The sequence below is a fragment of the Ochotona princeps genome, chromosome 9, assembly GCF_030435755.1.
Source record: "Ochotona princeps isolate mOchPri1 chromosome 9, mOchPri1.hap1, whole genome shotgun sequence".
Lineage (NCBI taxonomy): Eukaryota > Metazoa > Chordata > Mammalia > Lagomorpha > Ochotonidae > Ochotona > Ochotona princeps.
Window position 1 is genome coordinate 157017 of NC_080840.1, and position 67471 is coordinate 224487.

The 67471-nt window shown below is 49.7% G+C and overlaps 2 protein-coding genes across 2 annotated transcripts; both read left to right on the forward strand.

Moving 5' to 3' along the window:
- Window positions 1-2311: 2311 nt before the first annotated feature.
- Window positions 2312-32755, forward strand: LOC131481182 (glycosyl-phosphatidylinositol-anchored molecule-like protein). Its single transcript, XM_058668880.1, has 5 exons — window positions 2312-2465; window positions 5542-5641; window positions 6171-6278; window positions 20949-21251; window positions 32655-32755. The coding sequence occupies exons 1-5, from the start codon at window positions 2406-2408 to the stop codon at window positions 32753-32755; spliced, it is 672 nt and encodes a 223-aa protein (XP_058524863.1). The 5' UTR covers window positions 2312-2405.
- A 2811-nt stretch (window positions 32756-35566) lies between these two features.
- LOC101518203 (glycosyl-phosphatidylinositol-anchored molecule-like protein) lies at window positions 35567-46178 on the forward strand. The gene is made up of 5 exons (XM_058668881.1): window positions 35567-35688; window positions 37942-38041; window positions 38571-38678; window positions 45052-45278; window positions 46152-46178. Exons 1-5 carry the CDS (start codon window positions 35629-35631, stop codon window positions 46176-46178), a joined length of 522 nt encoding a protein of 173 aa, XP_058524864.1. The 5' UTR covers window positions 35567-35628.
- The last annotated feature ends 21293 nt before the right edge of the window (window positions 46179-67471 follow it).

The window sequence follows — 67471 nt, forward strand, 5'->3', positions numbered from 1 at the left end:
CAATGAGTGTGACTGTAACTCAGGAGCACTTAGTGCACTCCCCTGACACCCGGGACACGTGTGCCTGGGTGTGGCTGCGAGCAGCTCCCAGGAGTTCCAGCTGCTCCCCACGTGGACGGCGGCAGCGGGCCAAGTCTGCGGGCCGTGGTCACTGCCTTTCAGGATGCTGGTTGGCAGAGTCGGGAACTAGAGTGAGCCTGGAATCCAGGCAGTTGGATACGGGCCATGGGCGTGTCAGCTGGTGTCTTGCCGCAGTGGAATTAGTCACCTTCTGTTTTTCGTTTCAGAACGTTCGTGTGATTCCTTTGATAAGTCCTGTTGAAAGTTTTTCTTTTCTGAAACCATGATTGTTCTGTCCTCTGTATGCTGTTCTCACAGCACTCATGGAGAGGTTCCAGGAGACAGCTGGAACAGCATTCAGGCGTGAGACACACTGGCGGTGAGCAAGGCAGCAGGTGTGCGTCAGAGCAGGTGGGCACCTGTCCCGCCACGCGGAGGTGAGCTCGCACAGCACAGTGGAGAGGGCTCATGAGACAGCCGGGACCACGGGCTGAGCTGAGCTGGGCTGAATCCCTGTGGGCTAGAACAGGCAGGCGTCTCGGGGAGAGCTGAACCCAGAGATGGGAAAGGAGGACAGCAGGGCCGGGAGGAGCCAGGACTCAGACTGAGCCAGAACGGACATGTCAAGGCAGGAAATGCAGAGAGGTGGCAGACTGCTGGCGTGTACACGGGGCAAACGCGTGGCCAAGGGCAGGACTCAGTTACGGGTGGGGTTTCTATAGCACGAGGCAGCTGAGGGCCCGGCGGGGAGGGCATTGCTGTGCAGCGTCTCAGGGTAGATGTTGGAGGAAGTTGAGCTGGGTGAGGGCAAGGCGTGGTGGGAGGCGGCTGAGGCGTCAGGAGGGCAGGAGAGTGTGGCTGAGGTGAGCTTCCTGTCACGTGGCTGCTGTGTGAAGCTGGAGCAGAAGCGCCTCTCAGTAGTGAGCACCCGCCAGCTGCCTGGTGAAGGGGGAACCTGAGGAGCGGCTGCCATAGCGGCCGCTCCCCTGGCGTGTGAGGAGTCCTGATGCTCCCTGGAGCTGGGGTCTGCAGGAGTGTCAGGTTGCAGGTGGAGCACAGGTCCCATGGGGGGAGGGTGTGGGGCAGTGACGTCAGTCCACAGGAAAAGGGCAAGGAAGAGGGCGTGATGCACCCAGGGGCTTGACCGATCAGCGAGGCCCTAGCCTTGCAGCAGCGTTGGGCCGGCGAGCCATGGTGAGCGTCAGTGTTTCTCCCCTTGCCGCGTGGGTGTTGCTCTGATCTGTGTGCCATTTTCTGGCCCATGACCCTTTCCCAGAGCTGGAAGGAGGAGGGGGGCCTTGCCAGCCCTTGAGGAGCCGTGTGTAGGAACCCAGCAGGAAGAGCCCTGGAGGCTTTGTTTTTTTTAAATTTATTTTATTGTATTGTTGACAATGGTTACATAGTTAATTACGGTTAAAAAAAAAGGTTCGGGGCGGGGGGGTATAGGGAAGTGGGTAATACTATTATGTCCATATTGTTTCCATCATGTATCTGAGGTAAAGGGGGATATTGAGGGAGAAGCCCCACCCGGTTTCCCGCCCACCCTAGTCCCGGATGTGGGGCATGCTCTGAGATTTGTGCTCGAGTGGTGTTAATAGTTCTCCAGTTATGAATCACTGCCAGTTTCGCTCGATGAGGTCGTCCACCGATTGATATGGCCCATCATAAAGTCTCCGTTTGCCCCATAATTTGCTGCCAACATATAGCTGAGATGAAGGATTGTCCTGTTCTGTCTTCTGTCTTTTCTTGGTTAGAGTTCTGAGTCCAGCAGTTCGATTGGGGAGATCTCCAAAGATACTTTGAGGTATTCCCAGACTAGATTCTTGTATGTTCTAGCAAGCACAGGGCCCGGCACAGTCCATCACCCCGATCAGCTGGTGGTTTCAATTGCTGGGTTGGTTGTTTTCAGTCCTGAGTTGCACTGGAACCAATGGGTGTTGCAGTCCAGTCTGGTTCCGTCCAGCAGATACTCAGCCCTTACATCAACCAGTGGGAGCTGCAGCCCAGTCGGGGCGACCCACGATAACCCCCACCAGGCCCGCCCCCTACCCTGGTTTGCCAGTATGTGTAGCAGTAGACCAGTCTGTCCCCCATCCCATTTGGCTCTTGTACTTGTCACTGGGTATGAAAGCTTAGTTCCATCTAACCAACTCAACCATCCGAGCCCTGGAGGCTTTGTTTCAAGAATGTGCTGGAAGGGAAGTTGATGTGACGTGACGTGTGCACGCATGTGGGGAGGAGAGCTGGAGAGAGCGTGTGGCAGGTTGGGACCAGCGACGGACCCAAGGCTGACAGCAGCACAGGAGTAAAGCAGCCTTCCTGGCAGCGGAGGGGTTCTGGGGGCAATGTCTCACTCCAGTTGTAGTGGCTCGGGGGTTCGGCTGCCACGGCCGTGGCCAGCTCAGGTGGGACTGTGTTTGGGACTGCAAACAGTGCCTTACGCTAGCAACAGAAGCAGAAAGGACAAGGAGTGAAGTAGAGATCACCCTGGAGGCCAGCTCCGAAGATGAGGATGGGAAGGTAGACTGAGGGAGTGGACTGCCTGTGTCTCTGGTGGGATTACTGGGAGGAGTCGGTGGGAGTCAGGAATGGTCTGAGGTGTGAAGGGTGCTGCTCTGGTGTTGTGAGGAGCTGCGCCCACCCGACGTGGTCGGTGGTGTGGGAGCAGACCTCTGCTAAGTCCTCTTTGTCTTCCTGGTGGCCTTGGCAGTGACTGAGAGTGGCTGTGCTTGGCATCTGGGCAGCGACAGCAACAGCTACAGCCAGCTTGCCTTTTATTGCAGGGGTCCCTGGGCTGTGAGAAGACCCCTCTTGACCGCAGTGGGCATCGGGGTGGATGGTGTTAGAGGCATGCTGACAATCTGTGTGTGTGTGTATGATTTGTCCATTGGCTAAGATCAACGGTAACTGTTGGGAGGTTGTGTCTTGAGGTGGGGATCCAGCCTCAGGGACCCTCTAGAGATGTGGGGAAGAGGAGGCATTGTCACGGGAGCCCTCAGTCATTGCCAACCCAGCAGTAAAGGGTGCATTTGGAGGCACTGCCGTCGACGTACCAAGCAGGGGCTTGGGCCCATGAGTGTGCGTGAGGTGGTGACATGCAGTCATGGCGAAGGGGGAAGTCAGGGCAGGAAGTCTTGGGCTGAGAGAGGCAGCGGTGGACAGTGCCTGTGGGCTGGAGAGGGGCACACGATGTACTCGGCACAAGATGGTGGTGTAGACTGACGAGGCGGTGGCTGGAAGCTCTTGTAGTTCGTGGGAGGACCACGTTGTGAGGCCTGTGGGAAGGCGACTTTCTGGGGCTCAGATAGGAGGAGGATGCCATTCCCGGGATCCTTAGGCCCTGGGCCAGCTCTGCCGGACTCCGTCGAACTCCCTGGAGAAATGGGCCCCAGGGGTGGGAGAGTCCCCTGCCTTTTGGGCCAGAGGCTGAGTTCTTGTGCCCGAGAGCCGTGAGTGTAGATAAGGAAGGGGTTTCTGTGGGTTGAGCAGGCTTAGAGCCTTGGGAAAGCGCCCTCTTCAGAGTTTGGGATGGGGATGGTGGGGGGAGGTCTCCTGTGAGGGGCGATCTGGATTGCCTTTGGGAACTTCCTTTGGGGTTTTAGCATGAAGAGGGAAGTTTGGAATCTGGCCCAGGAAACAGAGGGAGACAGAGGGAGTAGAGTGCGTGCTGGGGGCCATGGGAGTGGAGCAGTGGGGTCACAGGAAGTCTCAGGATGGTGGCGGAAGTGGAAACTGTCTTCCACTCTTTCTGACTTAGCCTATAACCTTTCTCAGCTGGAAAGCTCCCAACACTAGTGGTATGTTGGAGACAGTCCTTTGGGAGGGGCTGCAGCATAGATAAGCACCAACATATGGAAGAAGTGTGCTGGGTGGCAGAATACTAGGGACTAGAGCTGCCTGGAGGGCCTGTTCAAAGACACGAGGCTGGCCTGTAAACTTTGGGGTCACATGGACCCTGTGAGCTACTGTTATGAGGTGCAGCCAGTGATAGCCAGCAAACATTGACAGTGGGTAACTGAAATTTGGCTGTGTCCTGTATCCTCTGTCCTGAAGGTGGGCCCTAACAGCAATGGAATGATAATTACATCCTGAACCACCTCCCCCCCCCCCGGTTCTAATGTATATTGGATGCAGACAAGTCCAATTAGTCTGGACATTTTTAGTACAGGCCCAATTCCTGTTCCTTTCCATTCCAGCTAGCACTAATCACTTCCTTAACCCACAATACTTAGGTGTTTGCTCCTGCCCACCTGTGACTCCCCTGTGGACTAAGTGTGGACGGTGTTGCGTTGTGTGTAACCACACCCCTCACAAGCCCCTTTAAAAGGCCCATGAAGAAGGGGCTCTCTCTCTGTTTCTGGCCAAGTGCTTCCATTACTCTGGCACCTCGACTCTTGGCTGACCCAGGACAGGTAATCCCCTGAGCATGGTCCTGTGTACTGCTTAGATGAGGCAATGGTTATAATAATGTTGTTTCTGCTTTGTGTGCTGTCAGGAGTTCTAGGAGAGGTGAGGCCAGGCAGTGATGAAATGTGGGCAGAGAAGCCAGGGGAAGGTGAATGCTGCTTTGTAAGTGTGTCCAGGTTATTCATTGCATGTCTCTTAGGATAACTTATGTTGTTGGGGAAGCTGAGACATAGGTCTACAGCTTAAGAGATGGACTTAAGCATATGATTCATTGGATAATGATTAGTTGGATTGCTGTATGGACTTGTGATTTTTATTGTTATCACCAAGGTTAGTTAATAAAGACTCCTTAATAAACCTTAGACATGTCTGGTGTGATCTCGCTCACACTGCAACAATACTGAGTAAGGTGAGAATTAGGGTCAGACCGGATCGACAACGAGTGGCTGGGAAAATGGTGCAGAGGAATTGTGAAGGCATCCTTTCGGTTCGGGGAGGGAACGGAGGAGCAGCAGGGAGCATCTGAGAGCAGAGCACAGGGGTTAGGCACAGCTGTGCGTGGGGGACGGACAGAGGCATCCGTGTCAGAGGGCCTGAGCTTGGACCACAAGCCCTGGGCACACAGCTGTGTGCAGAGTGCGGGAGAGGCGGTGTGTGTGGGGAAAGAAACTGCACGTTGCGTGACGGAATGTGATGTTGCAGAAACAGCTCTTCGTAGTCAGCTGTGCTTACATCTCACAGTTGCGCAATTCAAAAAACCTATATATTTCCAAGTTGAAAAGATAGTTTGATGGTTCTTCCCCTCCACGTGCGGTGTTCTCAGGACGGCTTTGAAAGCACTCATTTACTAAGAAGCCCGTGTGAGTAAACTGGCTTTCTTTGGGCCACGTTCTGTGGCCTCGCAGTCCCCTCTTCCTGACCTTGCATGCCTTGTATCCATGGGCGTTCCTGACACCGCAGCCGTGTTGTGTAGCTGGTGCATGGTGACTGCTCCTGAGATCTCCCCTCTGTCCTGGAGGGCACACAGGGGAGCTGCAGCCTGGCACCAAGCTGCTGCAAACTTCTCACCTGCAGGTTCAGCTCCTGCAGGAAACCATGTTGCTGCTTGCCCTACTGCTCGTCGTGGGGCTCCCTCTGGTGGAGAGCAATGGCACTGCCGTTAGTGAGCAAAACTGTAAGTGTAGGGGCTGGGACTTCACTGGAGTTGAACTGGACATTAGGAAAGGTGTGGTGGGGTTGGATCATCTGAGCCTGCTGAGTGTGGACAGCGGTGTGTGAGGGCGATGGGGGGATGGCCTCACTAGCAGAAGAGGGTCCAGTGGGTGGTGTGCTTTTCCCAAGAACCTGACGGGGTGGGGGTGGGCGTGGTACCTTCCCATCAGGTCAGGCCACAGTGGCCGTGTCCAGTGCCGTCCCAGAGGACACTGACCCATGGCAGCTTCCTGTCCTCCTGGGACAGGTGGCCTCACCTGCAGAGTACAGTACTCACACCCATGGCTGCCATGTAGCACTTCCTCAATCCTGTCTCTGAGGGCACAATACTTCAGTGCCTGCCTGGCTTTGCTGATGGACCTGGTGATGGACAAAGACTATGCCAGGGCTGGCCTTGCAGTGCCTGTTCTGGGAGGAGGAGGAATTGGTTGGTAGTGGTGGGTCACAGTTGTGAAGGTGAAATCTCTAACGCCTCTTTCCTGCTCTCTCAGGGAACTATACTTTGACATGTTATTCCTGTGAAACTATAAATGAGTTCAGTTGTGAAGAAAAAGCAACCTGCACCAATGAAATTAGGCGCTGCATGACATTGTCTATCCGTGAGTACCGTTAATCGTGTTCAACGTTGTGGGTAGGTCCTGAGCAGTTTTCGACACAGGGCCAGTCTGTTGTGGTCTGTGTCCCTCACCACGGTCTCTGTTGGCCCTGGCATCTTGCTGTGCTGAGAGCGAATTCCCAGGGACTAGGCTCTGCTTCATGATGGGCGATGTGTACTCTCCTGTCCTGACGGGGATTGTGGCAGGTGGGAGGAGCTGTGTAAAGAGCTGCCTCATGTCCAGGGGAAGGAGACTGGCTGGGCCTCAGAGCCTCGGTCCTTGTCTGTCTTGGTCATGTGGTAGGCTCCAGTGGCACTCCTTGCCTGTTGCCATTTGGGTCATGTGGGGAGTTCTTGTCAGGGGGGATCTAGCACAACCCCCCAAAGGCTGTTACTGTCACATAGTTGGTAAGGCCTCGCTATCGGGGTCTTCCGTCCCCTGTAAGAAATCACCCGACACTGGAGAGCGTTTCAGAGGCACTTTTATTCCAACCTTCAGTTCGTTCCTTTGGGGCAGAAGCCCCCGGCTTATATATCCCTCCTATCCGTTAAATCCGTTACCCTGAAGCCTTCAGTTAATTCAGTTAATTGCGTTAATTCCGTTACGCAGAGGACCTCCTCCCCTCTCCCCCAATGCCCCCGGCTTATCTCTCAATTCTATCCAATCAGCTTACACGCCCTAGGGCAGTGGTAAAGGGCCAATCACAGGGCACTTCCAAGGCTCCAAAAGGAAGTAGGGTCCAGGCGCCATCTTAGGGCAGTGCATTGTCAGTGCCCCCAACAGCTTTCCCCTTCTTGTTTTATTAAGCAAGGGACCGTGCCTGTCTTAGGTGTTCCGAGTTCGGGCTCTCTTTACCCGTCATGGGCAAACCGCGTGGCTAGGAACGTGGTGCCTGTCTTAGGTTGGTAAAGCCTTATCGGATACTTACCCTTCTCTGGCTACCAGTCCAACATGCCTAGCCAGACTTCTGGGGATTCTCTGTTGTTAAGGGCAAGCACAGCTTGCACTAGCACCCGCTGTTGCTGCTGTTGACGCCGTGCTCGAAGATGAAGTGTCGGCAGACCCCAAAGAAGTGAGATAGGGTAAGGCCCAGGCCTACTATTCTGGCCCATTGGTGTGCAAAGGAAAGATCCTTTAGTATCCAATTTGTCCATTGCTCTACCGTGGCAATCTCTACGTTGGTGCTATTTATAGTGGATAACTCTCTGGGCAAATTCAATGCTCGGGACCCATTGGTGACAATAGAGGGAGTAACACACAATCCAGGTAGACTAAGCACACAGGAGGTCCCCATATAATGGAGCTTATACACATACATAAATAGCATTATAGATAACATCACGACTGCAGTTAACTTTAACATCTTCTTCCCATATTCTAGAACTATTACTACTGTAATTACAATTTTTTATCACTACCTTATCAATAAATGCAAAAGCTGATATATCTGAACATCTACCACTACTGGTGCACAATACCCAAGCATTCCAGGGTTGGGCAGATACAGATTGAACAGGATTACCATATGTATAATTATATCAAACTGAGCATCCCAAGTCTCATACAAATAAACCGAAAGGCTTCTGCAGCGTATAAATTATCAAACTAAGCATCTCGAGTCCCATTCAGATAAACTGAAAGGCTTCTAAATAGATTAGCTGCAAGTTGGAAACTGAGAGAACCTCAGATAACATGTCTACCTGTTCTTAAGTCAAGTCCACTCATCAGTTTATGATTAGCAAGCCAGTCCAAACATGTTGGTTAAATTGCTCCTGTGTCTGAAGAACCACAGAGATCTGCCGCACCAGGGCGTTCACAGTCATAACCGCCGGTACAGCAGTCACTAGGGCCGCAATGGCCATGGTTTCAGCAGCGGCAGCTGTAGCTATTGCTGTTACAGTGGCAGCGGTAACCCCGAAGTCATACTCTGGCCACAGGTGGACTGACAGGTCTTCTTCTTTAACTGTCATCGGTCTGGAAAAATAGGTGGGCACGCACATCACCACAGCCAGCGGGTACTCGGTTGTGTTCCAACATTCTGAAAGAAAACAATCTATTCCACAAGTTAAGTGAATCCCTACCTAACTAGCATTGCTAACAAGAAACACAAACGGACCTCAGGCACACAGGAGTGGGCCTAAAAGAAAAGCAATGCAATTAACCACTGCTACCGAGCTCTCAAAAGTATCATTACCTAAATAAAAATAGAAACAATTCTGCAACTGGCCTCCAAGAATCATGGACATTGCTGCTCCCACAGCACAAACAGAGGCTTCGCCTCAAAAGAATTCGTGGTTATACTGTACATAGGATTTTAGTAGGAATTCTTATGTTCTCTAAAGGTACTGTTTTTATCTGTGGGAAAATTTTTGGAAACGGTAAAAGAATGGCCACTATTCCTAAGGTTTAATTAGTCAGTACAATGCAGGGTGATGGTACAGTAGAATTAATAATATTAACACTCACCTGAAAAAATAATAACGAGCTTGTCCTTTGGGGATCTATATTGATCCCTATTCCCCCTTTCTGTTTATATAGCATAGTTTTAATCTTTTTTTTTTCTACGCTTCCATAGCTTTATTGCCTCTTGGCACCATGTTTTAGCCTGTTCATACGCTAACTGCTTCACCAAAGGCATTGCTGCCTCCACCTCCCCAAAAATTCTCGAGGCAGTTTGAATAAGTCTAGCTACAAAATCAACATAAGGCTCATTGGCTCCTTGAATAACTTTGGAGAGGAATCCCTGTAGAGCCCCACTGCCTGTTCTAAATTCCACTGGGGGTTTCCTGCAGCAGCATTACGCTGCACAGTGTCTGAACAAAACTCTTGGTATGCCACCTTCCAAGAAAAAGCATGGGCAGAAAAAGAGAGGGGTGCTTAACAGATACTAATATATAATATATAAAAGCCTAATATACTTGCTTGTCCCATCGCTCTTCCGATTCAAATGCCATCATCTTGGCCAGTACCCGAGCTTTCACAAGACTCAGCAGCAGGAGCTTGCCGGACAAGCCTCTCAGGAATCCACCTTGGACCATTTTCGTTTTTTGGGAAAATATAGACTGATCCTCACCCCCAAATGAGGACGGGATCTGGGCCTTGGGTCTGAGGTACCAGGTTGCTTACTCTTATAGGGTTAGTATAAAGTGAAAATTGTCAAATAATAGCTTTACTAAGCATTTATCCCAAAGGCCTACTTCCTGTTATAAATGAGACAGGAATACAGGTTAATAATAAATGTATCAATGATGTAATAGATTTTGAAAACAGTCTATTAGTAATTTAAATTACATAAATTTAAGAAATCCATGTTAACTAGTAATCTTATTCAAAGTAAATGAGTTTGTAGCAAAGGTTTAAAATCACTTAAGATATTTTTACAATCCTATCAGAAAGCTCTGGGAGTGTCTGCAGAATTCAGAGCTCAAGGCAATCTGTGGAGAGCGGGACTTTGCCCCAAGATGGCGCTTGTTATTGTCTTCTCAAGGCACAAAGGCAGTAAACAAGTTTTAGGAAGTTGTAGAGGATTGGTTCAAGGTCTCATGCAGTCTGCATGGTGTGCGCGTGATCAGAGTTGTGATTGGTGTGTGTGTGCGTGATCAAGGCTGTGATTGGTGTGTTTGATGCGTGGCCAAGCAGCCCTGTTGCAATTGGCTGTTGATAGGGTTTTAACCTAAGTTTGAGAGAGAACAAAAGGAAGAAGAACAAAGAGGAGTAGTGGTAGAGTAGTGGTAGTAGTAGTAGTAGAAGAGGAAGCCTGTAAATATGCTGTAGTTACTGCCCTTCTGTATTATACTTGGATTTCTTGTTTTGTTATGTTATGTAATTAGTTTGTCCTTCAATAAATCCTCATAAGAGCAAGCACCTGTGTGGGAGCTTCACTCGCTGGACGAGGGACCCCGTTAGCAATCTGCTTTTGCTGTTGATATGCAAATTATGTGTCCTGGGTTTGCAGTTGAGGATCCAGATAGCTGATGAGACACATGCATTAATTTACCTGCTTTTTAAAATGTTTCCTACAGGAAGTTTAAACTTAATTCACAAAAGCTAGAATATACAGAAGACAAACATTAAGACACACATGTGCGCGCGCACACACACACACAAACACACAGACACATGCTTTTGGAGTCTTAAAAAAATTATTCTCAATTAAACTTAGTAATAATAGTGTTCCCCAGAAACCAGTAGCTGAAAAGTCATCAAGTAAATAGTCTTGAACAAAGACCTTGAGAAAGTCACCGCTATGAAATCTTTTCATCATTGCAAACTAAAATTTAAACCTTCCCAACTCCATGGATGTATACAACAGTTTGACACAACAGAATTTTACTACATTTGGCAATAATCTTAATCCAATCAACCTGTTTAACTGTCTCCACAAAACGGGAGATAAATCTGTTGGCATTCTTGAGGCCTCATAAGAATACCAAGGGAAGCCCTAGAACTGGAAACTTTTGAATTCTTGGATGCCCCTTTAAGGATGGCTAAAAATATCTGGAAGAAAGTTTTTGTTGTTGTTAGTGTAACACATTATAGGTTAGACTTTGTTATTGACATGAAATCATCACTCAAATACCTTAAAAACAAATACAAAACCTTTACCAATTTAAAGCAGTGAGAAATTTGATAACCAGCCGAAAACACAAGAATTATTTTAAACTATAAAAATGCTTTATATACAATAAATACCACATTAATTTAACTTATACCTTGAAATAATTTAATAGTGTATTAGAGTGAACTTCTATAACAAATTATTTGCGGTAAAATTTCACATTTTTGAAAACATTACAAATGAAACCTTAAGAATTACAAGAGATTTGTCTTGTATTACTTGTTGAATTCTAACTTCCCAAAAGTTGCCGTGGGCAATGGATATGCAGATGAAGTTAGCCTGCCAAACATTTATCACAACAAAAGACCTTCCAAAGTACAATCTGCAAGCCCAGAGGACAAGTTCTGTAAAATCGTTTTTTTTTTTTTTCTGACCTTTTCTTTCTGATCATACTAAAAAGATATTTAAAAGGTAGAAAACCAGGCAACAGAAAACTTAGGATCAGGTAACGGAGGTCTGGATGAATCCAAAAGTGGCCACCTGTAGCAATATAAGTGTAAGGAGTTATTCCAATAGCCTCCCTTGGACCCGGCACCATTCCTTCTTCCTCACAGCTCATGAAGTTCGCGCCAGCCTAGCTATCCACCAATCGGATGTAACCTGGCTTTCCACCTGAATCCCACCTCCCAATCTTCCAGCCCCCTCCCCAACTCCGCCCACTTGCCAATCATCCCTAGGCATTCACCTGCAGGCGCCAATCCCCTGGGGGCCTGCCCTCAATCCCTCCCAATCCCCACCCCCTATACCTGGCCTACAAAAAGGCTCCCCCAGGTGCGGCTCTCTCTCTTATCCTGGCTCTTATCCCTCCCTCTCTTACCCCGCTCTTATCCCGGCTCTTACCCTGCTCTTTCCCGCTGTTATCCCTCTCTTACCCCCCCTCCTCTCTCCCCCTCTTCCTTGCTGTTCCTGCTCCGTTGGAATAAACCTCCTAAGATACCTCGTTGCGTCTGGTGTTTCAGCTCAAGGTAAAGAACCAGGTTGTGGGAATTAGCTGCGTGTAATGGTGTGTTTCAGCTCACGGTAAAGAACCAGGTTGTGGGAATTAGCTGCGCGTAATAATTCATAATAATATCGTAATATCGTATGAACTAGAACTTTACAATCTTTTTAAATAACTAACATTTGGTGCCGTGACTTGGGTTCCTCCCTTTTGTTATATATATAAAGGAAGAGGGGCATTGTTCTCTGGCTTCTAGGAGCTGGTCTCTCTTGGCAGTGGTTGCAGCCTGGTGGGAAGAATTGGAGATGGAGGGACGCTTCTAGTCCTGCAAAAGAAACTGGTTAATGGTTTGATTTAAAAAAATTTTTACATTTCAGTGGCTGGGAATGGAGGGAAGGATTATTAAGAGTCCTTATTGAAAAGCTGGCTTGAGTTGATTTTCTCTTAGCCAGGCCTTCTTGTACTTGATTCTGCATTACTCCTGAATGGTCAGCATAGACAGGGTAGCTTCACCAGGAACCAGAGACCCTGACTACCTATCATCTTATCTAACTCCTCACATTTCCAAACAGAGGAGTGAACAGGGATAAAGGGACGACGACCGCTCTGGCTTCTTCGAGCTGAAAGGGGGCGTTGTTGAGTAACTGCAGGGGTAGGGGGTTCTAGAGGTTCCTGGTAGAAGTAGAAGTCATCAGATGTCTGAAGTACTGCCTGGCACTTGAAGGTTTCTCTTTCTTGAAGTCTAGATAACAAAACAAATCATAATTACAATCTTTCCCAACCTAGCAGGTCATGAGTTCAGTTAGAAACCCAGCTGGAGTACTTGGGCTTTCAAGCTTAGATATAAAAGAATTGTCAGGTTTCAAACTTTGTCAGAGTAAACATTAGTTTAAAATGATGGACTAGATTTGTATCAGTTTAACTTAACTACTTCAAGTCCCAAATTTTGAAACATACCCAATGAGTGCAATGGAACACATTAAACCTTTTGGGTTGTATGGAATTTTTATCTGAAACAATGAAAGGATTAGTGTGTGGCATCAGAATACAAATCCATCACAGGACAGGTAAATGCAAGCTGACTCCTTGAGTAACTTAACAATTATTGCATTTGATGTTTGAAAATACTATAGTAACTTTGAATCTAGCTAGGAAGCAGGCAAGTGCTAGATTTAACAATTATACTTTACCAATCATTGCAAGCCCTAGGAGTTTCAGGAAGACAGTCTGGAACATAAAGCACAGTACTTAAAACATTCTGTTACAAGACTACTAGTCACATTGTAGATGGCACAAGATTTTAACTAGTTTTAATTTACAATCAGTTTATAATATTCTAACAAGATTTTACAGAACTTTATACACTTTAAGGCAGAGGCAAGCAATCTATTAACTTATAGGCTAACAAGTCATGTACTGGCAATTGAACACAAGAATCTTTAGGTAAGCTGAGAAATCACAAATAACTTGGTAAATCATGAGCAAGACATGAAATCTGCCTTAGGGCAGTGAGGGTATCCTACCTAAGTGAAGTCTAGCAAAAACTGAAGAGGGAGATGCCAAACATGTCTATCAGGAGCCTGGTCATTGAGGCAAGCTGAACAATTACAGGTTAACTAAATTTTCCCTAGAAATGCTTCTTTTCTGAGCTTCTAGATTAGACTGTCACCTAAGCTAATCTGGGGCTCCTGAGAGACCCTGATGGTCACTGTAAGAGAGGGAAGAAGCCAAAGCTAGCTAGGACAGAGAAGGCAGTGTCCAGATGGAAACTTACAGTTTCCCTCCCACTGTGAGAACCACCCGGGGCTCTTGGGTGCTGTTCTGAGCTGTCACCGAAGTCCGTGGATGGCCTTGAGCCTGTGCAGGTTCCTGGGCTGCTTCAGTCCCATGTTGGAGATCCAATGGGAAATGACTGACTTGAAGTACTTGGCCTTCAGGGGCAGTCATATCTCCAATGACTTCCTTGGCAGTTGGGACATGGCCCTGGATGTCCTTTCTGATGATCCTTGAAGTGTCCGTTGCTTCTGCAATGAAGAGCACTTGGGAGGCCTCCGGGGGTCTCAAGGAACCAGGAACACACACCTCTCTCATCCTGCTCTGCCATGGGATCCCCTCCTGGTCTGTGAGGTAAAAGACCATAGTGACCCCTTTAAGAGGATATCAGGGTACGTTCGGGTCCCATTTGTAAGTTTCTAAAGTTCTTTCCTAATGTCAGAGCAGTTAAGAGTCTGCTATCTATACATCACCTATTTCTTCTCTACATAGAATCTAATGGAATATACTCAAAGTCATTGCTCAAGCATTTTAGGAAGCTGGAGGATTACTCTGTGGCCTTAATCTCAAGGAATTATTTAAAACAAAATTAAAAGATTTAGCTTAGCAATTCTCAGCTATGAACATTTTTATCTATAAGTCAATTAAAACAGACTACATAGTTTGCCACATAAACATGTACATGCATACCAGTTAACATACATTATAAAACAAAACAGGTTTTGTAACAGCTTTTGAAAAATCTCTTAGATGCTTTAAAGTTACCAGTTATTTAGAATTACATCTTGCTCTCAGCAACCCGAATTAAAGATGCTTTCAGTTGAAAACTGTTTAACTTTAGTTCTATCTGCAGTGGATGCAATAGTATCTGTTGGAACTAGAAGATGAAGCATTCACTGTTAGAATTATAATATCGACAAATGTAAACATCTATTTACTACACACTTGTACTGTTTAGGCCTGTAGGTCTTGTTCATTAGGATAACAATTGTGATTAATAATGCAATAAATTCATTAGACTTTAGTGATATTTTGACAAATTATAGCAAAATATCATGTATAAATGATACATAAAATATAATAGCAGTTTGTTAACATTTCATTACTATAATATAAAGTTTATACCACTTCACATCTTAACAGCACCTTTTGATAAAATCCAAACAGCCTAATTAGTGGTCATCTCTACAAAATGAGAGATAAGTTCTTTTTGACATTCCCATGAGGCCTCGTGGGAATATCAAAAATCAGTAAGTTTGAAATGTTTGAGTTTTTAAATGACTGTTAAATGACTGTGAAGGGTGTCAAGTAAGCTTAAAACGTCTGGTTGATCAATTGATTGTTGAACCCAAATAATCCCACAACTTGGAACAACTCCACAATAAGAAAACATTTTGACCAATGCACATAAGCACTAGTATGCATAATTTATACCAGTGTGTTTTATATATAACTGTTACATTACATTTAGTTACAGAACAAGTTGCATTTTTTCTTTTTCCTCTTTTTTTTTTTAAAGAAAGGCTAAATCACTTATCTCTTACTCCACCCCTCTCAGCTAAGGGGTGGGAGGGAAAGCTAGAGAAATTTAGGCCCTTAGGGTAGCTGGGTGTGGTCAAGTCAAAAGAAACTGGGAGAGCAAGTTAGGCTAAGGGTTAAAACAGAAAAAAAAGTTTTAAACAGGAAATCTTTGTTACCCAGTGAGGAGAGCAAACGCAGACCTTTAGACAGAGGGGGATGGAAGGGAGAGAAAAGGCAAGATGGCGGACAGAGGGATGGGGTGGGGCTGACTGTAGATGGAGGATAAGATGGCGGTTTCTTAGATGACAAAAGAGATGGGGAAAGCACGTGGCGCCAGAGCCCCGGAAGAGGGCACTGGGGTTTCCTACTTCATGGCTAGAAAACTATGGAAAAGACAGACAGAAAGCTGAGTGAAGAGGGAATGAGACCTCCCGCCCATTTTTCCGAATGCACAGTCATCAGCTAGATTCCGGAGGATGTCTGGATCCAGAGTGCCATTAACTGGCCACCTGGAGGAGTTAGCTAGGGAATACTGAGGCCAATCCACATTACAGAGGAGTATTAGAGTTTTACGTTTTAAATAACCAGCCAATTGAAGGGTTTCTAAATTTGCTAGAAGACAGCCCAAGGGGGTGTTGGGAGGAACTGGCGATGAAAAAATAGCTCCCATGATTAAGACTCAAGACTGATTACCACAGTGGACCTGGTGGTCCGTGAAGACGACCCAGTGGTCCGACCCAGTGGTCAGGAAAAAATGGCTCTCGTAGAAGCTCGTCACCCCCTACGTAAGGGACAAGCCAGGTCCCAAAACACCGCCTGTATCCGAAGTCGTTAACAGCTTAGGAGCCCGACTTGGAGGTACAGGGGGGCCCCCGCAGCCCAGTGGTCAGGGGACTTCCAGCCCGGTGGCTAAGAGACACGGCACCCGGCCGGGGTTTACAGAACCGGTCTCCCAAAAACTCCCAGAAGTGGAAAATCAGACCCGGTTAGAGGAGCACAAATGTGCCGAGCCGCACCCAAAACTCCAAGGGCTGAGAGGGAACCCTACCTACAACAGTGTATGCATGTAACAACTCAGCATTCGGAAAGATGGGGAATACCTCGTGTGCTCCACATGGAGATGGAGTACCGGGGAGCACGCGTCTGGGCTACGTCGTTGCTGGATGGAGGCAGATGCTAGCACCGTCAGGTCAGATGAACTCGGGAATGACCACGTGGAGGTAGAGAACACTGGAACTGGCAGGCGAAAAAGGCGAAATCGGGAACAGGCCGAAGAAGACGAAAGCAGGAACAGGCCGTTGGAGATGAATTCACAAACCAGCGGGTGGATGGAGATGGATTCTGACGGCTGCTGACGAGTCTCGGTGGTGGTTAACACAGATCACAGTTCTCATGGCTCGGGTCCCGGTAATGGCCGAAGGCCCTAAGGCCACGCGGCCAAGTGCCAGGGGAAACCGACCAGTCACGGCACCAAATGTTAGTTATTTAAAAAGATGAGAGAGTTCTACGATATTACGATATTATTACGATATTATTATGCGCAGCTAATTCCCACAACCTGGTTCTTTACCGTGAGCTGAAACACCAGACGCAGCGAGGTATCTCTTAGGAGGTTTATTCCAACGGAGCAGGAACAGGGTGGAGGGGAAGGGGAAGGGGAAGGGGAGGGGGGAAGGGAGGCCGGAGGAAGACGGGAGAGCAAAGAAAAGCAAGAGAGAGAAGAGACAGAAGAGAGGGGTAAGAGCGGGGTAAGAGAGGGAGGGATAAGAGCCAGGATAAGAGAGAGAGCCGCACCTGGGGGAGCCTTTTTGTCCGCCAGGTATAGGGGGTGGGGATTGGGAGGATTGAGGGCAGGCCCCCAGGGGATTGGTGCCTGCAGGTGAATGCCTAGGGATGATTGGCAAGTGGGCGGAGTTGGGGAGGGGGCTGGAAGATTGGGAGGTGGGATTCAGGTGGAAAGCCAGGCTACATCTGATTGGTGGATAGCTAGGCTGGCGCGAACTTCATGAGCTGTGAGGAAGAAGGAATGGTGCCGGGTCCAAGGAAGGCTATTGGAATAACTCCTTACAATAAGGCCTGACTAACAAAATCAGCATCCCAAGAACTGCTATCAGAGCAAAGCATTTAGCCAAGCTTTTAATGGGTGGAGGATCCTCAGAAGACTCACTTCCAGAGACCTCTTCCTTATCCTCTGAGTCTGACTCTCCTGACTCACTTAACAATATCTGCAGCAGGTGCTGCATGCGCACTGTGGAGGACAAATTCCCCATTGCTCTAACTTTCTCTAGTCACTCAACCGAGAACCTTCTTGTCACCAACCACGAACATTTTTGTTTTTGTTTTTGTTTTTCTTTTTGTAGTCGTTAACCTGCGAACCTGACGTGCACATCCCCGCCTAGTGCGGCTTCCTGAGGAAAAGGCTCAGTTGTAAACTAATTCCCGCTGTAAGTGGCTCCCTGAGTGATCTGCTCAGCTACTTACCTTCCTGGTATTCACCAGCTAACTTCTATCTGAGTACGGTGCCAGACATCGGGGTTTCCCGTCCCGAGGAGGAAATCACCCGACACTGGAGAGCATTTCAGAGGCACTTTTATTCCAACCTTCAGTTCGTTCCTTTTGGGCAGAAGCCCCCGGCTTATATATCCATCCTATCCATTAAATCCGTTACCCAGAAGCCTTTAGTTAATTCAGTTAATTCCATTACGCAGAGGACCTCCTCCCCACTCCCCCAATGCCCCAGCTTATCTCTGAATTCTATCCAATCAGCTTACACGCCCGAGGGCAGTGGTAAAGGGCCAATCACAGGGCACTTCCAAGGCTCCAAAAGGAGGTAGGGTCTAGGCGCCATCTTAGGGCAGGGCATTGTCAGTGCCCCAAACAGCTAGCCTGACATCAGGACAGCATATGAGGTTCTGGAACACTCTGGATTCTCACTCACAGGCCCCATCACCAATCAAGCAGACAGCAGCGGGAGGCATGACAGGCCTTGGCAGATGGGAGCATCTTGCTAGGTCTTTAGCTCGCTTGGTCTAGCCCCTGTGGTCCCCAGTGCCCACGTCAACGTCTTAAGCTTCACATCCCAGCTGTGTTCACCCGTTGGCCACCTCTTCATGGCGTGTGAGTATCTGGTGGTTTGACTGCGGCTGAGCTCGCGAGTGTGGACTGTGCTGGTCTGAGTGTCCATGGCGCCTCCTCCGAGGGTCTTTAGGGGCTGGGTGCTGCCCTTTTGGTGTTGGTACTCATGTGTCGGGCTGTGACTGCTTTCTGCAAGAAGCTGCATGCGTGGCTGGCTCTGGGAGTGGGTGACAAAGAGGAACTGCAGTGGGGCTGGCAAGAAGGCAGCGAGTGGGGCCTCTGACTAGGGAAGGTCAGGGTGGCTTTCCTCAGGGATGGGCATCCCAGGACCTCAGCCTGTCCTTCCTGCAGCCTGCCGCCGGTCCAGCCCATCTCTTGTCTGTTGTCGTCTGAGGAAATCCTTCCACAACGCCAGAGAGAGCTGAGTTGACAGCCGGGGGCAGCGAGACAGGTGTGTGGGACACACCATGCAGAGACAGCACCCCAAGATGCACAGGCACCAAGTGGCCATGCAGGAAAGACTGCTGTTGCACACGCAGTGGCCAAAGGGGACGATGACCTGAGACCTCACACAAAAGGTGCTCAGTACGTGTGGTGGGCAGAGAAGCCAACAGCAGACACTCAGCGTGCAGAAAACCAAACACAGGAGAGCAATGTTCACTTTGGGAGCCCAGCTGACAGTGCAGCGTCAGCAGGCAGGATCCCCAAAGGGCATGCTTGGTGAACCTGGACCTCAGCCAGTTGAAAGTCCTTTTTCATACGTCTGGGAGGAAGTATCCACAAGCCACAGAGCCAAGGATGAGTGGACGTGTCGGAGGCACAGAGAGCTGTGGCAACACAAGAGTCTCAGTGTGGCCAGTCTCCCTAGGAAAGAGGACGAAGGGGAGAGAGTGTGGCTCTCAAGGGAGCACAGCGGGACCAACTGAAAAGCAGCGTGGGACAACACAGTGGCTCAGCAGACAAGTCCTCCCCTGTGAGCAGCAGCATCCCACGTGGGTGGCGGTTCCTCTTCCTGCTGCTCCACTTCTGCTCCGGCTGCCTGTGTGTAGCCTGGGAGAGCAGCGGAGGATGGCCCAGGGCCTTGGGCACCTGCGCCCACGTGGGAGACCCAGAGGAGGATCCTGGCTCCTGCTCCTGACTTCCCCTCAGCTCACCTCTGGCCGCTGTGCTATGTGGGGAGAGAACCAGCAGGTGGAAAATCCTCTCTCGGTCTGTCTTTCTCTCTAGAAATCTCCTCTGCGGGTGATTTAATGACTCTTGGAGAAAGAAAACTGGCATAATACCAAGGTCTACCTAGGATGCAGCAAGGAGGAGAGGAGACATTTCCTGCATGTGGGAATGAGACGTGTTGGTGTCAGGATGGGCACTAGCATGCAGCCTCTTCCCTCTAAAATGCTTCTACCACTCAGGCCCCGCCTGGCTGCTTGGCATTCTGTGCACAGAGCTGGGAATGGTGGCCCCACAGAAACATACACGGGACAGTCCATCGCCGCCTCAGTCTCACTTGAAAGAGTGCCCTTAACCCCGGCCACCGCAAGTAAGATCCTCGACATAGGATGCTCTACTTTTCTGCAGCCTGTGGGGCTGTCACAGCCAGGCCCTTGAAGAAAGCAGGCAGCAGTGGAGACTTCCAAGATGAAGCCACATTCAGGAATGCATGTGACTTGATGGGACTCACGTCCAACTGTCAAGCCATGATTCTCGACCCTTCTTGCCTTTTGTGCGTGAAGTCTAGAGCCATGGTTCCAGGTCAGTTTTAGGAGGCACACACATGGAGTGACCAGCAAGTAGCAAGTGTGGGATGTGGTCCCCAAAGTCAGCAGCAGCCTATCCAGAGGGAACTGACCACCCCAGCTGAGGGGGCAGGGTTCTGACAGGTTGAAGGGTTGTCACAAGCCAGCATGGGCTGGTCAGCTAGCTAAGAGGACATGTTTCTGATAGCTCCTGGAGTCGACAACATAACAGACATACGCCTCTTAGATGGGCAGGGAAGGAAGCTAAGTGACTGCTTCTAGTCCTCAGTTCCTTCTGTGTTGTCAAGGCAGCAAGGCCTGGAGTTGTTCATGAGTCCATTGCTGATGGTCAGTTCCGGGCTCAAGTGTTTGTATTCTACCCTCTAGTTTTCAAGGAGGCATGTCATTTTGTCTCATGTTGGACTGTGTCAGTCTGATGCTGAAGTCTGTGCAGGTGGCCTTGGCTGCCTGAGGCCACTGGGCAAGGCATCAAGGAGAGACCCATGCTTGTTGGAGCCCGTGTTGGAATGGTCCCTCCTGTGCATGCTGGGAGGAGGGTGGCAGGGAGGGCTTGGGCATATCGCGTGTGGTGGAGGGGGTTGGAACGCTGGGCCAAAGGACGTGGAAAGGCCTGCGTCCTGGAGGAGTCTTGCCAGTTGCAGAAACCAGCAGGAGGTCCTGCTCACGGGGCACTCCTCCTCCAGCTAGGCATGGTCTCTGGGACACAAGTGTAGGCTGGCTGCTGATCTGCATGATCCCAGAGCTCTCCTGTTATGGCAACACAAATGGCCAGCGTGTTGCATTTGTGCAGCTACTGTTGTGCAGGGCCAGAGGCAGACACAGAGGAGGCAGTGTGCATGGCGAGTGTTCTGCAGCAAGCATCATTCTCGTGGTAATCCGACCCCTGGGGAAGGCAGCCATGTGACAGTTGGTGGAGGAGAATGCATGCATGACAAATACAGACAGCGAGTGTGGCATCAGTGATTTCCATGTGCTGTCTTTTTCTCTTTTAGGCTTGAACTCTCGTGAAATGCTGATTATCAAGAACTGTACATACAACTGCTCATTTGTATATCCGGTTCAACAGCCTGCACCAGCACCTAGATTAAAGATCAGAACCAATCGCTTCTATTTTATACAATGTTGTAGCTCAATAAACTGCAATGAGGGAGGCCCGACAGACCTGGAGAAGGACATCATGTTAGATTCACCCATTGAGGAGCCATTGTCGTCCTCCAGGATCATCAGGGCATCATACATTTGCCTGACCTGCTTCTACATCGTAGTCAGACACGTCCTGACGGAACCAACCTTATGTGGGGGGTCCAGTCATCATCTCTGTCTTCCGTAGCATCACCCTTGTGTGAGCCAGAGCCATTGACCCACTGGGCTCAGTTGGCACATTTCTGTTTTATGCCAAGAGAGAAATAAGAAAAAGCATTGTTTGCTCAGCATGGTCATGTTGTTTTGTTTGCCTGCGCAACGTTGGGATGGGTCCCCTGCTTACTCTGCTCATGGGTCCCATACCAGACCAGACCCCTGGGAATTCCCTTGGAGTTTGAGTGCTTGAAGGGTTTTTCTCCCTCCCAGAAACACCTTGGGCGTTTGAAACCAAGAGATTCTTTTCCTGCAAAGGCAAAACGCTTTAGGGGCTCAGCTTCCAGTAGGCTGGAGGAGAGGCCGCAGCCATGGGCAGAGCGTCGCCTTGAGGACACCTAAGATTCTGTGCATGGTTTTGAGTTCTTGGGTCAGGGCCTGGTGGGAGCAGAGCGGAGAACTGGCATGGAGGTGGCGCCTGGGCCCCAGGCAGGCAGGAGGGCGGCAACATCCTGCACTCTTGGAGGGTGGATGGTCCTGGAAGCAGACTGCTCTCAGAGCTCAGCATGGCCCCGGCTTCACATGGGCCCTAGGTGTTCCCCAGTGATTGGCATGTGAGAATTGATGTGTGCTTTTTGGCGTGCACACTGTTCTGGCTCTAGTGATGAGGAACTGTGGCTTCCCCTTTCTTAGAAAGGCTTGAAGTGGCCCCGGAGCCCTCCACAATTCTTGATCATGAGGCTGACTTGAATGGCTACCTCCCCCTCATTGCCTCTCTGGTCCGTATTGGGAGAGCGATGTGGAGGGCTCAGACACGTAAAGGCCTATGTGTTCACCTCCTCTTCCTGTGCTTTCTGTAAGTCAGTTCAGCTCCAGGAGGAAGTTCCACAGAGGGAATAATTCAGCCACAGAATTGCTGTTACAGTCCCAAGGCTCCAGATCTGTTGTGATCCCCAGAGTCAACCACAGCAGAGGCACGGGGACTCCCCGTTCTCCCTCCCACAGGCCCTGGCACATCCTGCTTGGCTTCAGTTCTGAAATTGCAGCTGCCTGTGGTGGACGCTAGAAAGAGACCCCAGGGTGGCGAGAGACACATCCGTAATTGTAGTCTTGAGCCACAGGCCGGCATTCTGGTCAGCGACGTCACATGCCCCTCTGGTCTGCTGAGCTCCTTTCCTGCAGTGACACCACAGCTGCTGTTGCCCGGCCGTGCCACAGGATCAGTGGACTTCAGGTGACTGCGGTCCACTGTGCTGCCCAGTGCCTGACACTGGGTGATGGGCCAAGCCACCGTGTGACTGGTGGCCACACCAGCAGCATCATGCTTGCTGCTGTTGTTTTAATGAGCTTCCAAGAAACTCCATCACTAGGCCGAATGGTGGGTGCACTGTTGATTGCTCGAAGAGCATAGATGAAAACCTCTCAGGAGGATCTTAGTGAAGTGAACGCTCTACATCAAAGGCTGTATGTCCTGATCTGATGGGCTTATTCTACCTTCTTTGAAATGTATGCCACAATGCAACTGGCTCAAATCAATTAGCGTGATGAATTACTCCAATAACATGAAAAACAAAGCCACATGATCATCTTGATAGACAATTCCCAAATCAGTGCAATAAATCATTTCAGTAACCTGACATGTCTCCATTCACAAGAGAAATCATCTAATAAAATTCAACATTACTTGATGTTAAAAAAAAAAAAAAAATAAGCTCAGTAATTGCTCTAGTCAGCAGAGCCAGTAAGTGGACATGGCGAGGGTCTGGGGATGAGGCACCAACAGGAGACTAGAGATGCTGGAAGTCTCCCCGAAGCCTCCCTTCATTACTCCTTATATACTCTTTCCCCCAAGCCCTTTAACCAAACAATAGGATGCCAGTGAGTCCCATTAGACCAGGTGATTTAAGCTGCAAGCCCATTTCCTGTTGCTGCTCAGCTTAACGAGTGCTAATCAACTCCTTAGGCCACAACAAGTAATGTCAGGTACCAGATAGGTACCTGAAAGTAATTAGGTTGAGTATGATAAATAAGGATGTGGTACAAGGTACTGGTTGTATATCACTGGTGGATTTGCAAAGGAGTCACTGTTAAACAACATTCAGAAAAGAAACAAAGAAAGGGATTCCTGACTAGCTACTGTACTTCCTATCCAATTCCCTGCTTATGCCTGGGAGAGCAGTGTGCTTGGGTTCCGGCACCTTCCTGGGAGACCTGGAGGACTCTCCTTGCTTCTGGTTCCTGCTCCTGGCTTCAGATCGGCTCAGCTCTGGCCATTGCGGCCGCTTCGGGAGTGAACCAGCAGATAGAAGTTTCTCTGTCTCTGCTCCTCTCTGTAGCACTGCCTTTCAAACAAAAATAAATAAACCTTTTTGAAAAGCAACTTTTGCTCCTATGGCTTCGATTGCACCAGATCCCCCACGGCGTCAAGTCCTGTCTCTCTCTCTGCAGCTATGGTCAGTATGAATGCTGGGATTTCTCAGTCCCAGCACCCAAGGATGCTGAGACACGGTGACTCAGGCTGGGGTCCGTGTCTCCCTGGGTCAGGCCGTGTGAGCTCCCGGCAGTGCTCTGGGTGCTGATGTCTCAGCAGCTGGTTTCATCTGGCTGCCGGCTTCTGTCACTCTGGAACATAGCCTCTCAGTGCAACCGGCCCCTAGGATTTGAGGTGCTCAGAGAAAGCTCTGGGTTAATTGCCTCTGGGTGGGCAGCACCTCCTAGTGGCCTCGAGCTTGAGGATTTGTGCACATCCACAGCCAAAGCCATGCCCCTGTCCATCTAGGGGAAGCAGGGGACTGCGCTTAGGGGACAGAAGGAGATGCTAACCATCGGATTCTATCTACTCCAGGGGAATGAAGTCCGATGCCTGCCCCAGTCCAGGTTCTCTTGCTCACCAGCTGGAGTGGAAACCCAAGAGGGAGGTGCCCACTGTTTTTCTACTGGGCCCACTCCCACTCCTGGATCATGCACTCTCCAAGTGGTTCTGCAGTTTGATATGACAGGATTATCCCCCAGTGCCAGCATCTCTGCCAGCTGATGCTGTGGCAAAGCCCAACCAACCCACACTCCTCTGACTTACGCTTGCACCAGCAGTAACAGTCAGCCCAGCCTGGCTTTTCTGTGATCCAGCTACATGAGGCCAACAAGTGTTGTAGCCCTGCCCAGTCTGGTCCAGCAGTGGAGCCCCGTGCAGCCCCCTATCGGCTTTGCCCCCTACCCTGCTTGGTCTCACATGTGCTGGTGCTAGTTGGGTGCTGCGGCCTGGTCTGGCATGATTCCCCTCACCTTGGCATTTGCCAGTGGGCGCTGTAGCCTGGCCGGGCCCAGCCCATCCCCAATTCCTGCTCACACTGGTGGGGGCTACAGCCCAGCCCAGCCCAGCCAGTACCCAGTCCCAGCCCTCATGTGTACTGGCATGTGTTGCAACCAAACCTGGCCCAATCCACACTCCATTCTGGTACTCTGATTCCCTATTGGATGATGTGAACTGGCCCTGCTTGATTCGCCTTCGACCTGTGCTAAATGCATGCCTATGGGCACTGTTCCCTGGCCTGGTCTGGGCTGCTCCCTATTGTGGTTCTTGCGCTTACCTGCAGGGACTGTGTCCCACCAGAGGAGTTTCCCAAGCTCCTCCATCAGAACCTCTCCCAATGCCAGAACTTGTGCACACCAGTGGGTCCATGGGCCAGCCCTACTCAGTCCACCTCCTGTCCTAGCAGGAACAGTGGCCTTTCCTGACCAGCCCTCAACCCAGTCCAGCTTTTATTTGACTTTCCAGCCCAGTCTAGCCTGGTTGACACACAGACACAGCTCACACCTGGCTCAGCAGGGTCAAGAACCTAGCATAGCCCATCCTATACCTACCGTGGTTCTCACGAGCACCAGTTGGTGCTGGAGTCTAGCCCAGTCCGGTGCGCCAGGCACCAGTCCACACTTGTGCTGAGGGACACTGCAGCCATTTCCAGACCAGAATGCAGCTCCCACTCTGGCCCCCGCTCTCACCAGTGGAAACCACAACCTAGCCAGGGCAGCCCCTTAGCTCCCCAACCAGGCTTTTTCAGAGTCAAAGATCTTGTGCGTGCCAATGGTTGCTCTGACCCAGCTTGGCATAGTCCGTCACCTTTGGACATTGTGGCGTGGCCTGACCCGGCTTGCCCCTGTCCCAACTCTCTCTGGCGGTTGCTGGAACCTGGCCTGCTCAGTCTGCTCCCATCCCTGGCTCATGTGAGCCGGTAGGTGTGACAGCTTAGCCCGACACGATCTGTGCTCCAGCTTGATTTCTGCTCTTTCCAGAGAGCCCAAATTTGCTTGGCCATAGGGGAGTTTCCCATGCTCCCCCACTCTGCCCACTCCCTGACCCAGATCTCACGCATGCCAGTGGGTGTTAGTCTCCTGCCCGGTATAACCAGCCTCTCCATCTTGGGCTTGTATGAGCTTGTGAATGTTGCAGCCCGACCCACCCCACACCCTGTTTTAGGATGCACAGTCTGGATCTACCCAGACTGTCCTCCGTTCCTGTACCCGTGAGTGAAGGCAATTGCCATGGTCACACTTAGCTTAGCCCATTCCCACTTCAACTCTTGAGCTAACCAGCAGGGCTTGTATTTCCAGAGTTGGGCTCACATATCCCCCACAGAATCTAACCCTAGGCCTGGCTCTCTTGTGTGCAGGTTGGGGTCATGGCCCTGCCTGATGGGACCCGTCCACTGTTCCAACATCAAGCAGGTACTGAGATCTAGCCCTGCTAGACAGGTCCCCAGAACTAGCTTTCGTATGGACTGGCATGAGCTGGTCAGCAATGCTCCATGATAACAAACCCTACTCAAAACTCCCATGTAGGTTGGTGTATCAGCCTGAACCATACAGATCTTCTGGACTCTCTCCTCCAAGCCACCAGGTCTCAATGCCCTGACTCACTTGCAGCTACAGTGACCTGTCGTTGGGAGTCCCTCAGGATTTATTCCTCACCTACACTCACAGTGGCCTTACCCATGCTTGCCGCTAGGTGGTAATTCCACACCCACAAGACCCCAAAGCTCGTCGAGGGTGGCCAGCAGGCAGAGCCTGGCACCACTTGGTGCACTGGATGTACAAAATCCTGGGACTCGCTCACCTCTTGGCAGAGGTGGCTGTGGCTAGGGTCCCAAGCACTGAGTCCGACCTGGCTCAGGTAACCCCAGCAGCCACCATGCTGCCGGATCACAATTTCTTTATCCATTCCTCTTTTGACACACATCTGGATTGTTCTGCTTTAAGCAGTAACAACGTATTCTAGGTACTCTACCTTTAACTCACTGGTCCAGGGCAGACACCCAGACTGATATCCCAAGCGTGATCCTCCAGCTATGGCCCTGGAGGTTCATGTCCATCTCACAAGGCAAAACTGCATCTGCTCTGTCTCCCAGCTCCCCAGCATCTCACCTCACTGCCACAGGCCTTCCGCAAGGTCAGAGTCCAGCGTCTAACCAGGGTCTCCAGGCCGGCTCCTCCTGCCGTGAGCCCGTGAGTGTGATCTGAGTCACAGCTCCTCAGACAGGACCCAAGCACGGTACAGAAGCAGGGGAGCGAGGCACGCCTGGCCTACACGCTGCTGTTCCCATTGATGTCCCGTGCCGTGGCCGCTGGCCCTCCGGGTAGGCTGCTTGTGCACTTGGCGTGATTTGGCCTGCAGGTCCACCCATGACCACAGGGTATGTCTCCACACTCCAGGTCTTCCTTAGTTTTCTTCAACCGTCTCGTTTGTCTTACACCAATGCAGTGCACAGTTGGTAAGATTTGTCCCTCAACACTGACTCTCTGAGTGCTGCTGAAGACGGTTTTGTGCTATGGCTTTGCTGGAAACAAAGATGTCCAGTGTGTACAGCAGGACATCCTGGGCGGCCTCTGCCCAGAGTTTGGTGTGGACAGACAGCGTCCTCACTGCTTTGCCTCACACTCCCGTCACGCCACAGGCCATCTCTCCACGCGTTCATGCGACCCCTCAGGAGACTACTAGGTTCCTTCATGACAGCACACGAGGCCTAGCCTCAATCACAGGCTCTGGGCCCTGCCTTCCCAGCCTCGCAGCCGGAGCTGGCCTGCTGCCCCAGCCTGTCCTCTGGAGGCTGGTACTTGTGGGGAGTCCTGAGTGGGAGTGCACTGCTGTCCTTCTGCCATGGCCACAAACCTCCGCTCCGGACCAGTGGAACTCGAGGCCTGGAGAGCACGCTCCCCTGGCCTCCACTCCCACGCCTTTCAGGGGCTCATCCCTCCCAGCACGTGGAGCTCTGTGCACAGCTCAAAGCTTTTGCTTAGAACCTCTGAAGGGCCTGCAGGCGCACAGGGCTTCTGTGGAAGGTTTTTAAAGGCTCTCAATCCATCTCCTGGGGGTACACGCCCCCTGAAGCAGACCACCAGGTGCCCAAGGAGCCCGAGTCTCCTCCATTCTCTGCAGCCTGAGAGTGCTGCCAGGCTTCCTGCTGGGACCGTGGCCGACCTCGCTGGCCAAGCGTGACTGGGACATGAGGCACCTCACACTCCCTCCCTCCTCGCTTAGTGCCTGTGGCCTAACGTGTCTAAGTACAAACAGAGTTCCGCTGTGTTCCTTCCCCTGTTCATCTGTTTGTTTATTGGTACCTGTTCCTGTAACTTAAGCTTGCTATGCTGTTGCCTGAAGCCTGGTGATTGTTGCCCAGATTCCTTGTCCTCTATCTTTTGAGGGGCTTGTGTGCTGTTGTTTAAGTCATGAGTGACCTGCCTGCCCACCCTGCATTAGTTTTGGTATGTAAGTGCCTAGAACAGTTCCATGGACTGTGCGCTGGGTCACTTGCCCTTGCATCCCCTGTGTCCCGATGCTTCTCGGCATGGTTGTCACACCTCGGGTCCGGGTCCCCCAAGAGGGACCCCCAACAATCGCCCCATTCTCTTCTGGCCTCTAAGAGTTCTGCCGAGAAATCTGTGGTGAGTCTAGTGTGAACTCCAGGATCTTGTGGCAACACTCTCTATAGTCAGAATTTTACATTTCACTTTGGTTTTAGACAGATGAAATACATATTCACCTAATGAAATCCCAAGGTCTCATGGAGTTTCTGGATCTTTCAAGCTCATCTTCATCATTTGTATCACTAGGTTGTTTCACTTTTCTTGTTCAGGACTTATTTTTATTGGAAATAAAATGCAGACAGTTGCCAATCTATTTTCTTGCTTCTCTCTCTCTCTTTTTAGTGTTTCAAACATTTTATTATTATTATTATTATTATTATTATTATTTTATGAGACAGTTCCATAGGTCCTGGGATTTCCTTACCCTCTCCCAATCCCCCTGATACTGAGTTCCCCTGTTTCATTACTACAGTATAGTTCTTGATAAACAGTCATGTTAGCCATCATTGCAGGCATGGGCAGTGGGGAAGAGTCCAAGATCCTATTGTCAAGATGTCTTTACCAATTTCACTGGAAGTCCATCTTTGATCCAGATGTAGAGATGCATACTGCATCGTATCCGCACATCTGGATAGGATAGTCTCCATTACACAACTACTATACATTTCTTTAAATGAAAAGTCACAATACCAAATCCACAACAGGAAGAGAAATAGAAATTTACAATGCTATGAGGTTCAATAACATGCTACTGGATATGTTAGTCTCCATTACACAGCTACCATACATCCCCTTCAATGGAATGCCACAAAATGAAATCAATAACAGGAAGAAAAAAAAGTTAACAGTGCCACGAAGTTAAATAATATACTACTAAATGACTGTGTCACTGAGAAAATGAAAATCAGGAACCTTCTTGAAGAAAATGATGCTATTGTATGATCTTGAGTCAGTGAAGGATTTAAGGAGTACGGAAGTGTTTAGAAGAGATGAAACTAAAACAGCTCGAAATCCATGAGATATGGTTGCCACTGATCTTTGTTGGTGAGATATGTCTCCTGCAAGCAGCAAAGAGATGGGTTTTGCTTTTAAATCCAGTCTACTAATCTATGATGTTTGATTGATGAGGTTAATCCATTTACATTCCAGCTTAATATGAATGGGTGGTAATTTGGCCCTGTCACTTTTTTTTTAAGATTCATTTTATTTTTATTACAAAGTCAGATATACAGAAAGGAGGAGAGATAGGGAGGAAGTGGAGCTGCCGGGATTAGAACTGGCGACCATATGGGATCCCGGTGCATTAAGGCGAGGACCTTAGCCACTAGGCCACGCCACCGGGCCCGGCCCTGTCACTTTAGCAAAGGGTTTTTCATGATTTAGTCTTCTGTTATTTCACTGGGATGCTCTTCACATTTGCCTTTGGTTTTGGGGGTGCTATTCCTCTTCTCTGTCAAGAGAACATCTTAAAGAATGCTTTGTAGGTCAGGTTTGGAAGAAGCACATTCTTTCAACTTTTCTTTACTGTGGAAGAATCTTATTTCATCTTCAAAGACCAAGGAGAATCTTGCTGGGTACGCTATCCTGGGCCGACAATCGTTTGCTTTTACAATCTGGAATATTTCGCTGCATTCTCTTCGGGCCTGTAGAGTTTCCTGTGAGAGGTCTCCTGTGAGTTTAACTGACATTCCTTTACATGTCAATTGATTTTTTTCATGTGCACATATGAAATGTTCGATTGAAGAGACAGTGATGATCATGTGTCGTGGTGAAGATCCCTTTTGGTCTAACCGGTTGGGAGTTCTGTGCCGCACTGCGTGTGGTTTCTGAATTCTTTCTCTAGATTAGGGAACATTTCTCTGTCCACCACTTCTGGCACTCCCATAACTCTTGTAGTTGACCTTTTAATAGTGTCTTTTAATGCTTGAATACCTTTTTTTTTTAGCTTGCCCCAGCTCTGCTTCCAGCTTTTTGTCTGTTCCTCCTGGTGACAGGACGTATCTTTCATTTCTGAGATTCTTTCTTCTTCCTTCATTCTATTTTGGAGACTCTCCACTGTAGTTCTAATTTGCTCCACTGTTTGATACATCAGCTTCCATTGGATTCATTTCCTGTGTGACATGTTCCTTAAATTTCTTCAACTCCTGCTTTACCTGCTTCTTGTTGTTGATCAGAAGCTTTATAGCAACGGTTTTGAATTCTGTGTCCCCCATTTTCTCAATGTATTCCTCAGTTAACGCTGAGGTTGGCAAGGGATTTTGCTCTTTGCAGGGGAGTCTTCGGCAGTATTCATTGTGCCTCTGTCTTCTCTTTTGCTCTTGGTCATTGTACTTCCAGTTACTAGATTCTTCTCCTTGGGGCAGGTTACTGCAGGCCTACAGTCTGATTTTACTTACTGTGGCTGGCACACGGCTCTTTGCTTTCAGTCACTTGTGCCACTCCCTCCAGCAAGTTCCAGGTCTGGATTCTCAGGTTAGACTTCCAACACCGTCTCCGTAGCCCCAGCTCCTGGCTCACCAGTCTTCACCTCCTGTGACACTGCTGAGGCTGCACCGCTGTCTGTACAACCTTCCTCCCACTTCCGCTTGGAGCAGGATTAGGGAGACACCAGGCGTCCTATATAGCTAGGTTGGTGGTGGTGCTGACCTTGCCGGAACCTGCAGGCCGATACTTCTGAGGGCCACATGGACCTATTTTGACCCATACAATGGCAAGGTTGGCATGATTTTCCCTGTGGGAGCAGTGCAATGCGCTGAGCTCAGGGAGCTCACTCCCAGCTGAGTGCACTCACGGTTCACTGATGTCCCTGCAGTCTTAAAACTTTTGCCACAATGTACAAAATGGTGCCTGATGTGGCACTACTAGAGTTCGTACTCTGCTGGCCATCAGCTCTGAGGGTTACTCGAACTTATCTTGAAAGGCATCTATAGAATGCCACATGGTGGCAGTTCACTTTTGCCTCCCTGACAAGACATTGACCAATTCGGATCTAAAAAGAGGACTGGGCTGTGACATCCTCCTTTTCTTGCAATGCCCGTATGGAACTTGCCAGTTTGTCTCTGCTCCTGGTCAAACCAAACAGACCAGCAGGACAGGCAGTTCTTTGTCTGGGTTCACCTCCTGAGCTCCCAGTGAATGTCCCTTCCCACCTTGGTGCTGGTGGAGTTCTGGCTGCCAGTGCAGTTCAGATCGCCACCTGCTGAATGCCACTGGGATGTCAGTCACCTCAACACCACACCGTTGTGTCCACTGCTTTCCTGTGTGTCCGTCTCCAGGTGCCCCTCTGCTGTTGTTCTGTCCTCTCCTGTTTCCTGGAATGTGCCCTGTCTGCTTCACACTGGCTAATGTCCCTCCCTCTGTTTAAACATGTCCTTACCCTGTTTGGCCATCTTGATTCTTGCATCTCTCTTTATGGTCATCCCTTTGAACTTATTTCTTTAAAACGATTCATTTATTTGAAAAGCTGACTTGCAGAGAGACAGAGGCAGAGAGAGAAGCATCCATCTGCTGTTAAGGCTCTAAGAGGCTGCCATGGCTGGTTTGGCCGATCTGAAACCAGGAGTTTCTTCTGTGGCTCTCACACAGTGCAGGGGCTCAAAACCCTGGCTCATCTTCCTCTGCTTTCCCAGGCACGTTAGCAAGGAGCTGAGTCCTTTCAGCTAAGCACCCAGAGAAAAGGCAGACAGATGTGTCACCCTCACGCACCCCCAGGTGCATGTCAGGGCTCAGCTGAGCTCTCTCTGCAGAAGGGAACTGCCTGGCAGGGCCTGAGCGGTGATATCCCAATTCTGAACCCAGGCCAACCGCAAGCTTGCAGATGCGAGGCAAAGCTGGGCCCCCTGGGGACAGACAGGCCCGAGCTAGCATCTTAGACCAGGGACCTTGACAATTGGGCCTGAGGAGAGGCGAGAGCTGTGCCCAGCTGTGCCCAGCTGCCCCAGGCATGGGAAGGAGCAGGGAGGTGGCTGGAGGTGGGCAGCCGGGACACCACCAGTACCAACAGGATGGCCACTCAGCAGGTGGCTAAGGGGCCTGAGGTGAGGCAGCCCAGGGCAGGAAGGCCGATGGGGCACTGGACACCCGCCACCTGCAGGCCGAGTGACCAGCGCCTGCTGTGCCTCGAGGCAGCACCTGGGCTGGCCCAGACGCGGGATCCACAGCTGCCATGCACACACCGGCCCATGCCTATGGTGCTGGGGGCCACAGGCGAGCTGATTGCTGGAAGGGAAGGGATGGGCCAGTAAGATGGGTGCTGATCCCGGGAAGGGGGATGGAGGAAGCGGAAGGGTAAGAGAAGGGAAGGGACAGTAAGATGGGGGCTGACAGTCGCCATGGCAGGGCTCCGGGGCCCAGGCCCTTGCCCTGCCCCTTCTGCTGCCGCTGCGGCCCCATTGGCGCATGCACGCGCCCTCGCGACACTGGGCGGGGCTCCGGGACGCTCAGGGCAGGAGAGGCACTTCCTGTCTCATCCCCCCCCCGCCTTCTAGAACATTCCAGGCCAACTGAGGCGCCAGGCAGCCTGAGTGTGTGCGTCTTTCGGGTAGGCCTCCTGCGGCCCATGTGCCTGAAGGCAGGTGGCACACAGAGTGGGGTCCGAGGAGGGGGTCCGTGTGGGGGCGAGCGGCAGCTGGCCGAGGCTCTGTGATTGAGGCAGCGGCCACCGGCCACAGGAGGAAGGTTCCAGAAAGGAGGGGCGAGGGAGCCTGGCACCTGAAGGCCCGTGGTCAGGACCTGAGGCGGCTGCTGTGGGCTTCTGTTGAGGGCCCGATTCGCGGGTCCAGTGCCAGGCGACCAAGCGGTCCCCGCAGAGCCCCGTCGTCGGTGTGCCAGGCCCCTTTGCCTGCGGGAGTGCCCGCGCCTGGGTCCCGTGCTGGCTTGGCCTGCCTGCTCCTGGTCCTTGGGGTGGCAGCGCCCCTGCCTCCACACAGCCTGGGCCTCCTGGGCGCCATGCCCTTGGCGCCCTCCCGGGCCTGCACTGCTCAGGCCCAGGCCCGCGGTCAGTGGTCGTGGGTGTGAGGCCCTGCTCCTGCTGCGGGCTGTGGGAACCACTGGCTGGGGCTTCCTCCTGGGTGAGCAAGAACGCCCACATGGTCATGCTGCCCTCCTCCCTGGGCCTGGACTCTGAGCCTTGCCAGCCAGCTTGGCCTGCCTGCTCCCTCCTGGGCCCGCAGTCTCAGTGGGAGTGGGCGGGGGAGGCGCCTGCCTGCCTCTGTGCTCCGCACTTGCAAGGGACCAGAGGCCAGCCTGCTTGGGCCAGCCCAGTCAGGAAATGTGCTTGAGTCTCATGGAGCCCTGGCTGCAGGCGTCTCTCCTGACCCCTCTTCCCACCTGGCCCCGGCTTGGGGCGGCCTTTCTCAGGATGCTGTGCCCTCCTCTCCGCTGCCCGGGCTACAAGGCGGCCCTCTCCTCAGGGCGCTGCTGGGCCTCTGCAGGACACCCAGTTCTGCTGGCCAAGCTGAAGGCCACCTTGCCTGCCGCCACGCCGAGGCAGGCCTGGGCAGCTCCCCTGTGTCCTGCTGGGCAGCCTGCTGGTTCCCGGGTTCTGGTCTCCTAGTTGGGGCTTGGCCTACTTTGAGGCTTGTCCCTTCTCACACGCTGCCAGGTGCCCAGGGTTCTGTTTCCTCTGATATTTCTGTGGAGCCGCTGAGCTTTCTGTTGGTTCTGCTGGCTCCTGGAAGATGTCGCCCGGGCTCCCAGCCTGCACACTGTCCCCCTCGCAGGATCCAGGCACAGGTGTGCTGTGCCCCGCGGATCTCCTCTGTGCGTCGTCTTCTCGGTTCCATTCCGTTCCTCCTGTTTGTCTTGTTCTTGATAAGAGTTAGCTGAAGATTTTCCCAAATCTGTCCTGTGTGTTCCGAGGTTGTCTTTGGCTGCGTTCATTCAGATGGGCAGAAAGATGGGGAGGCCAGAGACAGGGGAGAGAGAGAAGAGAGACAATGAGTGTGACTGTAACTCAGGAGCACTTAGTGCACTCCCCTGACACCCGGGACACGTGTGCCTGGGTGTGGCTGCGAGCAGCTCCCAGGAGTTCCAGCTGCTCCCCACGTGGACGGCGGCAGCGGGCCAAGTCTGCGGGCCGTGGTCACTGCCTTTCAGGATGCTGGTTGGCAGAGTCGGGAACTAGAGTGAGCCTGGAATCCAGGCAGTTGGATACGGGCCATGGGCGTGTCAGCTGGTGTCTTGCCGCAGTGGAATTAGTCACCTTCTGTTTTTCGTTTCAGAACGTTCGTGTGATTCCTTTGATAAGTCCTGTTGAAAGTTTTTCTTTTCTGAAACCATGATTGTTCTGTCCTCTGTATGCTGTTCTCACAGCACTCATGGAGAGGTTCCAGGAGACAGCTGGAACAGCATTCAGGCGTGAGACACACTGGCGGTGAGCAAGGCAGCAGGTGTGCGTCAGAGCAGGTGGGCACCTGTCCCGCCACGCGGAGGTGAGCTCGCACAGCACAGTGGAGAGGGCTCATGAGACAGCCGGGACCACGGGCTGAGCTGAGCTGGGCTGAATCCCTGTGGGCTAGAACAGGCAGGCGTCTCGGGGAGAGCTGAACCCAGAGATGGGAAAGGAGGACAGCAGGGCCGGGAGGAGCCAGGACTCAGACTGAGCCAGAACGGACGTGTCAAGGCAGGAAATGCAGAGAGGTGGCAGACTGCTGGCGTGTACACGGGGCAAACGCGTGGCCAAGGGCAGGACTCAGTTACGGGTGGGGTTTCTATAGCACGAGGCAGCTGAGGGCCCGGCGGGGAGGGCATTGCTGTGCAGCGTCTCAGGGTAGATGTTGGAGGAAGTTGAGCTGGGTGAGGGCAAGGCGTGGTGGGAGGCGGCTGAGGCGTCAGGAGGGCAGGAGAGTGTGGCTGAGGTGAGCTTCCTGTCACGTGGCTGCTGTGTGAAGCTGGAGCAGAAGCGCCTCTCAGTAGTGAGCACCCGCCAGCTGCCTGGTGAAGGGGGAACCTGAGGAGCGGCTGCCATAGAGGCCGCTCCCCTGGCGTGTGAGGAGTCCTGATGCTCCCTGGAGCTGGGGTCTGCAGGAGTGTCAGGTTGCAGGTGGAGCACAGGTCCCATGGGGGGAGGGTGTGGGGCAGTGACGTCAGTCCACAGGAAAAGGGCAAGGAAGAGGGCGTGATGCACCCAGGGGCTTGACCGATCAGCGAGGCCCTAGCCTTGCAGCAGCGTTGGGCCGGTGAGCCATGGTGAGCGTCAGTGTTTCTCCCCTTGCCGCGTGGGTGTTGCTCTGATCTGTGTGCCATTTTCTGGCCCATGACCCTTTCCCAGAGCTGGAAGGAGGAGGGGGGCCTTGCCAGCCCTTGAGGAGCCGTGTGTAGGAACCCAGCAGGAAGAGCCCTAGAGGCTTTGTTTCAAGAATGTGCTGGAAGGGAAGTTGATGTGACGTGACGTGTGCACGCATGTGGGGAGGAGAGCTGGAGAGAGCGTGTGGCAGGTTGGGACCAGCGACGGACCCAAGGCTGACAGCAGCACAGGAGTAAAGCAGCCTTCCTGGCAGCGGAGGGGTTCTGGGGGCAATGTCTCACTCCAGTTGTAGTGGCTCGGGGGTTCGGCTGCCACGGCCGTGGCCAGCTCAGGTGGGACTGTGTTTGGGACTGCAAACAGTGCCTTACGCTAGCAACAGAAGCAGAAAGGACAAGGAGTGAAGTAGAGATCACCCTGGAGGCCAGCTCCGAAGATGAGGATGGGAAGGTAGACTGAGGGAGTGGACTGCCTGTGTCTCTGGTGGGATTACTGGGAGGAGTCGGTGGGAGTCAGGAATGGTCTGAGGTGTGAAGGGTGCTACTCTGGTGTTGTGAGGAGCTGCGCCCACCCGACGTGGTCGGTGGTGTGGGAGCAGACCTCTGCTAAGTCCTCTTTGTCTTCCTGGTGGCCTTGGCAGTGACTGAGAGTGGCTGTGCTTGGCATCTGGGCAGCGACGGCAACAGCTACAGCCAGCTTGCCTTTTATTGCAGGGGTCCCTGGGCTGTGAGAAGACCCCTCTTGACCGCAGTGGGCATCGGGGTGGATGGTGTTAGAGGCATGCTGACAATCTGTGTGTGTGTGTATGATTTGTCCATTGGCTAAGATCAACGGTAACTGTTGGGAGGTTGTGTCTTGAGGTGGGGATCCAGCCTCAGGGACCCTCTAGAGATGTGGGGAAGAGGAGGCATTGTCACGGGAGCCCTCAGTCATTGCCAATCCAGCAGTAAAGGGTGCATTTGGAGGCACTGCCGTCGATGTACCAAGCATGGGCTTGGGCCCATGAGTGTGCGTGAGGTGGTGACATGCAGTCATGGCGAAGGGGGAAGTCAGGGCAGGAAGTCTTGGGCTGAGAGAGGCAGCGGTGGACAGTGCCTGTGGGCTGGAGAGGGGCACACGATGTACTCGGCACAAGATGGTGGTGTAGACTGACGAGGCGGTGGCTGGAAGCTCTTGTAGTTCGTGGGAGGACCACGTTGTGAGGCCTGTGGGAAGGCGACTTTCTGGGGCTCAGATAGGAGGAGGATGCCATTCCCGGGATCCTTAGGCCCTGGGCCAGCTCTGCCGGACTCCGTCGAACTCCCTGGAGAAATGGGCCCCAGGGGAGGGAGAGTCCCCTGCCTTTTGGGCCAGAGGCTGAGTTCTTGTGCCCGAGAGCCGTGAGTGTAGATAAGGAAGGGGTTTCTGTGGGTTGAGCAGGCTTAGAGCCTTGGGAAAGCGCCCTCTTCAGAGTTTGGGATGGGGATGGTGGGGGGAGGTCTCCTGTGAGGGGCGATCTGGATTGCCTTTGGGAACTTCCTTTGGGGTTTTAGCATGAAGAGGGAAGTTTGGAATCTGGCCCAGGAAACAGAGGAGATGTGCTTTGTAGGTGGAGACAGAGGGAGTAGAGTGCGTGCTGGGGGCCATGGGAGTGGAGCAGTGGGGTCACAGGAAGTCTCAGGATGGTGGCGGAAGTGGAAACTGTCTTCCACTCTTTCTGACTTAGCCTATAACCTTTCTCAGCTGGAAAGCTCCCAACACTAGTGGTATGTTGGAGACAGTCCTTTGGGAGGGGCTGCAGCATAGATAAGCACCAACATATGGAAGAAGTGTGCTGGGTGGCAGAATACTAGGGACTAGAGCTGCCTGGAGGGCCTGTTCAAAGACACGAGGCTGGCCTGTAAACTTTGGGGTCACATGGACCCGGTGAGCTACTGAGTAAGGTGAGAATTAGGGTCAGACCGGATCGACAACGAGTGGCTGGGAAAATGGTGCAGAGGAATTGTGAAGGCATCCTTTCGGTTGGGGGTGGGAACGGAGGAGCAGCAGGGAGCATCTGAGAGCAGAGCACAGGGGTTAGGCACAGCTGTGCGTGGGGGACGGACAGAGGCATCCGTGTCAGAGGGCCTGAGCTTGGACCACAAGCCCTGGGCACACAGCTGTGTGCAGAGTGCGGGAGAGGCGGTGTGTGTGGGGGAAAGAAACTGCACGTTGCGTGACGGAATGTGATGTTGCAGAAACAGCTCTTCGTAGTCAGCTGTGCTTACATCTCACAGTTGCGCAATTCAAAAAACCTATATATTTCCAAGTTGAAAAGATAGTTTGATGGTTCTTCCCCTCCACGTGCGGTGTTCTCAGGACGGCTTTGAAAGCACTCATTTACTAAGAAGCCCGTGTGAGTAAACTGGCTTTCTTTGGGCCACGTTCTGTGGCCTCGCAGTCCCCTCTTCCTGACCTTGCATGCCTTGTATCCATGGGCGTTCCTGACACCGCAGCCGTGTTGTGTAGCTGGTGCATGGTGACTGCTCCTGAGATCTCCCCTCTGTCCTGGAGGGCACACAGGGGAGCTGCAGCCTGGCACCAAGCTGCTGCAAACTTCTCACCTGCAGGTTCAGCTCCTGCAGGAAACCATGTTGCTGCTTGCGCTACTGCTCATCGTGGGGCTCCCTCTGGTGGAGAGCAATGGCACTGCCGTTAGTGAGCAACGTTGTAAGTGTAGGGGCTGGGACTTCACTGGAGTTGAACTGGACATTAGGAAAGGTGTGGTGGGGTTGGATCATCTGAGCCTGCTGAGTGTGGACAGCGGTGTGTGAGGGCGATGGGGGGATGGCCTCACTAGCAGAAGAGGGTCCAGTGGGTGGTGTGCTTTTCCCAAGAACCTGACGGGGTGGGGGTGGGCGTGGTACCTTCCCATCAGGTCAGGCCACAGTGGCCGTGTCCAGTGCCGTCCCAGAGGACACTGGCCCATGGCAGCTTCCTGTCCTCCTGGGACAGGTGGCCTCACCTGCAGAGTACAGTACTCGCACCCATGGCTGCCATGTAGCACTTCCTCAATCCTGTCTCTGAGGGCACAATACTTCAGTGCCTGCCTGGCTTTGCTGATGGACCTGGTGATGGACAAAGACTGTGCCAGGGCTGGCCTTGCAGTGCCTGTTCTGGGAGGAGGAGGAATTGGTTGGTAGTGGTGGGTCACAGTTGTGAAGGTGAGATCTCTAACGCCTCTTTCCTGCTCTCTCAGGGACCTTTAATGTGACCTGTGAGGAATGTTGGAACGTCAATACTTTCAATTGTTATAGAAGGAAAACCTGCCTCTATGATGTTAGGCGCTGCCTGACATTGTCTATCCGTGAGTACCGTTAATTGTGTTCAACGTTGTGGGTAGGTCCTGAGCAGTTTTCGACGCAGGGCCAGTCTGCTGTGGTCTGTGTCCCTCACCACGGTCTCTGTTGGCCCTGGCATCTTGCTGTGCTGAGAGCGAATTCCCAGGGACTAGGCTCTGCTTCATGATGGGCGATGTGTACTCTCCTGTCCTGACGGGGATTGTGGCAGGTGGGAGGAGCTGTGTAAAGAGCTGCCTCATGTCCAGGGGAAGGAGACTGGCTGGGCCTCAGAGCCTCGGTCCTTGTCTGTCTTGGTCATGTGGTAGGCTCCAGTGGCACTCCTTGCCTGTTGCCATTTGGGTCATGTGGGGAGTGCTTGTCACCAAGCAGGTGCAGGGGGGAATCTAGCACAACCCCCCAAAGGCTGTTATTGTCACATAGTTGGTAAGGCATATGAGTTGGACAGCATGTGAGGTTCTGGAACACTCTGGATTCTCACTCACAGGCCCCATCACCAATCAAGCAGACAGCAGCGGGAGGCATGACAAGCCTTGGCAGATGGGAGCATCTTGCTAGGTCTTTAGCTCGCTTGGTCTAGCCCCTGTGGTCCCCAGTGCCCACGTCAACGTCTTAAGCTTCACATCCCAGCTGTGTTCAGGCCTGCGCAGAAGGCCCCCATTGGCCACCTCTTCATGGCGTGTGAGTTTCTGGTGGTTTGACTGCGGCTGAGCTCGCGAGTGTGGACTGTGCTGGTCTGAGTGTCCATGGCGCCTCCTCCGAGGGTCTTTAGGGGCTGGGTGCTGCCCTTTCGGTGTTGGTACTCGTGTGTCGGGCTGTGACTGCTTTCTGCAAGAAGCTGCATGCGTGGCTGGCTCTGGGAGTGGGTGACAAAGAGGAACTGCAGTGGGGCTGGCAAGAAGGCAGCGAGTGGGGCCTCTGACTAGGGAAGGTCAGGGTGGCTTTCCTCAGGGATGGGCATCCCAGGACCTCAGCCTGTCCTTCCTGCAGCCAGTCTACCCCATCTGCTGCTTGTCCTTTCCCACCACCTCCAGCAATTTGCTGTGCAGATGTGGGTAGGGAAGCTGGATGACCTTTCTAGGTCAGACCGATGTGCCCATCCAAGTAGGCAACCTGAGCCAGGCTAGTTAGTATTGACCGCTGCTGACCAGCAGCACCCAAAGCACACTAGTTCTAGCGCTGGGTGCCTACTTGGGATTGCTAGATCACAGCATCTGCCAGTGAGTGTCAGAACAAGGGATGGGCAATGTTAGGCTGAACCATGAACCTGACCAGCATGTGAAAGAACCAGGCCTGGGATCAGATTCTGTGGGGCATATGTGGGCTCACCCCTGTAGAACTTCAGTCTCTGCTGGTTACTCAGGAGCTGGGGATAGTGAGGAGCTGAGCTAAGCATGACCATGGAATCCCTGACACTCATGTGTACTGTGGTTGGGAACAGGCCAGGCTGGTCCAGGCTGCAGCACCTAAAGGCACCATCAATGGGGTTTGGGGCAGGCCAGGCTACAACATCCACCAGCACACACAAAGGCTGACAGAGGGGATTGTCTGTGTCAGGTAAGGGCACATGTGAGGTCTGGGTTTGGGAATGGGCCTGGTTAGGGAACTTGAGGAATTCCCCTGGTTGGCTATAGGTTCTGCTGGTGAACATGCTTCAGGCCTGGGTATTGGTCAGGCTGGCCAAGGCAGCTCCACTTGTCAGTATTGTGTATGGGTTGGTTCTGGTTGAAGGGTGGACCAGGTAGGGCTGGGCCAAACATTAGAGCACTGGCATGTGTGACAGCTAGGATGGAGTGTGGGTCATGCTGGGCTAGGCTGTCACACGGACCAGTTTGCATGAAAGCCAGAAATGGGGGCTGACTGGGCAGGGCTGGGCTGCACCACCCATCAGTGAAAGTTAGGACTGCGGGTGGGCCATGCTGGGTTAGGCTGCAGCATTTGATGGCAAAGGCCAAGATGGAGAATGGGCTATGCTGGGCTGGATCAGAGCAACCACTGGTAAAATCTGTGGTTGGAATAGGCCTGGTCAGTGAGCTAAGGAAATGCCTTGGGTGGGTTGTAGTTCCCACTGGTGAGCATAAGTGCTGGAATAGGGGCAACAAACTGGGTTAAACATGACTGTAGTGTCCCTCGGCATGAGTGTGGACTGGGTATGGGTTGTGCCAGGATAGGCTAGATTGCAGCACCTACTGGCGTTCACGAGAGCCAGGATGGCTGTAAAACAGTCTGGGTTAGGTCTCAGCAGCCACTGAATCGTGCAGGAGCTGAGTCTGGACGTGAACAGACATGGCTGGGCTGTAACACCCAACAGTATGAACTGGAATGTGTGTAGACTGATTGGACAAGGCCCCTGTTCCTGCCAGGACAGGAGGGTGGGCCAAGTCAGGCGGGGCCAGGAACCCACTGGTATATGCAAAATCTGCCACTAGGAGGGAACCTGAAAGAGGAGCTTGGGGAGCTCCTCAGTCACAATGCAATCCCTGCAGGTGAGCACAAGAACCAAGACTGGAACCAGCCCAGCCCAGGCCAGGTTACAGTACCTGCCGGCATATGTGTGGATCAGGCATAGAGGTAGAGGGCCGGCAATGCCCATGCCACCGCGTTCCCCGAGCCGATCGGAGGGACTAGGGTTGGAAAAAGATAACAGACAGTGGGTCATTTGTGTGAAGAGAATGCTGCTTTATTGTGAAAATGCTGCTGTTTTTATACTATTTTCTGGTGCTCTGTACGTGTCCACCCTCACTGTTATCTGTCTCTCCATGTGGCATTGTTCAACCTCTTTTAGACACACTATCAGGAAGTTGCAGTTGTGGGGATGGCCCAAGATTCTCAATTCCTGAAAGTTTGGGCAGATAGCCGAGCAAACAATTTTGGGAATCACTCACGCATTCTTCTGACCAGCCTGCAGGCGAGACGTGGAATTGTCCCATGATAGGGTCCAGGAGATGTTGGCCGCAGCAGTAGGCCATGCTGGGCCAGTTCCTAACACCCTCCGGCAGATGCAATAACCAAGATGGGGTGCAGGACAAGCCTAGTTAGGCTGCAATGCTAGCCAGTTCACATCAGGGCTAGGATTGGGGACAGTCCAGCATGGGCTAGGCTGTAGCATTTTCCGGCATGAGCTGGAACTTTGGGCAGGCTGGGTGGGACAGACTGCAGCATCCACTGGCAAATGCTAAAGTGAGGCAATCCATGCCAGACTGGGCCACACCCCCCCGAGCACACTTAACATTTAGTGGGACCAGCACAGTAAGGGGGTAACGAGGACTTCCTTCCTGGGCTTCTGCTCCCACTGGTAAGTGTGAGAACTGGACTGGGAACAGACCAGGCAGGGCAGGGCTACAACACATGTTGACTTGAATGTGAGCTGGGTTAGGGGGAGAGCCAGGCTGGGCTAAGTGATTGTATCCACTGATGTATGCATGAGCCAGAGTGCAGGCTGGTTGGGCTTTGCTGCAGCGTCAGCTCGCAGGGGCTGGGACTGGGGGCAAGTCCTGTCAAGTTAGACTGTAGAACCACCTGGAAACGGCAAGGTCTGGGGCTGGGAGTGAGCCCAGTAGGAGAACTGTGAGCACCCTTCTAATGGGCTGCAGCTCCCACTGGTGCGCATGAGAACCAGGACTTAGGGTGGGCCTGGCTGGATAGCTGATATGCCTGCTGGCCTAAGTGTGGGCTGGATAGTGGGGTTTGTCAGGCTGAGGTGCACTGCAGCATCCATTGGTGTGTACAAAAGCCGAATGGCATGTGGGACAGACGGGACCAGTCTGCTGCACATGCTGGCATGTGCACATGCTGAGGCTTGGGGCAGGACTGGTGAGGGTATTTGGGGGTCACTCTGACTGGGCTGCAGTTTCTACTGGTGTACCTAAGGGCCACGTGTGTGGTGGGCAGGGTCCCAGCATCCATTCGTCTGCACAAGAGATGGGGCTGGAGACAAAACTGACCTACCAACTGCAACTACCAGTGTGTTTATAGGCTGATGTGGGTGAGGGACCGAGTCAGACCCCACACTGTCTGACACACACAGGAGCCAGATCTGGGATCACCTCAGTTGAGGTCCCTATGGGGAGTCTCCAGACTGGACCACTGGATTCAGAACTCCAGCGACTGGGAGACTCAGAGCATCTATACTCTGACCATGGAGTGCATGTGTCAGAATTGAGCCTTCTCAGTTGCTGAAGATGGTGCAGTGGATGGCATGCCCAGATGCACAGGGGGCATGGCAGTCCATTGGGTCCCACAGAGGACATCTAGTGCCATAGCAGAGGAAGGAGGGCAGAACAAATTGGCCAACTACCATAACTAAGTGATGACAACAAGTACCTGAGTGAGTGGAGGACCTAAGTTAGACTGTGTCAGTCAGTGGACCTTGGAATGGGTTCCTCACTTTGGAAACAAAGACATCAACAGCATTTCAGAACATTCACAACCACTTGAGCAGTACCACTGGAGAAGGCTCAACAACAGGAACCATGGAATGACACGGGTGGCTGCACTCATCCCTAGGTAGAACGGTGGTTAGCACGCAGGGACAGTTTCTCCTTTTCTGCCCCCACCCCGCCCCTGGATACAGGAAAAAGAAAAAGAAAAAGAAAAGTGTAAGGAAAGGTCTCCTTCACCTTCTCCTATTCCTCAACCCTTTCCCCCTAATCAGTGGTCCACATGGGCGAGCACACTTGGGCACTAGGAAAGCAGAGGAGGATGGCCCAGGGCCTTGGGCACCTGCCCCCACGTGGGAGACCCAGAGGAGGATCCTGGCTCCTGCTCCTGACTTCCCCTCAGCTCACCTCTGGCCGCTGTGCTGTGTGGGGAGTGAACCAGCAGGTGGAAAATCCTCTCTCGGTCTGTCTTTCTCTCTAGAAATCTCCTCTGCGGGTGATTTAATGACTCTTGGAGAAAGAAAACTGGCATAATACCAAGGTCTACCTAGGATGCAGCAAGGAGGAGAGGAGACATTTCCTGCATGTGGGAATGAGACGTGTTGGTGTCAGGATGGGCACTAGCATGCAGCCTCTTCCCTCTAAAATGCTTCTACCACTCAGGCCTCGCCTGGCTGCTTGGCATTCTGTGCACAGAGCTGGGAATGGTGACCCCACAGAAACATACACGGGACAGTCCATCGCCGCCTCAGTCTCACTTGAAAGAGTGCCCTTAACCCCGGCCACCGCAAGTAAGATCCTCGACATAGGATGCTCTACTTTTCTGCAGCCTGTGGGGCTGTCACAGCCAGGCCCTTGAAGAAAGCAGGCAGCAGTGGAGACTTCCAAGATGAAGCCACATTCAGGAATGCATGTGACTTGATGGGACTCACGTCCAACTGTCAAGCCATGATTCTCGGCCCTTCTTGCCTTTTGTGCGTGAAGTCTACAGCCATGGTTCCAGGGCAGTTTTAGGAGGCACACACATGGAGTGACCAGCAAGTAGCAAGTGTGGGATGTGGTCCCCAAAGTCAGCAGCAGCCTATCCAGAGGGAACTGACCACCCCAGCTGAGGGGGCAGGGTTCTGACAGGTTGAAGGGTTGTCACAAGTCAGCATGGGCTGGTCAGCTAGCTAAGAGGACATGTTTCTGATAGCTCCTGGAGTCGACAACATAACAGACATACGCCTCTTAGATGGGCAGGGAAGGAAGCTAAGTGACTGCTTCTAGTCCTCAGTTCCTTCTGTGTTGTCAAGGCAGCAAGGCCTGGAGTTGTTCATGAGTCCATTGCTGATGGTCAGTTCCGGGCTCAAGTGTTTGTATTCTACCCTCTAGTTTTCAAGGAGGCATGTCATTTTGTCTCATGTTGGACTGTGTCAGTCTGATGCTGAAGTCTGTGCAGGTGGCCTTGGCTGCCTGAGGCCACTGGGCAAGGCATCAAGGAGAGACCCATGCTTGTTGGAGCCCGTGTTGGAATGGTCCCTCCTGTGCATGCTGGGAGGAGGGTGGCAGGGAGGGCTTGGGCATATCGCGTGTGGTGGAGGGGGTTGGAACGCTGGGCCAAAGGACGTGGAAAGGCCTGCGTCCTGGAGGAGTCTTGCCAGTTGCAGAAACCAGCAGGAGGTCCTGCTCACGGGGCACTCCTCCTCCAGCTAGGCATGGTCTCTGGGACACAAGTGTAGGCTGGCTGCTGATCTGCATGATCCCAGAGCTCTCCTGTTATGGCAACACAAATGGCCAGCGTGTTGCATTTGTGCAGCTACTGTTGTGCAGGGCCAGAGGCAGACACAGAGGAGGCAGTGTGCATGGCGAGTGTTCTGCAGCAAGCATCATTCTCGTGGTAATCCGACCCCTGGGGAAGGCAGCCATGTGACAGTTGGTGGAGGAGAATGCATGCATGACAAATACAGACAGCGAGTGTGGCATCAGTGATTTCCATGTGCTGTCTTTTTCTCTCTTTTAGGCTTGAACTCTCGTGAAATGCTGGTTTATAAGAACTGTACATACAACTGCTCATTTGTATATCCGGAACAACAGCCTCCAGAAACTCCCAGAATAAAAATGGTTACCAATGTTTTCTATTTCGTTCGATGTTGCAGTGGCATGACCTGCAATGAAGGAGGCCCAACGAACCTGGAGAGGGACATATTCCCTGATGAACCCACTGAGGAGCCTCTGCTGGACCACTCTGTGAAAACCCAGTCTTCAAAGGCTTTCCTCTGTTTCTTCTACATCGTAGTCAGACATGTCCTGACGGAACCACCCTTATGTGGGGGGTCCAGTCATCATCTCTGTCTTCCGTAGCATCACCCTTGTGTGAGCCAGAGCCATTGACCCACTGGGCTCAGTTGGCACATTTCTGTTTTATGCCAAGAGAGAAATAAGAAAAAGCATTGTTTGCTCAGCATGGTCATGTTGTTTTGTTTGCCTGCGCAACGTTGGGATGGGTCCCCTGCTTACTCTGCTCATGGGTCCCATACCAGACCAGACCCCTGGGAATTCCCTTGGAGTTTGAGTGCTTGAAGGATTTTTCTCCCTCCCAGAAACACCTTGGGCGTTTGAAACCAAGAGATTCTTTTCCTGCAAAGGCAAAACACTTTAGGGGCTCAGCTTCCAGTAGGCTGGAGGAGAGGCCGCAGCCATGGGCAGAGCGTCGCCTTGAGGACACCTAAGATTCTGTGCATGGTTTTGAGTTCTTGGGTCAGGGCCTGGTGGGAGCAGAGCGGAGAACTGGCATGGAGGTGGCGCCTGGGCCCCAGGCAGGCAGGAGGGCGGCAACATCCTGCATTCTTGGAGGGTGGATGGTCCTGGAAGCAGACTGCTCTCAGAGCTCAGCATGGCCCCGGCTTCACATGGGCCCTAGGTGTTCCCCAGTGATTGGCATGTGAGAATTGATGTGTGCTTTTTGGCGTGCACACTGTTCTGGCTCTAGTGATGAGGACCTGTGGCTTCCCCTTTCTTAGAAAGGCTTGAAGTGGCCCCGGAGCCCTCCACAATTCTTGATCATGAGGCTGACTTGAATGGCTACCTCCCCCTCATTGCCTCTCTGGTCCGTATTGGGAGAGCGATGTGGAGGACTCAGACACGTAAAGGCCTATGTGTTCACCTCCTCTTCCTGTGCTTTCTGTAAGTCAGTTCAGCTCCAGGAGGAAGTTCCGCAGAGGGAATAATTCAGCCACAGAATTGCTGTTACAGTCCCAAGGCTCCAGATCTGTTGTGATCCCCAGAGTCAACCACAGCAGAGGCACGGGGACTCCCCGTTCTCCCTCCCACAGGCCCTGGCACATCCTGCTTGGCTTCAGTTCTGAAATTGCAGCTGCCTGTGGTGGACGCTAGAAAGAGACCCCAGGGTGGCGAGAGACACATCCGTAATTGTAGTCTTGAGCCACAGGCCGGCATTCTGGTCAGCGACGTCACATGCCCCTCTGGTCTGCTGAGCTCCTTTCCTGCAGTGACACCACAGCTGCTGTTGCCCGGCCGTGCCACAGGATCAGTGGACTTCAGGTGACTGCGGTCCACTGTGCTGCCCAGTGCCTGACACTGGGTGATGGGCCAAGCCACCGTGTGACTGGTGGCCACACCAGCAGCATCATGCTTGCTGCTGTTGTTTTAATGAGCTTCCAAGGAACTCCATCACTAGGCCGAATGGTGGGTGCACTACTGAGTCCTCAGAGGTTCAATAGGCCACTTCAGGTGATTAGTGTTTCATGCGGGTTTTTTGGGGCTCTGACTTGTGCTTTGCATACTGGAAGCAAACTACCTCCTGACCATGTCTCTGCAGATGTCCTGTCATTGAGCAACATGGGATGTTGTAAACAAATGAATGGCAGCCATGCTGGGAGCCTTGACTGTATGAATAGATTCCTGTATACACTCAGTTTTCTAGATAATCAAGAGGATGTAGAGATTCCAAACAGTCCAATGATATGTAACATGTTTGAAGTAGGCATTAAACAGCTGCCATCTGGGCCTGGCACAATAGGCTGGAGGCTAAACTCTCACCTTGAATGAACTGGAATTCCATGTGGTGACCAGTTCTTTTCCTAGCTGTCCACTTCCTATCCAGCTCCCTCTTTTGTCTGGGGAAACAGTGGAGGATGGCCCATAATCTGAGGACCCCAAAGCAATTCCTGGTTCCTGGCTTTGGTTCAGCTCAGCTTTGGTTGTGCGGCATCTTGGGGAGCGATCCAGAGGCAGGAGATCTCTCTCTCAGTATCTCCTTCTCTCTGTATATCTGCCTTTCCAATTAAAAATTAAAATAAACCTTTAAGAAGGAAAATCTCTCATCCAAGAAACATGAGGATCCTTGTGGCTTCACAAGTGGCTTCTACAAAACATCCAAGAGGCTCTAACTCTAATACTTCTGCAACTATTCCTAACCTTGTCAAGGATGGCATTCTGCTGAACTCTCTGATGATCTGTGTGCAGCATGCCTCTATTAAAACCAAAGACATGATGCCAGGAAAAGGAAAATTAGATTAACACCCTCATAGAGCATAGATAAAAACCTCTCAGTAGAATGTTAGTAAACTGATTGCACCACTTAAAATGGCTGTATGATTTGGTCTAAGGAACGGCACACATGAAGGCAAGCGGGGACCTGAGGAGTCAATTTCAGATGAGGAACGACTTCTGAGAGTCTTCTATGGCCAAAGCCACTCCTTCTGCAGGGCTAGATCGTTGAACCCACCAGTGAGAGTTGGAACAGGGTAATGTGAGGCTGGTCCATGACATTAACTAGGTCTGGGACCAGATCTGTTGGGGAGTATTTTGCTTACCCATGTGTTAAAACAATCTCCATTGGCAAGTGCATGGGAACAGCCCAGGTTGGGCATCTACAGGAATGTCCTGGCTGGATTTGGACTCCCACTGGTGACTATTAGAGCCAGAATTGGGGTAGTGGGCTAGGCTGGACATGCTTACAGTCTCCCTTGGCATGGGTAGGGACTGGGTCTGGGAAGTGTCAAACTTATCTAGACTCCAGCATTCACTGGTAATCATGAGAGCCAGGGTAGATGTTAAAATGACTGGACTAGGTCTCATCTTCCACTGAACTACATGAGCGCTATGTCTGGCTGTAGACCAGGTGTGGCTAGGATGCAACACCCAACAGTAAGAACTAGATTTTGTTTGAGCCTGTTGGGCAAGCACACTGTTCTTCCAGAGCAAGATTTGGGCAAAGTCAACTTGGGCCAAGGACTCCCAATGTGTGTAAGATCTTCCCTAGGGATGTGTCTGATGGAGGAACTTAGGGCATTTGTCAGGACACAATCCCTGCAGGTGAGCGCAAAAACCAAGACAAGGAGCAGCTCAGCCCAGGCCAGGCTACAGTACCAGCCAGCACACCTGCAGGCCAGATCTGGTGGGTTGCAGGAGGTGCCAGGTTGGGACAACCAACCAGTTCACATCAAGGCTGGGACCGGGGGCTGGCAGGACCAGGATAGGTTGTAGCACCAATCAGCAAGAGCTGAAGCTGAGGGCAAGCTGGACTGAGCCTGGCTGAAGCACCTGCTGGCTGATGCCAAGGTGAGGCAAATCATGCCAGTCTGTGGGCAGCGGTTCTGTAAGCCCTGGGGATGAGGGCTCTGGCTAGGCCAGGGCCACAAGGTCCAGGTCCTTGGACCCATCTGTGTGGTGGGTGCTTGGTCCATGAGTCTCAGGTGCTGGTTTCTCGCAGCGTTGCATTGCCAGGTTGCATTGCCTTGGGCCCACTTGTGTGGTGGTTGTCACGTATATGAACTCCCAGGATGGGGCATGGCGCAGGAGTCCGATGGGTGCTGGGTCCTTGAGCCCCCAGGCTGGGTTCGGGTTGCCAGGCTTGGGGTCTTGGGCTTGCCTGTGAGTGTGAGAACAGGTCCAGTGGAAAAGGCATAGTAGTGGATGGCTGGCCCAGATCCACACAGAGAATATAGCAGCCCATTTTGGGCTTTCAGAAGACACCTGTTACCATAGCAGAGGAAGGAGAACAGAACAGATTTGTCTACTACCCCGGCCCAAATATGACAGCAAATGCCTGGGTGAATGGGAGCTCTAAGATAGACTATGTCAGCCAATGGACGTTGAAAGTTTTCCCTCATCCTTGGATTGGTGACATCAACATTTCAGAATTATCAAAACCACCTGGGCAGACCCCGGGAGTACACGCCACATCAAGACCCTGGGTCATCGATACTGGGTGGTTGTTCCCTATTCCCAGATTCTGGCACAGTTGGGAGGCTAGGTGTGGGTTCTCCTCTGATTGCCCCTTCCCTCCCACCCCAGAAACAGGAAAAAGGAATGAAAAACTTAGAAACAATGATCACACCCACTTTTCCCTGACCCTTGATTCTTCCTACCCTGATCAACTATGTAAGCATCACCTAAAATTTTTTTTTAAAAAATAAAAGGGCTGTATATCCTGATCAGATCAATCATTCCACTTACTTTGTGAAATTTATGCCATAATTCAGCATTTTCAAATCAGTGTAATAAATTACTCAGCAACATGATACATGAAACCATATGGTTGTCTCCATAGGCACAGAGATAGCATTTAATAAAATTCAACGTTACTTGATGTTGAAAAAAACCCTCAAGAAAGTCAATACTTCGCAGCAATGAAGGTTGATTATGACCAGTAAGTATGTGAAACCTTATGTATCATTGCTGGGAATCGCGCTACTACGGTCAATAATAACAAACATTCAAAAAATAAAGTAAAATAACTAGTAAAAGAAAAGGACAGGCACTATGACATAACATACTAAGTCTTCACCTATGCCACCGTCGTCCCATATCCACACTGGATCATGTCCTGGCTGCTCTCCTTCTATCTAGCTTCCTGCTTACGGCCTGGGAGAAAAGGGAGGAAAGTCCAAGTGCTTGGGTCATTGCACCCACTTGGAAGGCCAGAAAGCAGCTCTGGCTCTTGCTTTCAGACGAGCACATCTCTGGCTGTTGGGACTTTTTACAGAGTGAGCCTGCTCTGTCTCTCCTTTCTGTGTCTCTGTCTTTTAAATAAAAATGAGGCAGAATGTAAGCATTCAAGAACGATCGTTAGAACTTCACAGATAAAATGCAGCACTGTAGGCCATACAAATGTGCAATTAAAACTCATGTTTTAAAGATTTATGTATGTAAAATGCAGAGTTAGAGATGGAGAGAGAACTGAGGTGGAGCTCTTCCATCTGCTGGTTTCCTTTCCAAATGGTTGCAATGAGTGATGCTGGTACAGTGGAAGCCAGGATCCTGGACGTTCTCCTAGCTCTCTCACACAGACGGCTGGGGCACTGTGGCCATCGTCTCCTCCTTCTGCTGGGTTTTCCCAAGGAGCTGGATCAGAAATGGAGCAGCTGGGACTTGAACTGGCACCAATATAGCATGACTTAATATTAGTATAGCTATCTCAGTGTTTGCTTTTTAAAAATGTGTTTATTTTTATTGCAAAATCCTGCATACAGAGAGCAGTAGAGACAGAGAGGAACATCTTCCGTCCACTGACTCACTCCCCAAGTGACCACAATGGTCAGAGCTGAGCCGATCTGAAGCCAAGAGCCAGGAGCCTCTTTTGGGTCTCCCACATGGGTGCAGGGTCTCAAGGCCTTGGGTTGTCCTCAACTGCCTTGCCAGGCCACTAGCAGGGAACTGGATGGGAAACAGATATGTTGGGACACAAACTGACACACCCTCATGGGATCCGGCACGTGCAAGGCGAGGACTTTAGCCAGTCCCTGAGTTTTTGCTTTTAAAATAGATCTATTTATCTATTTGAACATCGACATCATAGATTAGAAGAGAGGGAGAAGGCGTTTCAGCTGCTGGCTCACTGCCCAGACAGCTGCAGTGACCCAAGAACCTCTATGTCTCCCCCGAGGTTGCAGAGGTGCAAACACACTGGCCATCCCCTCCTGATTCTCCTGGACGTTAGCAGGGATGTGAACTAGGAGTGTTTGGGTCTTAATCATGAACTGTCACAGCATTGCGGCACTGCAAGCGGCACCTCTTCCAGCAACGCCACAAAGCCGCTCCTCATCCCGGTTCTTCTGAAATGTTAGCTGCATTTTATAAACATCTCACCTGTGCACCTGCATGCTCTGCGTCTTTCTATGCGTCCGCCGCACATGGTCTCACTTGCGTCTCTACCTTAGATGCTTGGCAGGAGATGGTTCCTGCTCACCTCTGTGGGATCTGTAGTATGCTCTGATAACTAATCTAGACCCACTGTGGAGATTCCAGGTGAGTGCAGATGCTTCTGCTTATAAGACAGTCCTCATCCTTTGTCCTCTTGTTCCTTTCATTGAACTTGGACTCTAGCCTTCTGGTGCATTGATGCTTTAGTCACTTCAACAGCATGGCAGATAAGTCAGGATACTGCAAAGAGAGTATGTTGGTGCAAACACGGAGCCAACATGGCTCCTCTCTATGTAGATTAGGGTTTCTGGCCCTTATCCCTCTCCTCTCTGAAGAAGTTTTCCACATTGCTACTTAAACAGGTCAACTGGCAGATCTAAATTCCTTGTCAGTTCATTTGTTGATCAAGTCTTTGTTTTTCCTTCATTCTGAAGACTGTTTTCACAGAACAGAGTTGTGCATGCTGGGTGTTTCTGCTGGTATGATATCTGGAGGTCACATGGCATTTATACCTTCCCACCTTTGTTGATGGGTCTTCTTCTTCTGGCTTCTTTGGTTTGCAGCAGTGTGAGCAAGATAGTGCTGTAGTGCTTTGCATCATTGATACAAATATATCTCCTCTTTATCTCCTGTTCTTTGGAACTCTCTAGGATGTGTTAAACAAATCCTCTTCTTTTTTCTTTTTTAAAGATTTATTTATTTTTATTGCAAAGTCAGATATACAGAGAAGAGGAGAGACAGAGAAGATCTTCCACCTGATGATTCACTACCCATGTGGCCTCAATGGCCAGAGCTGAGTTGATCTGAAGCCAGGAGCCTGACGCTTCATCCGGGTCTCCCACATGGGTGTAGAGTCCCAAGGCTTTGGGCCATTCTTGACTGCTTTCCCAGGCTGCAAGCAGGGAGCTGGATGGGAAGCATGGTTGCTGGGAATAGAACCGGTCCCCAGCGACTAATCAAGATGGCGGAATAGGGTAAGGACACATTTAAATGGACGGAGAAACATTTAATCAGCTTGAAGCAGAGAGGACACATTCCAGGAAACAGGAGAGAACAGAACAACAGCAGAGGGGTACCTGGAGACTGACAGACACAGGAAAGCAGCAGACACAATGGTGTGGTGTTGCAGTGACTGATACTCCAGCGGCATTCAGCTAACAGCGATCTGAACTCCACCAGCAGCCAGAACTCCACCAGCAACCAGGTGGGAAGGGACTTTCACTGGGAGCTTGGGAGGTGAACCCAGACAAAGAACTATCTGTCCTGCAGGTCTGTTTGATTTGACCAGGAGCAGAGACAGAGCAGCAGATCCCAGACAGACAGTGCGAGAACAGCGTGAATTTCACAGCCCAGTCAGCCCCCTAGAGCTGAACTGGCGCCATTTGCGTAAGGAGGCAAAGGCAAGGGAAAGGACTGAGCATACACTGAGCTGGGAGTGAATTCATTTCTGACTCAGTGACCAGCATCAATGTGGCATTCTACAGGTTCCACCCAAGATAGGTCTGGGTGGCCCTAAGACCTGACGACCAGCAGATCAACAACTCGAGTAGTGGTGCATCAGGTACCATTTTGTACAGTGTGGCAAAAGCTTTAGGACTGCAGGGGACAACAGTGAACTGTGCATGTGCTGAGCTCGCGAGAACTCACTGAGTTCCATGGATTGTATTGGTCCTGCAGTAAAATAATGCTGACTGTAGCATCGTACAGGTCAAAATAGGTCCGTGTGGCACCCAGACGTAATGCCCAACAGGTTCCGGCAAGATCAGCACCACCAACAATCTAGCTATATAGGACACCTGGTGTCTCCCTAATCCTGGGATCTGCTCCAGCCGGAAGTGCAAGAAAGGTTGTACAGACAACGGTGCAGCCACAGCACAGTATCACAGGAGGTGGAGATTGGTGAGCCAGGAGCTGGGGCTAAGGAGACAATGGTGGAAATCTAACATAATAACCCAGACCTGGAACTCGCTGGAGGGAGTGGCACAATTGGCTGCAAGCAAGAAGCTGTGTACCAGCGGCAATAAGGAAAATCGGACTGTAGACCTGTGGGTGACACAGCTTAGAAACTTGCCCCAAGGACAAGATTCTGCTAACCAGAACTACAATGAACAAGAGCAAAAGAAGAGACAAAGGCACAATGAATATTACTGAAAACTCCCCTGCAAAGGAGCAAAACCCTATGCCAACCTCAGAGTTAACTGAGGAAGACTTTGAGAAAATGGGGGACACAGAATTTAGAAAACTCATTTTAAAGCTTCTGATCAGGGCCCAGCAGTATGGCAGTGTGGCTAAAGTCCTTGCCTTGAATGCACTGGGATCCCATATGGGCACCGGTTCTAATCCCGGCAGCTCCACTTCCCATCCAGCTCCCTGCTTGTGACCTGGGAAAGCAGCCAAGGACGGCCCAAAGCCTTGGGACTCTACACCCATGTGGGAGACCTGGAAGAAGTTCCTGGCTCCTGGCTTCGGATTTGGCATAGCACCGGCCATTGTGGTCACTTGGGGAGTGAATCATCAGACAGAAGATATTTCTGTCTCTCCTCCTCTCTGTATATCTGACTTTGCAATAAAAATAAAGTAAATCTTTAAAAAAGAAAAGCTTCTGCTCAACAATGAGAAGCACATACAAGAATTCAAAGAATTTAAGGAATATTTTACACAAGCAATAGCAGCAATAAAGCAAATCAAGGCTGATATATCAGAAATTAGGAACACAGTAGAGCAAATTAAAAAGTATGGTGGAGAGTCTCCAAAATAGAATGAAGGAGGCAGAAGAAAGAATCTCAGAATTGGAAGATATTTCCTGTCATCAGGGGGAAGCAAACAAAAAGCTGAAAGCAGAGCTGGATCAGGCCAAAAAAAATATTCAAGAATTGAAAAACACTATTAAGAGGCCTAATATAAGAGTTATGGGAGTCCCAGAAGGTGCAGAAAGAGAAGCTGGTTTTACAAATATGTTTAATGAAATAATAAAGGAAAATTTCCCTAATCTGGAGAAAGAATTGGGAAACAAGATCCAGGAGGGGCACAGAACTCCCAACAGGCCTGATCGAAAGTGACCTTCAGCAAGACACATGATCATCAAGCTTTCTGCAATTGAACATAAGGAAAAGATCCTTAAATGTGCAGTGAAAAAAAATCAACTGACATATAAAGGAATGCCCATTAAGCTCACAGGAGATCTGCTGAGCACAGTCAGTCGCCATTACAAGATGGCGACAGGCACAGAGTAAACAACTCTGCCCTGATGTAGCTTCCTGCTCTAGTTTGCCTGGCAACAGCAGCGACCTATCCCAACCTGACAAGTAAGCACTCACTGTCCTATCACGACCAGTCACTGAGCCACAGACACGCCTCTCATAGAGTTGTATATAAGCCATCCGCTTTGCTCTCCCTGCGCCCCCACCACCATCTTGCCCTCAACCAAGCGGCGCTCCAATAAAGTGTGATCAGAGAAGAACTTCGGTGTCTGCGTTTTATTCCCTGCTGGCCAGGGGCGCGCTACAGCTGGTGCCGAAACCCGGGAACTTCGAATCCAGCGGACACCAGTGAGGGGTTGAAGTTCAGAACTCTACACACGGAGCGGACTACCGGTAGGTAACCTCTCAGGTATGATAAACCCTGTTCTTGTTGCTCTTATTGTTTTTGGTACAGCTATAGTAGGATTGTGGTGTTGCTTTTTCCTGCGCCTACATCAGCCTGGTCGTGAGTGTCTTTGTTGCTGTGAACCCGGACAAAGTGAAAGTAACTCCGCTGTAGATAAAGCGGCCTTTCACGAGATTTAAGAAAATGGGTAATAATCAAGGCCGAATATCAGCCAGCAGCGAGTTCACTGACCCCATACTGGGACTCCTTAAACAACGAGGCTTAAAAGTTTCAGCAAGGTCAGTGCAGAAGATAATAAATGATTACGACGCAGCTGCGCCGTGGTTCGCAGTCTCCGGAGACCTGACCTTGAGCTGCTGGGACAAACTAGGCAAAGATTTAGAAAAAGCAAAAGAGGAAGGAAGGCTGGGACCCGGATCCCTCCCACTTTGGAAGTTGGTCCGGTCCTGTTTAAAAGAAGGACGGAACATGGAGCATGTTAGACAGGGTCGAGAGCAGCTCATTAAGTTTCAAGAGAGCCTCTCGGAAGCAGAATCAATTGATGAGAGGGGGAAGAGCCTCTCGGAAGCAGAATCAATTGATGAGAGGGGGAATAGGCCTAAAAGAAAAAAGTAAGCATGCTTAAATAGGGGCATAGTTGATTTCATCCCCAGACCCTCTCCCTATTCTGGGCACGAGGGACAATCTGAGGGACCCCTGGAAGATAAAGAAAAGAATAAAAAAGAAGAAGTTAAAGAAAAGAATAGTAAACGGCCGCTGTATCCAATGTTAGATAAGTTTAGAAATTTAAAAGTAGATGAGTTTAGAAATTTAGAGGTAGCTACACAAGAGGACTCGTCTGACGATGAGTTATCACAATTAGAAGATAAGGACCATAGTCTGCATGAGGCTTTTGTGCCTTCTGGAGACGTGGAATGCCGACCTCCCCCGTACCCATCTAGTGGAGGGTGGCACTTTATTCCCCGGAAGGCGCTAAGTCGCCTCTACTCTGCATTTCCGGTTTATCAGAATCCGGAAAATGGGGACAGATATCATGAACCTATTACCTATAAACAGTTGAAAGATCTGGTAGAAGCATCCAAGACATATGGGGTAAATGCAAATTATACTCTCACTTTGCTGGGGAGAATTACTCAACAGGCAAATACTCCCAGCCGATTGGTTCGAGATAGCCCGAGCCTGTCTCTCCGTTGGACAGTACTTAGATTTTAAATCTATAGCCACGGATGCAGCTCATGCCCAAGCCAGAATTAATGCTCAAAACCAGCATCCTCACTGGACTGCAGACATGCTTCTAGGACAGGGTACTCATCTTGGCGTTTCAGAACAACTTAATCTGCCTGAGGAGACATTACAGCTTATCTCCTCCTTGGCATTGGGCACATGGAAACGCCTGCCATCTCCAGATCAGAAGTCCTCGGGTTTTGTAAATGCAGAAGCCTGAGGAGCCTTTTGAAGATTTTGTAGCTCGACTCACCGAAGCAGTGAGCCGGACAGTAATTAACAATACAGCTACAGATCTCATAGTTAAACAGCTAGCTTTTGAAAATGCTACTCCAATTTGTCAAACCTTAATTCAGCCAGTGAGAAGGACAGGAGTCTTGTCAGATTATGTTCGAGCTTGTGCTGAGGTAACTCCGTCTTACATGCAAGGGTTAACTATTGCTGCAGCTCTTCAAGGTCAAACTGCTACTCAGACTTCAAAGAACATAAGAGGTAATCAAGGAAGTCAAAAAAGAAACAATTATTATTGCTGTGGTGAAGTAGGGCATTTCAGCCACAGCTGTCCCACTAAAAATTTGTCTCAAAATTTCAGACAGGAAAAAATTTGTGTGGACACTTCTAGACCCAATTTAAATATTCCTCGCACCGTCTGTCCACGGTGTGAGAAGGGATTTCATTGGCAAAAGGCTTGTCAGTCTAAATTCCACAAGAATGGGACAGTTCTATTGCCTCGAAGTCAACGTGAATTGAGTAATCAGCCTGTACAGGGTCAGAAGCAGGGAAATGGGAGGCAGGCACAGTACAAGGTCCCCAAAAATAAGAAGACATGTATGAATATTGGCTCTAAAGTGTACAAAACTAAATTGATGGCTGCTACTTTAAGCATTGAGTTAAAGCAAAATAGGCATAAATGTTATAATTGTGGCAAATTGGGACATATGTGCATCTCTTTTAGCTAGAAAATATGGCAATAATACTGCTAAGGATCACTGCCCTAAATTGTGTCCTAAATGTCACAGAGCCATACATTGGGCAAAAGTATGTAAATGTAAATCTAAAATTGATTGTGATGGCCAGCGCCTGTGGTCAGGAAACTCCTGGAGGGGCCAGTCCTGGTTCCTGAACAATCAGAGGTGTGCAAAGCACCAATATCCACTCCAAGCTGTGCCTATAGAAGAGTAACAGACTTAAAACCTGATACTGATAATTAAAAGTTGGTATCTTCCTTGGCAGTGAATTATATTACCTATTGTTCATACCCCAACTGGATGCTTGTGACAACAAGGGTGTTTAGAGTGGCTACATCTCCTCTCCATGTAGGAAAAGGTTATTACTCCTTATTGTGCTTTGGTCTCCATCTTAATTATAAAGAGATGTCATAAGAATAAGAAGCCTTTTTTCAAAGATGTAAATAAAATAATTATTCTTTATAGCTCTAAATAGCTTATTTTTAAGTCATATTTACATTTTGTTAAGTCATAAAGTTATATTTTAAAAGATTTGTTCCTTAACCCCTTTGTTTTTAACCTTTTTTTGCTTCCTTAACCAACTTCTTTACTCTTTACAGATGGTCATCTGACGGAATAGTTTCTCTAATCATAGATTTTGAAAACATCCTTACTGGCCAATGGAAAGGACCTGATTTGCTCTTAACTTTTGGAGGAGAGAATGCTTTCATTTTTCTCACAGGGCTTGGACTTGCTGACTCGGATTCCAGATCGACTAACTAGATAATTTTGTCCATTTTACATTTCTACCCCTCTGTCATTTCGCAGCAGCAAGCATCCTCTACAGAAGTTCCTCCTCCTGCCCAGCAACTTCAGGGTTAAATTCTCTTCTCCCCAGCAGTTACACTCGCTCCCGACCCCCTCCTGCTGCTCTTTGTTAGGATACTCATCCCACAAGTGCAGTTTCCCCAGGACCTTTTACTTTTTTTTCCCTTTGTCAAGCCTCAAACACCCAACCGTTTTTAGCACAAAGCGACAGGATAGGAGATAAACTGGGCCCACAGAAAAATATCTAGCATCTTGTCCTTTATAAATAATGTTTGTACAAAATTAACATCTCATAACTCTATTGAATTTTTATCTTGAATTTTTGCATCTTAAGAATATGACTCTTAAGCTATTGTTTAAGGCATTGCTTTAAAGGTGTAACATTTACACCAAATATAAACTGGTATAAAAGCAACATCTAATTCACTGTTAAAATTTTTCCAGGTATGGGATGCACCATGTACTTTTATCTGCTATTTAAATAAAGAATAAATTCAAGTATACAAATGTGTTCTTGATGAAAAAGGTTGTAGAGGAAAGTTTTTGGATAAATGAAAAAGGGCATGGCTTGTACAATATTCTGTCCTATAGGAGAATGGCTATGTTAGACTGCAGCACTGAAGAGGACACAATATTGACAAGATAAAGTTTGTTGAAGAAAGAATGACAAAGCCATGGAGGTTGTGCAAGGAATACATCCTGTATGCTTTATATTCAATATAATTAATCATATTCTCTACACACTGTTTGCAGCATTTTCTAAAATATTCATCCTTGATGCATGGAATCTGATCATCTATTATAGCAACAAAGTTTTAAAATCACATGGTATTATAATATCTTCTCTTAAACATTTTTATCTACCTAATGATTAAATTTTTCTAGTTAGCTCCGGCGAACTCCAGACCTGACTTTGCTGAAGTGTCTCAGAATATGATAAGATTCTATATCGAGGTATCAAGGTGATACTTGTATTTTCTGCCTTACAGTATGTTCATATTGCTTAAGATTGATAAAAGTTGTGTATTTATTTTATAGGTACTTGAGTGATCATTTAATGCCAATAATTGAATTTAATGCCAATAATCAAACCTAACCTATATTGTGTTATATAAAGAGATCTTATTTTAACTAGATATTATAAGCCCTGGCATCTAAATAATTCAGAAATTTCATTTCATAGATATAATAACTGAGTAGGCTTTTGGATTGTATTACATATGCTGTCAGATGCCAAGTAGAGCAAAATTTTGTCATATCAAAATACTATTAATTTTTTTTTTTACAGACGTTTAATTCAAATTTGTGTGTTTTCTAATGTTCCAGGACAAGTAGTGCTTAATAATAATAGAATGCAGGCCAAAAAGCCAAGAAAGGATAAATGTTTACAGTTTTGTAAATATGTCCAGGCTATTAACTGCATGTCTCTTTTGCTAATTTATATTGTTGGGATAACTAATATCAATGTCTTCAATAATGACCAATTTTTTTTTCTCTCAGGGTTTCTATTCACACTAAATTATCATTGTTGACTCTTCACTTATTAATTTTGAATGGGTACTGCTATCACCAAGCTTGGTTTATAAAGGCGCCTTAGTAAATCCTAAATTTGTCTGACATGATCTCTCATGCACTTTGCAACTTTTTGGAGGCCTCAGTCAGAAGATAGTGGTCATCCTGTGTTTTAGAGCCTGGCTCGGTAGTCTGGGGAGGCCACCGTGATGATTAACACGGCCCCACTGCCAGTCCTGGCTTTCTGGCTCACAGGATCTACACTGACCTCTACCAATAAACAGGTATCTCATCATCCAAATTTGCTTGTTTTGAGTACTCATCTGGGACTCAAGAGGGTTGGATATAACATGACTTCTTGAGTCAGGGTCCATACAAGACATCGTTATGGCCCGTTAGATTTTTAAAATTGAGTGAGTGTGGTGGCCACCTATGTCTGTCTTTCTGTACGTCTTTTGTCAACATTGTTTGAAATTTTACTTATAGTCCTCTATAGTATGTTAAAAAATGTGTGTGTGTGTGTGTTTGCTGTTTGGCTTCAGTGTTCCTTGATACCACATGAAATATAGATATACAGTAGATCTTAGTTTTATGCTGGTTTTTTAGTTGTTATAATATTGTTTGTGTTTTCCGGTTAGGAAATGCTATACTTTTATTTGATTTTTGAAGTTTTTGTTACAGAAATATTATTTGAAAAAGCAGATGTACATGACTGACATATTCCCTTGTCATCTTGGTAAGATCTTAATCATAATCCATTTTGTATTCTCCTCTATCTATACTTGTAAACCATCTGAACAACCATGGCAGACTCATGTTGCTACAAAAACAGTCATCTTCCGACGTTTGAGCTCCATGATTTGAGCCACTCGCAGAGAACTGCGCATCCTTCTACTCAATAATATAAAAAGGGGTGGGGTCTGTGCAGTAGGTGTGGATGACACAAAGGTGTGAAGAAAACAGCTCCCCTGTGTGGCAAGGCCCGGTGAAAATCTCTCTGACCACCTTAGAAGAGGGCCTCCTTAATGTGCCACAGTGGGAACACTTGGGAGAAGACTTAAGGAGAGCCAATAACCAATGGCCTCTTCCCCCAGGGACAGGATAGCTCAATTGCTGATCTTACCCAGTTGCCATAGTTTATTTCCAGTTTAAAAGCCTTCAGAATGTCCCACTTGGTTTCTGATCATGGTAACAAAAGCACCATAGAGTTTTACCCTTTTGTGAATAATGCTGGGTAGGTAGGGATTCACTTAACTTGTGGAACAGATTGCTCTTTTTCAGAAAATTGGAATACAACCGAGCACCCCCTGGCTGTGGTGATGTGCGTGCCCACCTATTTTTCCAGACCAGCGGCAGTTAAAGAAGACCTGTCAGTCCTCCTGTGACCAGAGCACGACTTCGGGGTTACCGCTGCCGTTGTGACAGCAATAGCTACAGCTGCCGCTACTGACGCCATGGCCATTGTGGCCCTAATGACTGCTGTATTGGTGACTATGACTAAGCAGCCCTCTATGGTTCTTCAGACACAGGAGCAGTTTAACCAACATGTTTGGACTGGCTTGCTAATTATGAACATATAAGTGGGCTTGATCTAAGAACAGGTGGACATATTATCTGAGGAACTCTCAGTTTCCAACTTGCAGCTAATTTATGGAGAAGCCTTTTGGTTTATTTGTATGGGACTTGGAATGTTCTGTTTGATAATTTATACACTGACTGCTTGGGAAAGATTGTAACCATCTATGCCACCCGAGCTGAAGTTGTGACCCTTCAAGATTTTACCGATTGGATTTGGAATACCTTTTCCTATTTTAAAGAATGGGTTGGAGTAGGAATGTTTGCAATATTTTGCCTTGGAGGCATAGTCTTGGCTCTGTTCTTGGTCTGTAGGATTCGGCGAAGTGTCAGGCGGGACAAGGTCGCCATCGTTCGAGCCTTGGCAGCTATGGAGGCAGGCGCTTCCCCCCAGGTCTGGATCAGTTTGCTCAGAGGAGAATGATGAGACCCTACCTGATGCCCTTGCACTCAGAGGCTTTTGAGCCATTGCACCCGATAGGGATCAGTAGTCTCAAGACCCTCAATTCTGGTTCTCACCTATACAGTAGCCAGGGCTGGTAGTCAACGACGGGCAACCTCTGACCCAGTCAGGTACCTACCTAAGACAGGAGTTAGGCCTTACCATCTGCCTAAGCTTCCCATGACGGGTGAGGACCTGACGGGAGGTCAGATGACCTAAGACAGGCACAGTCACTGAGCCATACCTTTGCTGTATCATAGAAAAAATAAAAGGGGGAATTGCTGAGCACAGTCAGTCGCCATTACAAGATGGCGACAGGCACAGAGTAAACAACTCTGCCCTGATGTAGCTTCCTGCTCTAGTTTGCCTGGCAACAGCAGCGACCTATCCCAATCTGACAAGTAAGCACTCACTGTCCTATCACGACCAGTCACTGAGCCACAGACACGCCTCTCATAGAGTTGTATATAAGCCATCCGCTTTGCTCTCCCTGCGCCCCCACCACCATCTTGCCCTCAACCAAGCGGCGCTCCAATAAAGTGTGATCAGAGAAGAACTTCGGTGTCTGCGTTTTATTCCCTGCTGGCCAGGGGCGCGCTACAGAGATCTCTCACAGGAAACTCTACAGGCAAGAAGAGAATGGAGTGACATATTCCAGATTCTAAAAGAAAAAAATTGTCGGCCTAGGATAACATATCCGGCAAAGCTTTCTTTTGTCTTTGAAGATGAATTAAAATTCTTCCACAGTAAAGAAACGTTAAAAGAATATGCCCCTTCCAAGCCTGTCCTACAAATGATACTTCAAGATGTTCTCTTGACAGAGAAGAGGAATAGCACCAAGCAAAATCAAAGGCAAATATGAAGAACATCCCAGTAAAATGACAACAGAAGACTAAGCCAATGAACAACCCATTCCTAAAATGACAGGACCAAAGTACCACCCATACATATTAACCCTGAACATAAATGGCTTAAGCTCAATCAAACATCATAGATTAGTAGATTGGATTAAAAAACAAAACCCATCTATTTGTTGTCTAGAAGAGACACATTTCACCAACAAAAATCAGCGGAAACTGTATCACATGGGTTTTGATGTATTCTGTTATTTTCATCTCTTTAAAACACTTTCTTCTGATTAAATTTTTCAGTGACTCATAGATCATACAGTAGCATCATTTTCTGCCAGAAGTTTCTTGATTTTCATTTATTCAGCTACGTTCATCATTTAGTAGCATGCTATTTAACTTCATGGTGTTGTTAATTTCTTTTTTCTTCCTGATACTGATTTTGTTTTGTGGCTCTTCATTTAAGGGGGTGTATAGTAGCTGTGTAATGGAGACTGCCATATCTAGTAACACATTATTTAACTTCATGGCATTGTAAATTTCAATTTTGCTTTCTATTGTTGATTTTATATTATGACTTTTCATTTGAGGGGATGTACAGTAGCTGTGACATGGAGACAAACATATCCAGATGTGAGGATACAATGCAGTATGCATCTCTACTTCCAGACAAAGATGGACTTACAATGAAACTGTTTACTATATCTTGACAATAGGATGCTGGACTCTCTGCCATTGTCCATGCCCGCAATGATGGACATATGACTGTGAATGAAGAACTATACTTTAGTAATGATAGAGAGGAACTAGGTGTGTGAGGGGGAAATTGGGACAGGGATAATGGAAATATCAGGAGCCTATGGAACTGTATCATAAAATAATAATAATAATAATAATAATAATAATAATAATAAAGTACAAAAAATAAAACAAACAAACAAAATAAAACGGTGCCCATATGGGATTCTGGTGCATGCAAGGTGAGGACTCGAGCTACCAGGCCACTGTGCTGGGCCCACATCCTCTTCTTGCACCAAGTTCTCATTGTATGCTAGTCTTATTGGATGTATGCAAATGAGCCTGTCACAGTTTTCCAAAAAACTTCTCTCATTGTTTCAGAGTTGTAGAGATATCAAGTCAGTGGAGGAATCTAAATGAGTCCACTTCGCTTGTGAACCTGATTGCAAATGCTTTTGGAAAGAGAAATTTGCAAGTGCTAGTAGAGGACAATGGTTATATTGTTTGTTTTTATATCTGTTTGGCTTAAAGCTTTTAATTTATAACTATGGTAAAACAAACTACAGACCTGTTTGATTAAGTGTTCTAAAGTCTTCGGAGACTTTTTAGGCTCCCCAGGGATCAGATTCTTCAGTAGTCTGATCTACAGTTGACCTTGAGATAGTCTGATTTGACCTTGTGGATCCTCAAAGCATCTGAAGAGAATTCATGAACCAGGCTTATCTGGTATGCTGGGTCATATCATATGCTTTGACAAATTAGAGTGATGCGGTGACACTTGTCATCTTCAAACTGTACGAGTGGGATGGAGCTGGTATACCACAGACTTGAATTTTCTGTTACTGAACTCTCTCCAGGACTTCAGCCACGGAGAGTCTAAACCTTTTGTCCTCTGCTAACGCTTGCAAATTTCTTTCCTGTCTGCTCCACTCCAATGGCGCTGAATCTAAACTGTCTAAAGCAAAAGAGAGAAGCTCCTGAGTGCTCTGGGTGTCACAAATTTAGTCCAGCTCCAACACAGTGTAGCAGGGTATGTGTGCACACCACGTGGTGTAGTGGTGTGGCCCTGGGCAAAGGAACAGCCTGTGAGATATAACCCATTTGGTTATGTGAGCAATGTGAACACATTACACAGTGTCAGAGGGGGTCAAGTGAGCCTGGGCTTTATGGTGAACTTTCCCTGGGTGACACCCAACTCTGAGTCAGAACTGGGGAAAAAAGCTTCCAACAGCTGCCTCCAAGGCCAAGGGAAAACAATCATTCGCAACACGGGGATTCTAACACTGAGAAGGTTGCACTGGAGAAGACAGAATGTAAAAAAACAGAATTGAGAATGAAAACCAAACTTTGGGCCCGGCAGAGCGGTCCAGCAGCTAAAGTTCTCGCCTTGAACGCACTGGGATCCCATATGGGCACCGGTTCTAATCCTGGCAGCTGCACTTCCCATCCAGCTCCCTGCTTGTGACCTGGAAAAGAACTCGAGGATGGCCCAATGCTTTGGGACCCTGCACCTGTGTGGGAGACCTGGAAGGAAGTTCCTGGCTCCTGGCTTTGGATCAGCGCAGCACCAGCCGTTGCGCTCACTTGGGGAATGAAACATCGGATGGAAGATCTTCCTCTCTATCTCTCCTCTTCTCTGTATATCTGACTTTGTAATAAAAATAAATAAATCTTAAAAAAAAAGAAAACCAAACTTCTTCAATTTTGGCAAAGGGCAAAACCATAGTTCTTGAAAGTTCTGCAGCTTTGGTAGTAAATTCAGTGCTGATTTTGTTTCAGAGTATTAATGTCAGAGTTTAGAAAAACTATAAGTATTTTTCTTCTAATTACATCTCACTAATCACATGTTATAGTAACATTTTTTTCAGATAACTCTGATTTTTCATGTGGATATTTTTAAAGATTTATTTTCATGGAAAAGGAAGATTAGCAACAATGACAGAGAAAATCTTCCACCTGCTGGTTCATTCCCCAAATGACTGCAACAGATAGAACTGGGATTGTCTGAAGCCAGGAGTCAGGAGGTTCTTCTATCTCTCCCACATGGGTTCAGGGGTCTAAGGACTTGGGGCTCTTCTCTGCTGGTTTCCCAAATGCACTAGTAGGGAGCTGGATTGGAGTGGAGCAGATAGGACTCAAACCAGCACCCATATGGGGGTTGGCACTGCAGGCAGAGGCTTAGTCTACTGCACTATGAACTTTATATATATATAACATCATTATAGTTGATCATTAATTTAAGATCACTGCAAACAGTGACCATTTGAATGTTAATTTTACAATTTGGATGCTATTGATTTCCTTCTTCTGCCCAAACGCTCTGCTCTCCCTGCTCAGGATGGTGTGAACTGGGCTTCCCCGCCCCTCTCTGCTCTCCCTGCTCAAGATGGTGTGAACTGGGCTTCCCCGCCCCTCTCCACCCTGGTCTGGATGCCCAGTCCTGCTGAGATGTGGCAACTGGAGCACATGTAGATGCTCTTGCTGCTTTGCAAAGCATCTCTTTGTCATCAACCTTTTAGAACATTTTAGAATTTCATTTTTGTGCATATTTTAAAAACTTTTCAATTTTATTTTTCATATGGTTTATGTCGGCAATGCCCGTGTCACCGCATACCCCGAGTCAAGGGACTATGGTTACAAAAGAGATAACACAGAGTGGGTCATTCTTGTAAAGAGAATGCCATTTATTCAAAGTTGGCCTGCCTCTTTTATAGTCTGCCTAGTTCCTCCCAGTATTTTCCCAATGCTCAAGCAACTCCTAAGCTCCCCCGGGGCATCTTAAGGAAAGGGAAGCAGGGAAGAGGGAACTTGTGGGTCAAGCCAGGGGCTAAATGTATCAGGCCAAGATTGCCCATCCTGTTACCCCCAGAGAAACAAGCTAAGCTGTGGAGTTAACCCTTGGGAGACCGGGCCCTGCAGGTTTACATAGTTGAGAGGAATGCAAATCCACATTGAGATCCACTGCTTGCTGTCAGACTGTATTAGTGCCCTGGAGAGGAGGTGATCATTTGATGTCACTTTAGAAACCCTGAAATGGGCAAGAAAGTTGTGAGGGTGCTGCTTGAGTGGTTTTGACAGTTCTGAGATGCTGTCAGCATCATTGCACCAAGGTTGAGAAAATATTTCCAAGGACTGCTAAAACCAGAGCTGGTGGCAGGAATGGGTGGGGGATTTGTGGTGGTCGTTCCAACAAGACCTCAACATCCACTGGTGTGCATGAAGGCCAGGCATGTGGCAGGTTGAGCAGAGCTGGGCTGCAACACTTTCCAGTTTACATGAGGGATTGGCTGACCGGGTCTAATTCAATGTTGCCATAAACCTAGGCATTTGCTGCAAAGCCTGACCATCTCTAATGAGATTGGGGTCCTCTGTTGGTTTAGATGATCTGGCTGCCATGTGTTTCCTGTACATCTGGGAATGCATCTGATGCCAGGGCATGTACACTGCACAGGCATTAAAAACTGAGGAGGCTTAGTCCCAATACATGCACTCCAAGGTCAGACCACAGATCTTTTGATTTTCCCTGTAGGCAGGGTTTGAGTTCAGTGATGTAGTTGGAGAGTTCTCCCAAGAAACCTTATCTGGGTTGACCTGAGATCCAATTGCTCAGGTTCAGTCTGTCACCCACATCAACCAACACACAGACTAGTAGATGCAGCTGCCTGGTCATTTCCTCCCCCAGCTCCATTTCTCATGTGAACTGGAAAGTGTTGCAGCCCAGTTCTGCTCAGTCTGCCACATGCCTGGCCTTTTTGCACACCAGTCAATGTTCAGGTCTTGTTGGAGCGACCACCACAAATCCCCACCAGGCCTGCCATTAGCTCTGGTTTTAGCACGTTCCAGCATGTGCTACAGCTAGCCTGGCCTAACCCATATCCTCTCCAATGCCCATGCACACTCACGGGTGCTGTGGCTTAGCTAAACCTGCCCCAACCCAGACCCAGTCCATATGCATAACAATGGGTACTGCAGACCTGCCCTCAGCCCTAGCTCTTATGCTCATCAATGAAAGCCGTGGCCTAGCAAGGGTGTCACCAGAGTTCCCCTACCAGGTCTGCCAACCCCAGGTCTTGTGCATACTGGCAGGTGCTGCTGCCCAATCCAGCATGCTTTCTGCCCCAGTCTCAGCTCTTGCTGATGGGTGCTACAGCCTAGACTATCCTGGCCCATATCCCATCCTGGCTCTCATATGTGCCAGTAAACGTTGCAGCCTGACCCAGCCTGGCCTGCCCCCTGCCCTCCCCCCGAATCCAGCTCATACACATGCTGATGAATGCTATAGCCTTGCCTGGCCTGGTTTGCCCCCAGTCCTTGCTCTTATACTCATCAGCAGGAACTGCAACCTTGCACAGCGGTTCCCCAAGTTCCCCTACCAAGTTCATTCCCAGCCCTGGATTTCACATGCGCCGGTGGGTGCTGTGGCCCAGCCTGACATGGTCTGCCCCAGTAATGTCCTTTGCATGTTCTGATGGATGCTGCAGCCTAAAACAGGCCAGCTCATCCTTGGACCCTGCTCTTGTGTGTGCCAGTGGATGCTGCAGCCTGGCCCATCCT

Coding starts and splice junctions, on each gene's coding strand:
- LOC131481182 (XM_058668880.1), top strand. CDS start 2,406: ATGTCTCACTCCAGTTGTAGTGGCTCGGGGGTTCGGCTGCCACGGCCG. Junction 2,466..5,541: donor CACGGCCGTGGCCAGCTCAG/GTGGGACTGTGT, acceptor TCTCACCTGCAG/GTTCAGCTCCTGCAGGAAAC. Junction 6,279..20,948: donor CTGCATGACATTGTCTATCC/GTGAGTACCGTT, acceptor TTTCTCTTTTAG/GCTTGAACTCTCGTGAAATG.
- LOC101518203 (XM_058668881.1), top strand. CDS start 35,629: ATGTCTCACTCCAGTTGTAGTGGCTCGGGGGTTCGGCTGCCACGGCCG. Junction 38,679..45,051: donor CTGCCTGACATTGTCTATCC/GTGAGTACCGTT, acceptor TCTCTCTTTTAG/GCTTGAACTCTCGTGAAATG. Junction 45,279..46,151: donor AGCCTCTGCTGGACCACTCT/GTGAAAACCCAG, acceptor CCGTATTGGGAG/AGCGATGTGGAGGACTCAGA.